The 56067-nt window shown below is 42.3% G+C and overlaps 1 protein-coding gene across 1 annotated transcript; it reads right to left on the bottom strand.

Moving 5' to 3' along the window:
- Positions 1 to 2578: 2578 nt before the first annotated feature.
- LOC104156056 (homer protein homolog 2-like) lies at positions 2579 to 35680 on the bottom strand. The gene is made up of 7 exons (XM_009696801.1): positions 35610 to 35680; positions 32529 to 32685; positions 15015 to 15146; positions 8089 to 8181; positions 6643 to 6782; positions 4949 to 5105; positions 2579 to 2731 (listed from the first exon to the last, which is right to left on the bottom strand). Exons 1-7 carry the CDS (start codon positions 35678 to 35680, stop codon positions 2579 to 2581), a joined length of 903 nt encoding a protein of 300 aa, XP_009695103.1.
- Positions 35681 to 56067: the final 20387 nt, after the last annotated feature.

A 56067-nucleotide genomic window follows, 5' to 3' on the forward strand; every position in this document is an offset into this window, starting at 1 on the left:
TGATCCTATGATCCTCTCTGAGCTGTGCTGACACAGGACAGCAAAACCAGCCCTGTCTGAAAGGCAGCTTTCTCAGCTATGAAAGGTGATTTCTTCCCTAACAGGTGAACTTACTGCATAATATGAGTGTAACAGAATCCATAAGTCAAGCTCTTCCACAGAATGAGACAATAACATTTTTCCTCAAGTCCCTCGATTCCCTTGTTCTAAGTACATCAACACTCAGCACTTCCAGGCTCACCCAAATTTCACAAGAACCCAGTGTATCATGGAGAGCCTGTTGCTTTCTTCTGAGGTTTGCCAAAAGCATCATTACATCAATACATTTTTTTTTTGGAGAAATTTTGTAATTCCAGGACAACTCTAACTGCTTTTATTGTTTCCTCCCATTTTTCAGCATTAGTTTGCATTAATATAACAAGAGAAATTACATAACACTACAGATTTTTTGTCAACTGCACTGAAAAATTTAACTAATGAAAGAGTAACTACACCCAGGCAATGTCCCAGCTGCTGGTACAGGGGAAAGAAAGGGTAACTCACCCTTTGTTTTGACATATAAGCTCCACGCATATATATATGTATATACATAACTAAGGCCTGTGTTGTGGTTTAACCCCAGCCAGCAACTAAGGACCACACAGCTCTTTGCTCACTCCCCTCGCCCCACAGTGGGATGGAGGAGAGAATCAGGAAAGTGAGAAAACTCATGGGATGAGATAAAGACAGTTTAATAGGACAGAAAAAGAAGAAAATAATGGTAATAATAATGATAATAATAATAAAAGAATTAGAATACACACAACGAGTGATGCACAATGTAAGTGCTCACCACTCACCGACCGATGCCCAGCCAATTTCTGAGCAGCGGCCCCTGGCCAGCTTTCCCCCTGGTTTATATACTGGGTGTGACGTCATATGGTATGGAATGTCCCTTTACCAGTTGGGGTCAGCTGTCCTGGCTGTGTCCCCTCCCAACTTCTTGTGCACCCCCAGCCTTCTTGCTGGCACGGCATGAGAAGCTGAAATTCCTTGACTTAGTATAAAGACTACTTGGCAACAACTGAAAACATCAGTGTGTTATCGACATTATTCTCACACTAAATCCAAAACGCAACACTATACCAGTGACTAGGAAGAAAATCAACTCCATTCCAGACAAAACCAGGACAGCCTGGGAGCTCAAATCTCAAAATACAAATATATTATACTGTATATAGTTGCGATATATATAACTACTATGCTGTATACTTACTATATATGGTATAATACAGTGTGTGTGTATATACACACACACTATATATATAGTATGTGGCATACGGCATACAATATATTTATAAAAATACAAATATTTCACTAGATAGTTCTGTCCTGATTCCTATGTCTTTATATTTCTCCCTCCTCATCTCCTACAAGAAGAAGATATCAGCAGCTCCTCTTACATGGCAATGTCCATGAGCAGTCTTCATGCTGGTTTGAATTGCAGACCATGAAAACGTTACTTATGGATGGTTTAGACCTAATCAAGAACCTGCTAATGTAAGTATGCAGTTTGAAAACAAGTTAGTATATTGTCAGTGTAAATGGAAGATAGGCATGTAATACTCACAAGCCCATCAATTTTCTGGTTCATTTGGTACCGTAAAAATGTGAATCTCGAGGAGAACGCTAGCAGAGAATAAGGGTTATTATACATGCTGTTACCGCAGAAAGGTTGGGAAGAAAGCATGACATTTTCATTTGAAATATGGGGCTGAAAAACATATTATATTTGTAACAGTGCATCAAAATCCATCTCCCTAAACTATCTCCTTGTGCCATCTTAAAACCCCTTAACAGCACTGCTTTTAAGAGCACCAGCAGAGATGCTGTAATGGCACATGGCAAACTTTACTGCACCTGCTGACAGCTTTTTCTCTTCAGCCAGTACAGAGCATTTGGTCACTGTAATGAAGGAAAAAACCAAGGATTCCATTATTTTCCCCACTGTTCGGGGGCTCCAAGCCATCAACATCATTCTCCTTAGAAAAATGAACACCTTGTATGTCAAAAATGACAAACGGGGGTACTCTAAGTGAATCTGAATTTCTCACTCTTGGTATTAGTCCTGAGATCAGAGGGAGGCCGTAAAACGGCAAAGCTGAAGACTACAAGCCAGCTGGAAAAAGAAACAGGACTTGTTACACAAAAGTCAAGTTATTTTGTAAATTATGTCTTTTTAATGATGGTCCTGATGTCTATGGGAATTCAGGGCATGGGGACTGGCAAATGAAACTCTTCTCAGCATACATCTGTCTGGCTTTGGGCAACAAGTTTCACCACTCTAGCTCCTCTATTAGGAATAAAGTGTTGTATACATAAAAGTAGCATGTTTGTTAACCACTGCCAAATTAAAGTGTGCTGTCACAGCGCATCACACATCATGAAACTGAGACTGAGGAACTCTGTCAAACTGTTGCTAAGGAGCTGTACGTGAAGAATCTAGAAACAGGCAACACCCTGAGACATCGGGCTGCTTCTGGTTGTAGATGAGCCAGTCCATAAATCTACACCCCAAGTGAGAAGCAGACAGACTCACTCAAACTGTAAAGGATGCCATTTCTGTGTTCAGGCCACTTACCAGCTCTTTGTCCTGAAGTTCTGTTTCCAGTTCCTGGAGACGTCTACTCAGTTGTGCATTTCTTTCCTTTTCTTTATTTATTTCATTGCATTGTTCCTCCAGTTCTTCAATCTTTAAGAAATGTCAGACATAAGGTGAAATTTTTCAAATTTCTGAAAATCTGGGGCAGAACACAGCTGATGTAAATGGGCATTGCTCCACTGAACAGAGGGAAGCACAGACAATTTTAATTTGTCATGGATCTGTTTCCTAAATCATAGCACTTGATTCACTGCAATGAAATTATCACTTAAAAAGAGCCAATTCACACATCCACTAGGAAGCCCTGAAACTGTGTTTATTCTCTTTTGTACAGTGTCTCATATAAGTACTCAGGAATGCACAAAACACTGAGCTGCTAAAATAAGTGGAACTGGGGATTAAATCTGCACCTCACTTCTCTGAAACCAACTCCAGACTATAAGGGATGGGTTTTCTTAAAGCAGCAAGGAGAAGAAATCTCTCCAGCAATCCCAGCTTTGCCTCCTCAGGGAGGTTATTATTCTAGCTGGAGTACGAGGGACACAACATCAAAACTTTGGGAGGAGAACCAGTTCAGAGCAACGTATGCCGCTTTGTTCTCTCGCCCAGGGATGTGCTTTGCTCTCTCCATACCTCCTCCTGCCAGCTCTGGACTTAGCTCCCAGGAGAGGCACTTCCCACAGGCTGACGGGCCAGCTCATTAAAGTATGTACTTTAATTCTCAGCTTTATGTTGCTTTGGGATTATAACTTCCCTCATTGGAAGGTAAAGCAATATGCAAAAAATTCTGACCCAATTAACAAAGGAGAAGGAGTTTCCCAGGGCGCTGCAGTGGTGCAGCGTGAGCACCAAGCAAGGAACCTACTTAGGGGAAAAGCTCAGAAAACCTTTCTGTGTAGAAAAAGACAGCACATTATACAGACAGTGCTGCTGCACAGTCTGGCTAGCCACCAATATAATGACTTTGCAGCTGTAGTAAGGCAATGTTTTGATAATCTCTTCATATTTAAGCTACAGCTACTGAGATGTGGCATGTTTCATCAGCTAATGTTAATGAGAACAACTTTTCTCTGCAACAGTATAGAAAAGTAAAAACTACGCTGCAAAGTATGAGATTTTCTTATAACATACTGTTCCAGTCTCTCACTTCTCCCCTATCCAAAAGAGACTGGATATAGGAACCCGAATCATGTAACAACTAGTATTAACTTGTTAATGTAACATCAGTTAATACAACTCTGGTTTGATCTCTGAATTATCACTATGCACACCTAAAATACATGTGAATAGATAGCGAGTATCTGCCTCAGCAAAAGGTTGCTCCACGTGGATTTTCAGTGCCAACAGACAATCCAGGCCATCTCCAACACTGAAATACTATTCGCAGCCTAGTGAAACTCAAAAAAATATGAAATTCCTTCCCTCTCTGAAAACAAACACTAAACCAAAAAAACCCCAACCCCCACCAGACTGATACAATCTGATCTCTACTCCAAACATCCCAGTGATCCATCTAAGTCAGCAGCAAAAGGATCCAGCTTTTACAAAGATATTCAAGGTGAACAGAGCGAAATTATCCCTGCAAGCAGTGCTGATGGAAAACAGGCTCCCTGGTGCCCAGGTTGGTGCCAGCCGTGTGTGGGGCTGTCACAGATAGCACAGTATTATTTGAGGGACAGTACCAACGACTACTCTAAGAGGAGACCTTAAAAATTTAAACTTCCGAATTAGGCTTTTGACGATGCCTCTCGGCAGGTTTCTGGATGAGATGTACCTGGCATCAGCGCTGGAGGACCCAGCTCACAGCCCGCAGTGCTGAGGACGTAACTCACGTCCTCATTCCCCTGCCCACCACCTGGATTTGCTTCTAATACTGAGTGGTTCTCAGCTTGGGTTTCCTGTGGGTAACCAGGCCATAACCATGCCTTCTGCTCATTCAGCATCTGGTAGTACTTCAGTGAGCTTTGAAAGGGGTATTGCAATAGTAATCCCACTTATAAAACCTTTCTGGTTTATCACTCCGGCCAGCAGCCCTTGCTGACACCAAGTCTCCCAAGTCAAGAGGCAGGGAGCTTCACTTGATGCGGCAGCACCAGTCCTCCCGCTGATCCCCAGCCCTTTGAACTTCCCTGCCTGCTGTGTGCAGGCAGCAGCAGCTCCCGTACCCCACCCCGTCCACCTCCCTTTCAAAGACAAAATCCTTCTCCTAACACACACAGAGATAAAGCAGCAGAAATCCAAGAGAAAGAGCAATGGCAGGAGCAGCTAACTGGAAGAGATGGCTCTCCTGTGGGTATGCTCTACTACCTTGCTCCTGAGCTGGTCGTTTTCCTCCTTGCAGGCTGAGAACTGCTTCTTCCAGTGCTCGATGCTGGCGGCGGACTCCTGCAGCGCCGTGCTCAGCCGGGCGTTGCTCTCCCGCAGCGTCTGCAGCTCCGTCTCCCACTTCTTCACATTGGATGAACTGAGAAGAACAGGACGCCATTAGGTGGCTTCACCTTATAATCCTGCGTATCATTATTCTTTACCTGACTGCAAACTCATCCACCCCTGGTGTGTGTTTACCAATAACTCGTTACAAGATCAAGAATACTCAGGTGTAGGTCTTTAGCCACTGCCTGCCTAAGGAGAACATAAGCCTCAATTTGCCTGTCTCTGCCAAAACGAAGGGATCTTTCAACTCCAGCGACAGTGACCTGTGTGTCTGGAACAAAAGTCCTGCTGTCAAAGCAGGCTGTAGGGTTAAGCTGACAGCTGGGATCTCCACTATTTGCAAACAGGGGCTTTACTCTGGCGCCCTGTGCCCACCTCCAGAGCTGCGCACCCGCTGCAGGGCAGGCCTGGGGACGTGGTACCCGTGCAACAAAGCGACTCCACAACATTTGCAGATGGTACAATAATTAAGAACAGAAGATGTCAGGGGGTTGACACTACCTATATTTGATTTTTTTTTAATGCTCAGTCTTAAATATAAAAGTGTTGCATAATGCTGAAGAATTAAACTACTCATTCCCCAAAGCTTCAAGCTGCAGCGTAGAGCACAAGATTAGAGAGTGAATGGAAGGAAGGGTTTGAAAAAAAACACGCTAGCAGCTACTTGCCTGTGGAGGTGTCTTCAGCGGGAGGAACGAGCAAACGTTATGGTTTGAAATAGGTTATGCTATTGAAATGTCAATAAAGAGAGACGACGTACTTCAAATACAATATATGCAACCTTAAAATTGCTCACTGGGTAACGCTGCTTATGGTGCTGCTGCCTTATTTTTTAAACAGCTTTTTAAGAGTAGCTTGATCCTGTTAGATTTTCTTTCCACTCACAGATATATTCACATGCAAGAGGCAGACAAAGAAAGATCCCAGTAGGAAACTATTCTATTTTAATGTCGTAACTTTGCATATTCCAAAGCCTGTATTTTCACTATGGCTGCAAATTACTCTTCTCAGCATTTTCAAATAATTTATCCAAGCAAATAGCAAAAAATGTGACTTCAAGGGGCATTGTCCACAGCTTTAGAAATGTCCCCCTAAGACTTCTAAGCAGCCCGGTGAAAATATATTTCTCACTTCAACTTTTTACGGTTGAGTTAATTCCCTTTTATAATTTTAAATATCCATATCTATTTTCATCAAAGTAAATGTAGCAAACTCAAAGAGGAAGAGAGATTGGCTTCACACGTTATCAGTAGCAATCGCTCCCCCATGGCTTTAATGTTAATTCTGTAGCTCTAAAACTTCCCAAACAAAGGTGGTGATAAGAGTTGGCATCAGCAAAATAAAAGAGATCTTATTTCATCATGAACTAGATCAGGAAAAAAACTAAATGGTAAATATCTCACAGCTGGATACCAGGCAGTACTTGTTAAACTCTGCTCATTCGTCCATTCTGCTGCATCATTTTAAATGAATGCAATTACATTTGTATAATTTCTGTTAATATCATTAGTCATCAGATAATTACAGCACACTATTCCAATGCAATTTAGGTATTAAAGGAACTTCACCTTTGGGCTAGAGCAATTTTTAATTTATCATTCTCAGACTTGAGATGTGCCTCAGCAGGACCACCATGTGATGCCTTCTCATCATCTGTCCCATTCACACTAGATGCTCGAGTGGAAGATGGTGTTTCACGTCCAGATTCCTGCAGCACAACACACAAAGGAACACTGCATGTGTCCTGCATCTCCTGCAACACCACAACACCATTTCTTTGTAATCTTGATCCCACACCACCCGGCTGAGACCCAGGCTGTGTATGCTCTCCTGGCAGAACAGCAGTAACAAACACATACCCTTTACATCTTGGCTGCAAAGCTGATCAGTTTAAAAAGGATGAAAAAATGATAATGATACACAAAATGGAAGTTTAAAGCGTTCAAATAATTTTTTTAAATGCAAGGCTTGTGTTTTCTAAAGGTTTAGTTTTTTTAAGATAATGAAACAACACAGTGCACCTGGAAACACATAAAATCCAAACCAAAAAAAAAAAAGGAGATACTGCTCCTCCAAAGAGATACCTTTCATAGACTGCTTGGTGCTGATCACCAACAGAGAGCAAAGTGAACCATAAAGGCCATGACCAAAGTCTTTAAAAAAGGAGTATCCAAAGTCAGCCTCTCAGATGACCCCACACAGGGTGTCAGTTGCAAGACTAAGAGTGTTCAGCAGCTTTCTTCTGATCATGCATCTGAATTCCTCTCTGATCAAAATCCGTCGAACTTTCCTCCGAACATTAGCCCAAGAACACCCGCTGAACAGGGTTCATTCTTACCTAATGCAATGCATATGAAATTACAGTCAAACATAGAGAGAGACTGGGACAACGCTCAACTTCTTCAATTTCTAAGAAACCCAGATCTCCCTGGACACAGAGGCACTTGCCTATATCAAGGTGTGCCACCCAGAAAAGTGTATTGTACACATACGCAACACCGACTTCTTCCAGCCACTCAGTGAAGCACTGCCTCTGCTCCCACACCCCGGCTGCCCATTCGTCACACCTAGGCAATGACACACAACGGCCACAAAGTCAGCCTCTCCACTGGCAAACCGAACTCCAACAAAAGTAGATTAGACAGGTGACAAAAAGAAGTATCTCGATGAATCTCATTTACTGTCTGCCGAAGCACTACGCTGACTTACCTTCCAGTGACCCAAACTATGTGTAACAGTACAAACGAAAGGATGTATAGCTTTCCCTGTTACTAGAATGTTACAACAGCTCAAAAACTGCTGAAAAAAATTAGATTTAAATGAAGGCAAAAAGCATGGATGGATGAAAAATATTCCTCTGACAATGTTAATGTGCAGCAGCTGACAATTACCTTTGGCAATCTTCATTTTATATACTTTAAGCTTGCTGCCAGAAGCTGGTACAGTCCATTAGAAAATTTAACTTTAAATTATTTATCCTATATGCATACAGGTATTAAAGCTAAATTACAAACCTGGGAATGATTGCTTGAGGTCTCAATTTTCTCTTGAGATCTGTCTCTCGCTAGTTTGGCAGCTTCTTTTACTTCTTGGAATTTATCTGCAAACTGGAAAAAGCATGAAAGATACTTACTAAAATGATTTGTCATCTATTAAACCATTCAGATTACTGTCTTTATATGGTTCATAATCTCCAAAAGTGAACAACTAATTTTGATAATTTAAAATTTTTGGCAAGAAAAAACATTTAAATTCTTTGGCAGGGAGGTTCTTTCAAAAGGAATGGGGGTGTTTCAAAAAAAGGGACATCTCTGTAGCTCTGGCTGATCACTGTAAAAACCCACGGAGAAAAAGGAGCTATTAGTGTCTCCTGGTTTGATTTGGTTTTATTTCCTCCCCCTCCTGTGTTTCACTTGGTGTTGAGAGTGTATTAAAATTGAAAGTATAAAAGACATATGTTTGGATAAAAAAAATTACCAATGTCTTCTATTCGTAAGAGCAAGTTAATTAAATTAAAGAATGCAAATGAGTGCATCTGCAGGATGCAAGCAAGGGATTATCAAGACAGAAAAAATGAGAAGAAGGTAGATCTGAATGTACGATGGGGCCATATGAAAACACAGCTTTTCTGGTCTGATTTTCTTATTACTGGCAAAAACAAAGGCAGAAGACTTCAGGGGAAGGCTTAAATGCTTCCTGTAAGAGGGTTATATCAAACTGGGAGAGGCAGGGGAAAGGAAAGATAAAGATGAAAAGTAACGATCCCAATCTCTACAAGTTGCTGTAGGACATCTGCTCCAAAGCCAGTCTGGCACTTTTGAAATACAAGTATTATCACAGCCAGTCAGGGTTGAGGGTTAAGCAGTGTCTGAATTTCTAAAGTTTTAAAAGGAGGATTGCAAAGATGGAAGAAAAGGCATAATACTTCTTTTTTTTTTTTAATAAGATGTATCCAGTATAAGAATGAGTAACTTTGTCTTTCTGCTAAAGCAGCTTGGTCTGCTGGAGAAACTTGAAATGCTAGAAAGGAAAGACATATTAGAAGTAAAAATATAAATAGATGTATTTTACTGCACAGTTTGTGAATGAAAGGATTGCCATGATAATTCAGAACACTTATGACAAAATTGTAAATAAAAGCACAAAAAACCCACCACATTTTATAGTCAAGGAATGGGAAGAATCATTATCCACTTACTAATCTTACTTTCTAACTTTTAGATTTACAGCAGGTATTTACCATGCTCGCTCTCAGTAAATACTGGGACTATAAAGACTGGTAAAACAAATCTTCTCCAACTGGTCTAAGAGAAAGCTGGATTTACATGTGGAGGCACCTGTGGTTTGTATAACACACAAATGGAAATTTCCAACAAACACACATACATCATTCTTAAATCCCATCACATTCTCAAAGTTGAGTGAAATTTTGGGTGTAGACTACAATCTGTGACAACGTTTATGAATGAAGATCAAGCTCTTGAATCCAGCTGTTTTCTATACAACAGCTGAAATTGCATATGCAAAGTCTGTGCTCTCGGATGGCAGCAGTTGCTATCTGATGGCATGTGCAGTCACTACACACACAAATGACTTGATTACCTTTGTAGCACTATAAAGATCCTTAGGAACAACTACATTACATTTTTGCCTCAAGTGATTTAACTCCCAACTTTACACAAAATGTGTCTCCTGCTGTGAAAAAACAGCTATAACAAACTGATTATTTCTAAAATACCGTATCAACAGTAAGTTCTACACTTGAGTTTCTTGCAAATAGTAAAGGGCTGGTTTGAGTCTCTCTTTTACAATAAATCTTTATGGGCAAGTATGAAAAATTTATGAGGGTTCTTCATGGACTGTATGAAATATGAAAAGACAAAAAGAATTGGAAGTGATCCATCAAATTTTATTTTTGCAGCTATCTTCATAAAACACACAGGAGACTGCTGTGAAAAATTATGAGAGCTGAGAAGAAAAGGACATTTTTCCACATTTCCATAATAAAAAAATTGTATATGGCTGAGCAAAGCTAATCTTCAATATAAAACCAATAATGATCTCATTGCACAATAGATTTCGGTCATGTCTCTGGTTTACCAACACATGTATTTAACAAATTTGCTTTTAGAAACAAGTACAAATAACTGAATTTTTCACCATTTTAGTGACAGCTCTTCGGCTTTAAGAGTCAAAGTATTACCCTTCATTCTTATCATTGTTACAAATGTAAAGATGGCTGTAACAGACACAGTGGTGAAAGACTGTCTCTGGGTTTTGTTTATCCCATAAACTTGGAAACAGTCAGCCCATAAAGAGTTCTGCCGCCGCTTCTTTTTCATCCTTAGCTAATTAATACCTGCTAGATTTTACTAACGGTCTATTTTTGAAAGCTACACAGGATCACTTGGCTTGTTATGAAATTAAAGCCTTTCACTTGATTACTCTTCTGAGTGCAGCAGCGTGGTGGTGACAGCCCAACCTTGTGGAGCATTACCAACGCTAATTGCTACAGGAGCAGACCAGGCGTTTCTGAAGCTATCCAGATCCCGAGGCCATCTCTGAGAGTGACGGCACGGCCACACGGTCTAATCACTGGCCAAAATGAGAGAGATGTTTTCTCTCCAGTAACAGATATCTTCTGTCTCGAACATAAATAATTGACAAATAATTGATGCTACAAAATTGTGCGACACCTCCAAGATCTACGTTGATACTTTGATGTATCAAAGCATTGCAACAATAGGGAATGCTTTTTAAATGTGAAATTCCTCATTAAAAAGTGAAATAATCTTCTGTTTAGTAAATGAAAACTTGGTAAATGTGGTCCCGAGGGGCAACATACGTATAAACACCCAAAACCAGCTAAAAAATCTTCATGCTCCTTCTTCCATCTTTACTCCTTTCATCTTCCCATCCCTCCACCCTTGTCCTTGAGTAGAGTTCCCCAAAATTACCAAAAAAAGACTGGAGTAGGAGAAACACCAACTAAACACCACTCCAATAGTCCATCGTGGATTATATGACGTGTCTTCCCATGCCCCAGGAAGCTGTGAGACTAAGCTGCAACATGGAGAAGATTTGCTGCTACCAACACTTGTGAAGCCTTTTAGTCTGAGGCTGCTGCAACCCATGAGCACTGTTTGATTATGAGTCTTCGCCAGTGAAATTTAATGGGGACTCAAGGATGCTACTGTCATTGCACAAATTATTTAAAGGCTGTTCAAATCTGCAGCCAGCTTGTCACCTGGAGAAATATATATATATTTTTAAATAGACCTTCTTAACATTTTATACATTAAAAAGCATTATTTTGTATGCATAAATTTTAAGCTCCTGATCTGGCATTGTATTTTATGTCTCCTACTGACAAATTGTGCCGGTGTCAGATGAAACAGCTGCTCTCACCCAAAGCAGTCTCATAAATATTTCATTGCCCTCTCGGTTTGCAGAAGGCTGGGTGATGTGACATTCCCACTGGGGAGCACCGCCGTGCCATGACCCACAATGCACGCATTGCTTTGCCCGCAGTTTTCTCTGGATGAGCCCTCAGTACTGGGTAGATCTGCAGCAAACAAGACAATTTACTCCAGAAAGTGGCCGGTAATTTGCTCCAGCACAGCCAGTGCACTGCTAGCACCGATGCCAGTTGAACTGGGGGGGCTGAGCTGCATGCTGGGGGCAGGGGTAGGCTCTGCCTCCAGCTTTCTCCCTGCAACACAGTGCCTGGCAAATACCACACACGCAATGCGCACGCTTGCACAGAAATAAAGTCCAGTGCTTCCCAGACGCTGGATGCAGTTACTTTATGATGTGCAAAGTCTGGTTTTACTGGGTTTCTTACCTGTATAAATCTTTGTCCCTATGTCCTTGACTACCTACAGCTCCTCAGATAGCATGTCTGCATCGAAGCATCCTGAATGATAGAAATTTTACTTAACTGCTCCATGTACAAAATACATCACTACCTTTACAGCATGAGCCCTGCCTCTTCATCACATCCAGGCACACCATTAATTTTCTTTTGATTCCTGTTTCGATTTGGCTGCAGCAATGTTTGAATAATGTCTTGAGACCTTTCTGAGGCACAGGGTGGGATGAGGGGAAAGGAGGGTCACGCGTCCTGCAAGAGGGGAAAAGGACCCCGAGTAGGACATTAGCTTTAAGCCCTGGGATTCTCCCAATCAATGTGAATGGTAATTAGGTTACTAGGTCACTGAATGCCGTTTTCATTAATGACTCATGTTTAATTTGAACTGCTTTTCCCTATAGGTATGGATTAATGCTTAAGTATCTCAAGAGAAGCAAGGCAATAGAAAGAGGCAATATCTTTTATTAGGCCAACAAATATACTTAAAAATGCAGATAGTTTTAGGTGTGCCAACCTCTTCTCTTGCATTATTATTCATTGTTTTCAGCAGACATTTTTCAGCTTTATTTATTTATTTATTCATTTTAAGCCAGGGCTATTGAACCCTGGTTTAGCGGAGTTTTAGTGTGTCCTTCCAATTCCTGACTAAAAGCTTCAATTATTTCCAGTAAAACTGGCAAGCTTTAATTTATATCTTTTATAAGTGTATAATGATATCAACATAAAATGAAACTTGATTTTACTATTCCCAATACACTTATACATCTGTAATCTCTCCACCATTTCTGATCTTTCTTACTAATGGTTCACTAATGAAACTGAGGAGCATGGATGATAAGGGATATCTTGCTTTGCATGGTGGTAATAAACCAGGTTTTCTTACATTTTCCCAGCTAGATAGCTGTCAGGTTTTTTTTTTTTTAAAATAGATCGTCTCAAGCCACTTTCAGAAGTGCTCCCCTTAAGCTCCCTTTCAATATTCTGACCAGAAAAAGTCTTTCTGCTGATTTGGAAATCTTACCCCTCAAGTAGAAGGCTGTAATATTGGCAGTGGGCTCTTCAGCAGATCTTGCAGTGCAAACAGATGTGCAAACCGATCTGGAAAGAAACACAGCTGGTGCTGAGGTCCCTGTGCCCACACGACACATTTTCCAGATTGGCTCCAGTCTGGCCACATGAACATTAAAGAGCTGCTTTCTGATACCAGCATCAGATTTATTCCAAGTATGTGTTTGGACTGTTTTGGAGAATATGGTAAAATCTCTCCGGTCAGGGTGCAAGGACCTGCGAATGTACCTTGTGCTGTGTCACACCTCTCACCTCCTGAGCCAGCCTCAGCACCACCTGCCCCACGCGGTGCATGGTGCATGTTTCACCCCAGCCACCACCCAGGTACCATGTGGTCACCTGTCATGTTGCAGAGGTGTGACTTCAGTCATCCAGGATTAACAATTACTACCCAATGGTGCTAATTCTTTCATTTGGCGTCCAAAGGTTGCATTGCATCATGCTTATTTGTTACCCAAAACAAACTATTCCCCTAGGTCCAACTTAATCCTTCCATATTCCCATCTACTAATTAGCTACTATGAACACCTCTTTGCCACAGGAGTGGAGAGTATGCATAGGTGAAATGAGCAGTCCTCTACACTTGAGTAGCATCATAAAACATAACCAGCACCAGCACCTCATTTTTAAAAAATAGTTTTGCATGTGATTGATTGGGTGGCCTTAGCACCCCAAGAAGACCAGATTATTGCTATGGCACCTTTATGGACACCCCAAGTCCAAAATTAATTTAATGTGAAAAGTAAAATATGCTTCACTTTTAAGAAATACTTGCAAAAAATACAATTCTCTGGAAACTGCAAAAACTTATTAAGACAGACTTAGTAAAATAAACTCCTGTAACAATTCAGTTGACAGAAAAGTCCTCCTTCTATTGCAATGGTCTGCCTTTGCTATTTTAGACACTACAAGAATCATCCTGTTCTCCTGATTCTTTTCTTATCAAAGCACACAAGAGGACAGCAACAGGAGAGACTGCGTGCCATACCCAAGGACACAATGTTAACTGACAAAACCCAGTGCCAAGTAGCCATGCTTCAGGTGTCAACTATGTGTTAGATAAGTAGGTTTTTTTCACTTGGCAAGACCACTAATGTAACGACAGAGGATGTATTTTAAATTGCTGGTTATTCATGACAAGAGGCAGCTCTAGACTTTATAAGCCTGCTGTTGTAGCCAGTCCCTGGTCCAGGGCAGTGTTGCATTAATACCAAAGCCATGGCCAGGTTTGCCCTCTGAGTGATGCAGCTCTGCCAGTAAACCTGGGGTCAGACCCCCCCCGGCTACTCATCCCCCGTCACTGCCACCTCCTCAGGTCTGTGATAAAGCAGCTTTGGGTCAGGGCTGCAAATCACACCACTGAGCTGAAATGCCAAAAATGCAGTATTATTTCAACCCAGATGAGTTTACCGAGCCTCCTGAGAGGACGGCCTCCTCAACGGCGGTATGTGCAAAACGAGGGCATCAACAAGCCCTAGGGGCTGGCAACTCCTTTACCTCGGTTAGTTACCAACAGCAGCAAGTCATCAAAATGCACGTTTCTGAGGCTGGGACAGCAACTCTCTTCCTTCAGACACATTAGGCAGCCCTAATGCCAACAGTCCTGGCATATCAGTGGTTCCCTTTCCTTTTGGTGCCACTTTCAGCTGAAATAAGCACACAGGCCAGGGAGATGCCAAAAAATACTGTGGAGTTCAGGTTGTTTCTGTAAACATCTGAACACACAAATGCTTTCAGCCATGCTGGGCAAGACACTGTTGAGATCACCTCACTAGTACCATCGTCAGCGGTCAGACTTAATTTATAGTGTTCACTACAAAGTTCGCAATATTGCCTGCTTCTGTATATACAGACACTGGGTAATTATAGGAGATGGGCAACTTGCACGGATGAAGAGGACTCATGGAAGCTTGCAGCTCAGAAGAGGTTGGGTGGGTATATGCAATTCTTTATTAGTAAGAAACAAGACGGCCTTTGCAGAAATTGAGTGAGCCCCGTTACCTTCGTCAGCTGCTGCTCGGAGGGAAAGCCCAAACCAAACACAGTATTTGCTCTGCTGTCTGCCCACTGGCCGAACTTCTGCGATGTTTTAGTGAAGGTCATGTTAGGGGTGATGGTGCTGTTTATGATCACCTGTTTAAAAACAGATCAAAAAAGAATTAAAAAATAGAAGCCACATCAGAAATGCATATCCTAGCAATGATATCATCCAAAGCAATTAGCAGTCTAAATCGGGAAATTGCTGTATTCAAAAGATTTTTTCCCAAAACAAAACAGTTTCTATCTTGTCTCACTTCATGCAGAAATTTTGATGTTTCATCTTCTTTTTCCAAACCACTACCATGGTCCTGCAGTTAAACATGGCTGCAGGAAGGTCATCGAACTCAAAGCAATAGCAGGGATACGAGCTATAAAATTACCCTGGCAGAAATGCACATGCAAAATCCTCTTTTTTCAGTGTTACAAAGGCACATGGCTACTCCCACCTCCCCGCCAGGCACCTGGGATGGCCCGAGGGCTCCAAGCAGGGTGTCCATCAGCAACACCTGCCCTCAGACTGGAAGAGCAAAGAGATATTTCTGCGTTTCTCCATTTGGCCTCAGGCCTCCACAAGCAGGATGCCACAGACATGTCAGAAATTAAAAAAAAAAAACAAACAAAAACAAAACCCAAAAAACAAGACAAGGAGAAAAACTGATAGCTTAATAGTGAGTTTAACTTGGGAGGGTGGTGAAGTGCATCACCAACAACACAGATGCAGTATCAAATGTGGGCCTCAAGACAAATATTCTGCTACTTCACACAAGTTAACTAACATCTGCTTCACCATCAGTAACCTTGAAACCAACAGTGGTTCTTGTAATTTAAGAAATAGCCAACAAGAGGAAGGCTCTTGGGATGAGATCTCTAAGGAACTTAGTGGAACAAGCATAAAATGTAATCTTGCAAAGAGGAATGAGATATATGCCAGTTTATTACAAAAAATCTTAACTTGATTTTCAAGATACATCATTATATGAGTCTAGAGACTCCTTCCCCTGGAAATTAATTCATGTACAATGTTCTTTCTGCTAACAGAATAGGAGCTTTCTTTAGTAATGTGTACCATCACTTCCAAATGTAAATTACGCAGTAATTAAGCCAAATCTGTGGGACAGTTTAATTAACATGATCAGGAAGTATCCTGGCAACATCATACACTATGTATTCCAAGCAGTTTTTTTCCAAAGTTATCATTTACATTTAGCAAAAAGTGTGAATTAAATTTACCAGACAAAGATCTTGCCTCTGTCCCTTCCCTAACTTCTGACCTCTTTGCTGATGCTTTTATTTGCTTTCTTAGAAATTGTTCAACTTCAGTGGTTCCCTCTTTTTGCACCATCACTTTCAAATAAACATACCACCTTCTGCTATTTCCCACTATTTGCTCCCATTTCCTACCACTGAAAGTTCCACTGAAAGCATCAAACCAGAGGAGGGCCAGGTGGCTGGTACCTCTGAAACTGTTTTTTACATGGGAATAAACAGGGCAAGAAAGGAGGAGAGGTGACTCTGTAACCAGTGCTGGCCAACACACACCATACAGACATCAGCTTTCAGAGCCAAAACATCTTTTTGAATGACCGGCTGACAGGCAGAGGTATAAGCAAAGCTGCCCAGACGTGCTCTCCTCCAGCTAAATTACACAACAGAAATGCAGCCAATATAAAATCTAAGTGTGATTTCAGAGATTTAAATTAAAAGAAAATCAGATTTTTTTTTTTAGGGTTTGACAATGCAAAGGGAGTATGATGATACGTGGATTGCATGATACAGAGAGTCACAAGAACAGGAGGAAAAGCTGCCACCAACCCAGAAAAATCAGGATGCTTTCCAAAAACTTTAAGGAAAGTGCTGTATGTATATTTCTTCTTTAAAAATCTTACATCAGACAGATGAACTACTTACAAATGTTTAGCTTCTCAAGTTACAGAATTTATTTTAGAAGCTATGAAATACCCAGAAATTTCAAGTGATAAAAAGCATTATTTCAGTCCTACTGTGCCTATCAAATTAGACCTCTGTGGGGAAAAAACTAATAAAATGACCTGTTTCATTGAAAGGCAAAAGCTTCACTCACTGGAAGCAGACTCAGGGAAGAACAAAATTCTTCCATATCTCTTACAATAATCATTGAGTAAATACAAATATATAAAAAAAACGAGGCCAAATGTCTCTTTTAGACCACAGTCCAATATTACCAAAGACGTGATAAAAGGAATAATGAAGCCTGAAAACTGTAAACCAAGGAACACTTTACTGTATGCGATGAAATGCACTACATTAGCTTAGCACCTTAGAGGTTAATTTTTTCTATAGCCAGCGCATAATCCAAGAAAAGGTTGTGGTGATCACACACCTTTAAAAAACTGACGGTTCATTTGTTAAATTTATAATAAGCTGCAATTAGTGAAACTGCCTGGAAGCTGCCTCTACCTTTCTTTTTTTTTTTTTTCCTTAAATCCTCCTCTGTCAGTCAGGCACTTCAGAAACGATGAGTTCTTACAGAGAAGTGAAAATCTAAGTAGAAGCTTAGGAGATTAAATCAGAGCTCATGGAAACAGCTCAGAGGAGCTGGATGCTGCGAGTACATCATACTTACCCACCCGGTCTTCCTCTCCATCCTCACCCCACCATCCCATCACGCTCTCAGGAAGACACCTCAACACGAAACTTTGGGAGCGTCAGCCTGTACATGCACCTCCCATGTAAACCTGGTCATCGTTTCAGAGCGGAGACACTACGTTGGCGAGGGAACAATCACGTTGGTTGTGTTTAGGAGAAAGAAAGGGTTTTATGATTTCAAAGAACAACGAAAAGCGAGGCTTGCAAGCGCTCCTGCCAGGTTATCCAGCCTATCCCCCCTCCCAAAGCTGGCGCACCCTCGGTTACAGGAGACCAGAAGGAAAGTACTCCCCACCGTTCCCCCATCTCCCAGGCAGAAGGTCTCCAGCCGGGGCAGAAGGCAGGGGAAGCATTTATGGTCACCACAACAGGAAAGTTCAACCACACTGGGAAAATTTTCTTTTTTCATTAAGGGACGAGCCAGAATTTTCAAGTTGCAAAGGACAAAGGAGCTGAAAGGAAGGGCGCAGAAGGGAAAGGGCACTATTTGAAAGCTGCTGCCGGCAGGATGAGCCTGCAGGCTCTTTTCCACCCCTACCTGCAATCCAGTATTATAATTCTGTAAGAAAAGGCCACTCATCAATTCAAATGGGCTCTTACGAAATAACTTTGCATTTGGTCCTCACTCATAATAATACACACACGGTGCAATCCTGGCTGCATCAGAAAATGGAATAAACTTGCAGACTTTCATCCAGGATAATGGATTCAAAAGACAAACTACTCTCTAATCAAATGCAATCGATCCCTGAAGTGGTTAAAGAGTTCCCCCTAAAGACAAAGGCAAAGAGGAGCATAATATAATAAGCACCTTACAGAATAATAAACTCATTCATCATACTGACTGAGTTGTCTACATGCAGTTAAAAAAAGAAAACATATCTGGCTTTGCTCTCATTTACATGCAAGCATATCAGATGGCAAACATTGCTAATACATTCACATAAGCCAAACAAAATCTCACACTAATTTCACTTCCTTTGGGAGAAAAACAACCCTGACAGATCTAAATTTTTATTTGAAGATGACACACAAGAATGTTCACAGTGCAAGGTAGTACCACATCAAGCAGAAATTACTCCAGACATTTAAAAACACACCAGGTATATTCATCAGATAAAAGTGAATGCAAATAAGCTGGCATAGAGCAGAACATTCATAGGCTGTAACACACCCATCCTGCTGCCTTCCCACGGAGAGAAACTGCCAAATAAATCAAGCAGGGAGAGGTCACAAGACAACCCGAGCACACGGAAGATAAAAAAATGTATTGGCAGCTCATGCTGCTTGTAATATATGAGCAGTGCCCATATATATACAGCTGCCGCTTCTTTTAGGGGATGCTTTGAGTATTTAAAGGGTTCCCCTCCCACACTTCTCATATCACAACAGTACACTAAAGGGGAAAAGCCATGGCTCCTGAAAATACACCTTCCCAAGTCGCTGTTTCGTTAACGTAAGGTGAAGGTGTGTGCCGGCTGGCAGGAACACAGAGGGAGCGGAGCTGGAGCAGCAGACAGGGGCTGCCGGCTTGGCTCACAGCGTACCCTTGGTGGCATCGGCCCCAGCTTGCCAGATTCGCAAGAGGGAAAAGCAGAGATGAGAGCAGGCTGAGCTCCAAGGGGAGGAGAGCAGCGATCACGGTGGGCATTTGGCAGAGCCACTGGCACAGCCCCGAGAAGGAGGGCCAACACGCCGCAGGAATCGGCCAGGACACTTCCTCTGATGAGACACCCACCAAAGGCGACAATGAGCCAATTCAGCCAGCCCTGTCACAAGCTTTTCTACCTGGGAAAAGACCAAAATAACAGCTATGAAATAGCTAAGGAATATATTAGTCAGTATATTTTGGAACTGTGCTAAATTAAATCAGAAAAGGGCCTCTTATTATGGGACAAGAGTGCCAGATTAGGGATTATTCTGGAATTTCCCCTTTAAATCCACATCACTTCTTACTCTGAAGTAACCTCACCTCCAGAAAAGTCCCAAGGCTTGAGGCCATAGGTTCTACTCATTAAGAAATCACTACATTAAAACCGCCCCATTTCATTTTCACAGTTCTGAATATGTGCTTTCCAGTTTGCAGCCCTTGTGAAATTTAATTTCCCCAACCCACCAGGCTGCTAATCTTCAGTAAAGATGTATCCCAGTCTAAAGGCAGAATTGAAGAGGGAAAGAAACTGCTAATCCTCCAGCCACAGCTATCACAGGCTCAGCAGGTTCTTCCAGTTTATCAAGTTGACATGAATCAGAAGGGCTTGTGACACTGGATGTGAAGATGAGGACACAGGGATAGATTTGCAAAGAAATTCTCCCTCTATCCCAAATGTTCAGCAACTCCCCTGTAGAATTAACCCACTGTTTCGATGATTTGCACTATCCTTTGCTACCTACCATCCTTCCTACCTCTGCTGAGCGCTTCTAGACTTAGATGTAACATCTTTTGCCTGATACATCATTGTGTTCAACTGATCATCTCATTCCTAGTCCTACAAAGACACACACACACATTGTTAATCAAGATGGTGCTATTAAAGTGAAAAAAGAGAGTTCCCTGCTGAGGCCACCTCACAGAGTAAAGCAGGAGCAGCACAAAGACATGCTCACAGCAGCGTGAGAACTTGAGGATGAAAGAATGAACGGCCTTTGGCCAAAACAGTGAACCTGTATTGCAGGAGGATTAATTATAGTTGTTTTACAAATCAGGGCCCACAGATGTGATCAAATCTTTCTCCCCACCCTTCCTGCTAAGTCTTTGAGAAGGTCCCTAGGAAAAAAAAAAAAAAAAGCCTGGGAAAACTGAGAGTAGCAATGGCACTTGTTCTACCTTTGCTGTGCCTGCTGCACCTGTACACGGAGCTTTACCTGGGACAGGCTGACGGTATGGATTAACTAGATTGGGAGCATTGTAAACATATCTTAAGAGCAGCATTTCTCCATTTTGCTGTTCCTCCTGCTCCACTCCATCATTTGTGCATGATGGAGGGCACAGCACAGAGTAGGTAACACCTGGCAGGACATCTACTACCACACTCTTGCTTTGGTTACCCATCATTTTATCCCTACAGCGCTCATAAGCCTGGCCAGCCACTGCTTTTGAAGAGTTTCTGTTCTACACAGTTGATCAAGACAGTAGCTATTTCACCCATCAATGGGCTCCAAAAGCTCCCATAGCTACATCATGTATTTCTGCGGGAGGCAGGAGCAGAAGGGGAATGGCAGCGATTCATCGGCGCTCTGCAAAGAGGGAGATGCCAGGATGCCTTGCAAGCTGCAGAAGACTTGCTGCAGTCCGAAGCATTTACTTCCCAACCTGAGCTCCCTCGGCAGACAGAAGACTCACCTTTTATGGATAAAGTATCTCACACGCTGCTGCTGCTGCTTGCTTTATGGGGAAAAGGGCCATTTCTACAGTTGCACATAGCTTTTATTTTATCTTGCACCACCTTGCATCCCCAGGATAATTCAGTGAACGATGAGGTTCATTTTTAACCCCAAAAGCCAACAAAGCAAACAAAACCCATACAGTTCTTGTCCTCTTTCATGAAAAGAGATGTAAAAATAGTCCCCTCTCTCCAATAAAAAGACTAATAACTGTTTTTCCTCTGGTAAAATATTTCTGTTGTAAAGCCCTCACTGAGAACCTGTCTAAATGCAACAAAAGTGGGTTCATCATTATGTGAATTCTATTAAGTAAATCTCCTGCTACACCTACTCCATTGCGCTCTTTTTCTTCCCAAGGTAATTAACATCTCTGCAGAGTTGGCTTCCCACCTCCTCCACCCAGTCTAAATCTCTAAAATCTCCTATTTTTGCTTTGACATCTGACTAGAATTTTTTTCCTTTTAGGCACAGCACACACATCCACCCACCCACACGATTCAACGCACCAGCAGCTGTTTCATGAAGAAAATCTACAGTAAGGGTTTTCAAACCCTCTACGCTGGAACAAATTGTTACCCAGGAATTCCATGCAACATTTTCCAAAATATATAAACGAAGATGCTTGCGTGTTATTTTGACATGAGAAATTAGTTTTCTAGCTTATCAGAGATAGGGAAAACAATACAGTGGAGACTCACTATTTTTTCCTAGTGACTAAAACTGGGGTGAGGGAGAAGGTTGCGTTATCTACAATTAGATACAACTAAAAAACCCTCCACAGTTATATCACATTCATGCTTTGGAGGATTTAACAAAAGCATATAGCCTTTGTGTAGAGTATAACGACATCCCCATATAAATCATTTAAACACTGATCATTTTCTGCATCCTTCAAGCTGTATGGCAGAAATGGCATGGCCACACAGCATCGTTAAAGGCTCCTCTACTCTTTAACAATTTATACACCCCAGGGAGTGGTCAGCAATAGGATAGCTTACCATTTCCTCTCTAAAATCTGGGGAAATTGTCCCTTGGCATGGGGAATGGCCAAGAAGGGCAGGTACATTATTTTCTGGAGATGACAGGATCTACTTGCCATCTGCTAAAGCACCTTGAAGTGGTCACTGTTAGATGACAATCAAGGGCAACCAGGTCTAGTAACACTTAGGAGCAATACACCAACATAACTGAAGATACAAGGTATCTATGAGATAATATAAAATACCAATCCTTCTGCATCTTCAGAAATGCCTCATCCCTTATTTTGCTGTTAGAAAATAAAGCTAGGTGGAGGTTAGCTGGGGCTCCTGAGATCATCTTGCTCACTCCTCGGGGAGAATTGGTTTTGGACTTCAGCTAGTATTTAATGGTTGACAGTCACTTATATTATTCCCCATTTTCCATCTAACAACCACTGTGCCATTGAATGCGACTTCACAATCCAGAATCAAGAAAGAAGGAATGTCTGGGGTTTTTTTCAGAACTAGGAAAATATTGCCTTGAATTATGTTTGATGCTCAAATTTTAAGAATACACAATGCAGTGTAGTTTATTTATAAACTCCATCTGGCATGACTTGATTAGCATGTCTGATACATTAACTCTCTGAATAGGGATTTCCAAGTATTAGATACCTCCGGCAGTACAGCAGTGGGGGAGAAGGGAACAAATAATTTATATAGCTGTTTCAGCGGACAAGCAATCCTTAGCGTTTCATAAAGCACAGCTTATAGGAATTCTTCTTTATTACTTTTAGTAGCTGAACTTAAAAAAAGAGGGAGTAAAAATCCCAATTAGGAAACCAACAGCTAACAAGTTCTGCATTTATTGCAATTCTTGACAGAAGTCCCTAACACCCTGGGAGGAGGCTGTGGAGAGCTTGACCGGATGGAGCATGTGCTCAGTTCACCTTTGGGCACAAGATTCCTCAGCCCCCTTTTAATTTCTTTTGGAAGAAAAAGGCAGCACAACGCAAAACCCACAAGCAAGCTGAGCACCACTGCACTCCCTGGAGTCTGGTGAGCAGAAGGAAGATTCTCTGGTGAGAGAGGAAGATTATCATCTATAAATTTGCCTATTTCAGTCTCACCCCACAGGTTTTGCTCCGATCAGCTAATGATACCAAAAAGATGAGTGAAAACATCTGTAAACTCTACCATGTTGTGCCTGTGTTGATGTCTCTAAAAACTTTGACTTTTTTCTCAATTTTCATCTAGCTACAGGCATGGATTATTTTCATCAAAAATTTGTTCAAGATTCTTCAAAAGCTTTGCTAAGTTCAAGGATCACGACCGAAATGAGGCATCCTTTGCTTGATTCCAGGTTTCTTTACAATAACATCACACGGTTTAATTAACCTCTCTGGCACATGCAGATGCCACATTCATGCTTGAGTCTGGTAAAGAAACAACTCTGTGTGAGGCAGTTACATGCTGAAACACTTCCTTTTATAGAGCTTTTCTGAGAAATTTTATGGAGAGGCTTTAAAAAGGAAAAATCTACCCAGACCAAAGTCTCCCTACTTGCTGGCAAGTGGTGCAGTAAGAAATCCTCTAGCATGGATTTTTTTTTTCTTCTCTTTAAAAAAGAGTAACAAATTGCATTGCTGAAAAGGTTTCTGCAATCTCCTGGATTCAGTTGTGTGTGGTCTTTCCAGAGCCAGTGACACACACATGCACTGTACATATCAGCCGAAAAATGAGCCAGATAGGATCAAACAGTGGCAGATGTGCTTCTGTTGTTCTGTCAAGGATACAGCTGTTGCCAGCACTTTGTTATCTTTCCTCCTAAGCTTACTAACCGGCTTCTGAAGGATTTACTTCCAGAAATAATCCAGACAATGAACAGGGGATTTTTTACATTTCAAAGTTAATAACTTGGAAAGAGATTAATATAGAAACATTTAAGTGATATGAGTTCTACAGCTCTAGACTTTTATTTTTTTTTTAAACCAAAACACATCCTCAGCAGATGATCATGATTTCTGGTCGATGCAGTCTCAAGGGACCCACCAAATTTCCTGGCATTTACTTTGCTCCATTTCTCAGCTTTTGACAAGCTCTATTTCACTTGAAGCCCCAGGTCTTGTTCGTGCAAACATTTTTAATTTTTCCTTCCATTCCCAGCTCATCTCCACCAGTATTAGCAATTCTAAAATTACCATTGCAGTTAAGCCCTAATAGCATTTTTTTTTTTATCATCTGAACACCCAACGATCTGTCCACACAAGCGCACCCGATGTTACTAGCTCTACCTATCTAATCCAGTCTCGGCAACTGTTGAAAATTCTCCTGCAGACACAAGGCCAGGCAATGTACTGTCCTCCCAATTATTAAATCCTGCACCTCCCCTCAGGCTGAATTTCTGAATACTTGGTATCACCTTAAGCAAACAAACGATGATGCAAGTGGGTAGTCTCATCCTTGGCTGACAGCTCTGCTTCTCCTTTATGCTGTATTTCTTCATCATCAAATTCCAAAGAAAATGTTCTCAAGTTATTTTAATGTCTAGAGAGAAACAAAAACTCAAGTAACTTTAGTCAAGCCAAGTACACCATATAGACAACACAAACATTTTAAGATCATTGGGGGCTGTTATTTTCCTTAATTTCATTCACTCTGATTTGAAAGATGTCTTTGAGAAGAATGTGAAGTCCTGGTCTACATACCAGAAGGATCCACTGCACACGCCAGTATGCTCACTCCACATAGATACTGACCCTCATTTTAAAACATGCATTTCATTTTCTATTTGCATCCATCCTGCTTCAACTTCCATTAACCCCAACATTCACATTTCTCTTTGATACTGCACACAACCCCTTTGGAGCGTAACCCTTGGGGCCCACCCCGCACCTCCGCGGTGCCCGAGCCATCACCCCAGGCAGACACCCTCCTGCTGCTACCCCCACACCCCGGCTGCAGGGATGCTGCTGACCCGGCGCCCGCACCCCAGCCTTCACCGGGGCAGCAACCTCTGCCTGGGAGGCACCAGCACTACCCACCGATGGCAGGTTTTCCTTAAACTGAGAGTCCCCCTTGAGTCATTCAAAGTGATGTTAAAATACCTGGAAGTTGTATCACCACAACTCTAACATCTTTAAATGAAATCAGGAAAGAGCTAACAAAAACGTTAATTATTTATTGCAAGTTGTTTCACTGTTTGAGTGAGAGACTGCTTCCAGCTTAGGTTAGGCTGGTGCGCTATGACTCAGGGCAGGACAGATGTTCTCCTGCTCTTAACCTGTTCATCATACAAAACGAAGGAGAACTTCTTTATGAAAGGAGCAGTTGCCTCTCAGAGAGCAGCCTGATCCAGCTTCATTATTTACAGCAACTAGCCCAAAAGGGCCTGCAAAAAGCAACTAGAGACTCCTCAGGCATCTTTTACAAAGTACTTTGTTCAGCACAATTGGTACTAGAACATGTCTCCAGCAGATGAGCGTTGCTCTCCAACACTGGCTGGGAAATCTGAACTGGGAAAAGTCCACACTGCAGCTGCCTTACGAAGCAAATTCATCTGATGAGAGTTATTAAATGGCATCAAATTATTTTAAAAGCTCTAGTATGGATTCACAGTATATACACACTGATATTATTATAGTTGCTCTGTCTCAACAGTACAGTACTTATCCATTATATGATTTATATATAAAGATCACAAAACCACAACCAACGTTTTTACTTAATAGTCATCTCGCTAGCATAAAAGCAATGAGATGTTTACTATAACAAAGACACAAACCATGCACACTGGAAGACAGGATTATGCATTAAAATTATATTTTATACCATGTTTTTGTATTTCAAAAGATGTTATTTCTTTTATGTGGGTGGCTAATTAGTTCCATTTGTTGGAGTTACTCTTTTATGGCTCCAGTATCATTTCCAGTGCTAATAATCATTTTGAAATTAGCTCCAAGAGTTCATGAAATACTTAACATGCTATGACAAAGAGAAGATCAAGGTCATCAAATACGATCAAATTTCTGAATTCCAGTAATCAGCCAGACCAGTACTGGAAATCTTTTCTTACGGCTTATGAAGGTTTCTTTTGTGGACAGGTACGGACCAGAATGCAGGAATACTGGATCAGTCAAGTCAGAACTCCAGAGGTCAAAACCTGGTCACCTTTCTACCAGCTTACCCTAATGCGGCATCACCCTTAAGCTGGGATATGTCTTTTGGGCTCTTCAAACAGTAACAAGTGTCACACACTGCCTTTTTGATGAAAGGTCCTTTCTGTGTTGGCTCTCAGTGTCAGAAGTGTAAGTAATATCAAGTTCATGCTCCCACCACACCCCTGTTTTATGGTTGGCACTCTCTGGGATGACCAGAAAAGATGAGATTTCCCACCCAGTCTGGAAGAAAGAGCGTGAAGGGCAAAAAAAGAGTACAGCAGAAAAAGTTTTGGGAAAAAAAAAAATAAAAATCCACCTCAGTTACCCAGCGCTGAAAAAAGCTTTGAGAAGTTGGTATAAAAAGATATTTTCTGCTAATTTAATCAGATTTTACCAGCAGAGGCTCTCTGGAAATCATAGTCCTGTCAGTGCTGCAGTCAGCAAAATAATCTTCAGGGCAAGGAGCGGGGCTCTCAGCATTTCAGCAGGCACAGGGCAGGCGGCTCGGACCCCAGCCGCACCGTGCTCCTCCGAGATGCACAAGCACACAGCACTCCTGACAAGCGATGGCCAGAAATAAAACTAGGGCAGGCATAACTGGAAATAAAAGAATCTCCATCCCTTTGACAAAACACACATATATGCTCACCCACACCTTTCAAAATCATAGCATTTAATTCAGGATTTCTCTATACACATTAAAAGAAAGGCAATACACCACTTTGTAAGGTCACTTTTTATGTACTTTTATATCCCTTTACCTTTGGCTACCCAAAGCTGTAAAACATCTTCTGATCATTTCACCAGAAAATTATTAAACCTGAATATTTAGGTAGTTAAAAAACGTAGGTATTTAAAAAAAAGCGTAGGTATTTAAAAAAATATAAAACACAGTACATCACTCCACCCAATTCATTGAGAACGGGGTCAGGCGAACACACACTGATACTCTGAAAGCCAAGAGGGAAGGCGATGTTGTCATTGTTCCTGCTACACGTTATCACAAATCAGATCCACGAGGTCTTAGAGGCACAGTCAAATGCCACCACACCAATGCAGACCCCTGGTGAGGTACGCATTGCCAGAAGCCTTTTTTAATTCAGTACCAAAAATTCTGTAATATCTAAACTACTTGGTAGGTTTTTCCTAAGAAAGAGTTGCTATTGGTTTAATGGCTGAATTTACGTCAATGAAAGAAAAAAAACCAAAAACATAAAGAACTAGCCAGATGAAGGAATTTCATCTATGCTACCATACCCTGCAATTTTTTTCTTGTGAAAGAAAAGCTTCTTAAATCTTAGAGTCACCTTTTCCCAAAATACTCTAGGATATTTTTAACAACTATGTCTTAAAATAATTCCATTTCCATGGGCAAAGAAAATGATCTGAGTCTCTGAACACAGCACTGGAAGAACTCCGAATTTCCTCTCCGTGTGCTGAGGATGCCTGCCTCCAGTTGTGAGAACAAAGAAAGCGTGGTCATAAAGAGGTGGGCAGCTATCAAATTAGGTAGCAATTAGGACTGGTACAGGAACTGACAAAGCCAGAAATACATCCGATATTAGCAGATTTACATATCACCCCTCTTATCTCCCTAAATATCTGCTACCACAGGCTGCTGGGGCTCTGTCCCTGCCAGCTTCATTTTGCTCTGGAAATCATACTGTCTGTTCTTGCTGTGACACTCACTGATAGATCCCATTATAAGGGCATATATGTCACTTAAACAGCGTCATCATACTATATAATGCACTGTATTCACTTTGGGGAACAGTATGTGAATACTGATTGGCAAAATTTGGCCCATATTCTCACTAATTCCAATTTACTTCAGAAATAGACCCACTGATTTTGCTTTCCCAGCACAGTAATTTTTCTGGTTTTCTCTTCAACACTTTCACACACTTATACCCAACTTAGCTGCTGATCTTCAATATTCAAGGTAATTGTTAGGTAATAAAGTCTTTCAAATGATCTAGCAACTGGTAGTGAGTGTCAGCCGACAATTTTTTTTTTCTCTGAAACAAAGTCTTTGTTTCTTTAACATGTATTTACCAAAATAACTCTTGCAACCTACTCATCTTTTTAACCTTGATTTTAAGTTTTTCTAGTCATCTGTTTAAGCATCTCACAGAGATAACTTAGGACTGGCATCTGAGATGACTCTTGCTGTGTCACTTTGCTGCTGCCATCTCAGAATGTCTCGCTATACACTTTATTGCTGGCTATTAATTTTTAAGCTAGCTTTGTATTTCTTATTAACAACTTATTTCTCAAAAGATAAAAATGATGCTGTTGCAGTCACAGGTTCTATAGAAATACAATATTGGAACATTTGAAAATGAAGACAGAAGCTTGTTTCTGACAGATTGTATTTCCTTCTCAAATTCTATACAGAATCAAGTTTCTCATCCTTTTCTCCTTGTCTACATTGTTTGGACACATATTTCCAATGTATAAAAAATAAACAAACCCACCAACCAGGGCACTACCATGCATTACTCCAGAGGATGACAGAGGATATCAGTCCAAGTAACTGTCATGCTTTCAAACTTTCTTTTCGCCTCCAAAAGGCAGAATACTGTAGGTTGCTTTTAATGAGAAGCCCTGTGTGTGGCTTTCCCCACACACTACACAGCAACTGGGCACTTAGAAGTTCATGTTCTCCCTGCATCATCACCGTGTTTTGTCATTTTTCAACCGGGTTGACTTTAGCCCACAACACTGGGCACTTTCATATGGTGAAGTCTCCTGGCTGCCTCGTTAGCTCTGAATCACTGTGTGCCCTTGCATTCTACTGTATCATTTCCTCCAGCATTCATTATACCGCAGTTTAAACAGCCTCTGGCTAGGAACTTCTTAAAACGTCATGATGAAATTACTTTCTCGCTTGACAATATACAAGTCAATTATAATGTAATTAAAAGATATACTAATCTATTCCCTTGTTTGGTAATGGTATCTTGGTTAAGATCATCCAGTACATACTTGTAGGGGCATCTGTGAAATCTTCTGCTGTAAATTATAAGCTACTGTCCACAGCACCTGTTTTTTCTGAGAAAGACGCAGGAATTACAATACCTGTTCTCTTCTAGCTTTGAAAACACGAGGAATTAAAGTGGGACAAGCTGTTTTGAATCTAGAGTCTCCACGTTTCAGTGCTTGACTCCCCAGGCATTTGAATGGGGTTTTTTGTCATTGGGATGGGAGGATTTGGAAGAAACCTGGCACCTGAAAGATGTTTGCTCTCGGCTGGCTGCCCTCCATCATACTGGGCTCCTGATTTTCAGCACAAGCCTCTTGCATATCCCTCTGCAAGGGAAGAGTCAAGCTCCCTTTACTTGACTCTGCTCCCTACCTTTCCCCTACTCCCTTTCTGTCCCATTTTCCTCTTTCCTGCACTGTCCATCTTCACCACCTCCGCATGTACCAGCCAGGCCCTTCTGTCCTTCCCCACAACTTGGCAAACAGGTAAGGACCCGAAGGCAGCATCGTACTGTGCCAGGCAGCAGAGCGAAGCAAATCCCCTGCCCTTCTGCCAGCCCTGCTTACAAAGTGACTTCCCAATATTTATGCCTTTAAACACATGGGCTCAGCGGTTCCCTTAATGGCCCCATTCAGCCCACTCCTGAATCCTCCCACTCCCCCTGCCCTATGACACCCCTCCTCACCCTCCTGCACCCCGGGGGTTTGGGGATGAGGGACAGGGACCTGCCAGGAAGCAGAAGGGCATAGGGTATGCCTGTTGGGACAAGAGAGGATGGGGCTGAAGTACAGGGGACTGCGGAGGGTCTGCACCTTCGGGGAGAGCAGCAGCAGCCTGAGGAAGCCACTCCTGCAAGCCCATCGGGCTGGTGGTGCATCAGGAGGAAATCAAATACTTGTCACGTTGACCTTACGCAGCCTGCCCCATGTTCTGCATGGCAGCAGCACTAACAGGTTTCAGCAGCCCTATGCTACTCCACACACTTACAATTCAACATGCTGCCCAGAGCGATACATTGAATGCTAAAAGTAAAATAAAACTTATGCAACCAGGTAAAGAACAATGTTTAAGTGAAGTGTCCTGTATTCTTGATCACTTTAAAATATTTTTACTGTTACTATGTAATGTCAACATAAGGTAAAAAAACCCAACAAATTAATCCAACAGCCGCATACAAGTTGGATTTAAGTGAGATTTCTCGGCAAGCCAATGTGCATCATATATATTTGTCAAAAATAAACTGCTAGGACAGCCCCTTTGCAGTTCAGACAAGGATGGAGAGTTGTAAGAGATACATGTCCTTTGTCACCACCTTCCTTCTAGGGCCAAGGCCCTTAATTCACTTGAGCTTCAGCTTTTTTGTCTTTAAACCAGAGATAACTTCTGCCCGCAGTGACGCCGTGATGTTAATCCATCTGGTACTTGCCAACACAGGGAAAACTTTATTAGAATAAGCGAGATGTACAGAAAGCAGCACAACACCAACTGATGCTGTCTATATTCTTCCTCACAGTCCTACCCAGTTTAATTTTTGACTAAAAAAGTAGGTCAAAACACTAAACAATATTTGTCTGAGGGAAAAAAGCAACTTTTAACTTATTTGGGTATAAACACCCTTCTTTTTCCAAATCAGCACTCTTAAAAAGGACATGCAGTGTAACCGGGGACTCTCCAAAGGCGAGCGTGAAGGTAGCATCTCTTCTCGATCTGCTCCTTAATCAACAAAGGTTCAATACAAGAGGAGTAATTCACGTGGCCAGCAATTGATTTGTGCTTGGGAAGCCTAGGGGGAGAATTTTAATCATGGAAAGCTCACCTTCTTCTGAGACATGCTAAAACAGGGGGGTGGTTCCTTCTGAATGTCTTTTGGGCAGCTTACAAAGCAAAGCTTGGATGCCCACCTTGTTCTCAGCACACACTTTGCGGTTCTGGGCAGGACCTCTGGATGTGGGCACACGCTGCCCTGCAGCTTCCCTCTGCCACATACAGTAATTAATTTCTTTTCATTAATTGGTCTTAATGCATGCATGCACATCCACAAATAAAGCCACCCACTGCGGTGAGTAGAGCAGTTTTGGCTTGGAAGTCACGCTCATCTGGGTTTGTAAAGCCAGCAGCCCACTACCACCAGCACCAGCTTCATGCGAGCAGGAACAGGAGTATCCATGGGGTGTAAGCAAATTGGGGGGAGCTCAGCTTTCCCCGGCAAGTTGCAGGGGTCGTGTGCGCTGACTGCAAACTGTGGTAGCTGGGGCGGTTAGCTGGTGTTTCTGGAAATGAACACACTGGCACAAACAGCGTAATGATGGTGATATATTAATGCTGTACCTATGTCAATGAAACATTACCATCAACTTAAGCAGGCAGTATGGCTGATTTATAAGCCAATATATAACCAAATATAGCACAGGAGATGTTTGGAAAAGCAAGTACGTGAAATAGGCATGACAAATAGAAAAGCTGTAATAAGGGATGATTTCTGTGATCTCTCTTTCCCAGGACAGTGATATTTTAACATCCTCATCCAAACAGGAACACAGATAAACAGGCTGTAAATTTGTCTTGTTACCCTGTGGTTTGTGCTTTGGCAGAAATGATCCGATGATTTTTGTACATGGGTGAAATGTTTTAACTTATACCTCTGACTAGGGTCTGCAAGGGGAAAGCGGTCACCTTACAAGTTACTTTGGAGGGACTAATCAGAGGGATAAATCTAGTATGTAATAAAAACAGAGCAACCCATTCAATCCGACTGATCGGGATTCTTACAGGAAATACTTCAGCACTCTACCTGGTAATGCAAAACAAAATAAGAAAACAAGAACGAGGGGGGGGGGGCGAAGTCTTCATGCCTAATTTGTCACCTAAGGCTGATGAACTCCAGTGCGAAAGCTGAAGAAAATTAAGTGCTAACCTGTAAACAGTTCAACCAGGCAAAAGTGAATATGCAGTTGGCATTTATACTAAAGGCCCTAGTCTGCACATATATGTCTCCTCATTCCCTTTAAAAAGAACATTTTTTTCCACTAAAAAGGCCTCAGCCTTATCTGCCTAATACAAGTGGTGGTTTTAGATACTGTGCTACAGACTCAATTTGGACACTTAAAGCTCTTGGCTCATTAAAATCATGAAGTCAAACTAGTCAGAGATAAAATCAATTAAGTTTGGCAAAATCACTATTAAGGTGCCCTGTGTTTTTCCAATTATCCCTACAAGTGTCCATAATGGATTACATTAAAAAAAGTGAGTATTTATGAACTTAAGTGCTTAATGTAGCCCATCTATGTCTACCTTCAGCCAGGGCTGACAGTGATGATCCTCTCCACACAGTAAACACGCCGGGGTACCATCAGCCTCCTACCTTGGCTCCATCCACACTGATAATCCGATAGCTGTTTCTCGTGCTGTCATAGAAGTAGGAAACAGTTACAGCCTGCTTGCTTGCAGGAACCCAGTTCTTCTTCGTGCTGGGGTCAATTTGGAAGACATGGGCTCTGGTGGTGAAGATGGGCTGTTCTCTGGAATAGGGAGGGACAGGAGAAATGGATGCATGAGTCTGCGGAAGATGAAATGTCCCAGAAGCCCAGCCTTGACCAGGCATGTTGAAAGCACAAGACAGAGAGCACCTGGCAATCCCCAAGTGAAAAGGCAGAGCAATGACGCTGCTGAGCCAGGATCCAGCCTTGGGTACCTCTCCTTGGCATCGCTAAGCGACATTCAGTGCCCTCAAGTTACTGCTGTAGCCCAGGAAGCAATCGGTTTTTTCTCCCCACATTATACTAAAATCGGTACCCACCTTTTCCTCAAAATATTTATTTCCAGGAAAGGACACACACATGCATTCTTTCTTTCCCCATCCACATATTTTGCCAAAAGCAACAAGTCCCCCCCCCAATGCTGCACATTCCTGCGAACCACCACCTACAGCCAGGGCTCCTCTGTGGACGCACCAAGGACTCCAGCAACCTACAGGCGCAGTATAATTACTGAAATATTAATCTGTATCCTTAGAATCCCACTATTCTGTGGATGTGCATGAAAATTTCATCAGATGGAAAAACAGTCAGTCATCCTGAGGAGCAAGGGGAAAAAGAAACACAACCAAAACTCTGTGTTGATATATATCACCTTTCAGTTCAGCTCTCAGTGGACGACATACTGCCCCCGACACCCCGTTCCTAAACACCAGCCCACCTCGGATGCTTTTTCTCTCAAGAAAATTGCGCACACAATGGAGGGGGTTTGTTTTACCTTCAACACACGACAACACAAATCACACATAAAAGCAGAGAAGATGCAGGACCAAAAGAGCAAAACGTGATACACACAAAGTCATCCAGGTTGAAGATCAGAATGAAGACTTAAAGGTCATAAAATTAAATTCACTTCCAATTATACCTTTAATCCAAGTTAAGAAGTGAATTGCAAATCAAGCTCTACTGTGCTTTTGTATACATTTTTATGCATTCAGTTCTTAAAAGCTACAGTATATAACAATCTACACTAAGTGTACCACTCAATATATTCTTATCATATACAAAATATTATATCATGAATAGTTACACTTGACAGAATTACAACAAGATTCAAAAACAATTGTACTACAATAGAGTTACCACCCAAAAACGTTTACCACATGGAAACTGAAAAGGCTGCCAGGCTGAATTTTGCACAAAGCTAATGAAGAGAGGTAGGTGAAAGGCCAGATAGATTTCTCGCTTTCATATCCCATTCTTTCCTAGTCATATAAATAATTCTCTTCAACTATTCTCAGTCCCATAGTTTTGGAACTATGTTTTTATTAAGATTTCTATAATCTTCAGCTCCTTGTATATGCACCTGTGAATTTTTAGAACAGAACAACTTCAGGCACTGGATGTAGGAACAGTATCAAACATCACACATGATATTGACCATTGCAGTTTAATTAAAATCGAGGGGAACAAAGTTACGAATACCAAACAGATGAAGCAATTTAAGTGTAGAATTAGCTCAGGAAAGATGGAGTGAGCTTGCAAAGCCCAGCAAGGCCTCAGGAGGGAGAAAATTAAACAAGGGTTTTCTCTTTGCAAGACATATGCAAAGTCTTACATTTTTCCAGGGCCTGTCATGCAGGTTGCTGGATGGACAGCTGTGCTGAACCCTGTGAAATACTTACATGAAATAAATTGAAATTACAATGGGACTGTCACATTACAGCTGTGAAAGAGCAGCATTTGCTTCAGCTCTTCCTTATCAGTAACTCACTGAACCTGAGTCTTACTTCACACGCTAAAATCAATGCTGTCCTCAGCTGGGAGGAAAGAAGGGACACGTCTCTAACATTTTTAAAATATTTCCATCATTGATTACACAGGATTAGCAGCGTAACGCCCACAAAGGTTGTGGAATTCATTTGCAATAAGGAAACTTCCCTTTCCCCCAAGCTGCTTACTCTTTTACTCTAAAAATACCTAGTTTCCCCAAGTGAAGAACAATTTTGAATTTATTTTGCCTTTCACTTAGCTGTATATTTTTAGTGGATTCTACTAATAATTGGTTTTGCTAATGGTAATATGACCTACATATTGCAGTCTAAACTTTCAGAAGTTTCCTCCACGCAAACTGATTCCACAAACAACTTTAACTCCGTTAACTCATCTTAACAATACCAGAAAACACTGTTAAAACTATGCCTGGCCTCTCCGCAGCAGGAGTGGTAAGCATATAAAGTAAATCTGGAGATAATAAAAGTAGAACGAAGGGAAAAACTATCTATCTCAATTTTTCAGGGGTCTTGTAGCAGCTGATGTTGTCAATAGGAGCTGCATACATGCATCCAAGTGGATATATTAATGGATAATGAAGCTCAGGGCTTGAGATAGCCATCTATCCATTCATGTGGGGCTTTTATTAAAAAGTAAAGGCAAAACCTGACTATGTTTCTAATCCTTATGATTATTAAACCAAAAGAAGTGTATTTTGTCTTCCTGGGTGCAAACAGAGGCCCTATTACTCCCCGTGCTAGTGTGCTAGTTGATAAATTATTAAAAAGAAAGGAAATGCGATGCATAAACTTAGGCTTTTTAACTCATTCAAGGTAAGTGAGCTGTTGACCTTTCATTGACACTCAAATTTGGAAGGGCCAGTTGATTGTTCTCCATGTATACCTTTGACCTTTCTGCCATCGGTGGCTCTACAGGGCAGCAAAGCTCCAGGGCTGATTTTTGACCCCCTGGAGCAGACAAAGCACCCCCAGGACACAACCTCCTGAAGGATTTCCCAGCACTGGCTCATAATTAAGAAAAGAAGAGGCATTTCTGTGGCCGTGCCTGCCGTGCCGCCCTCCCTGCTGCCCAATCCACCTGCAGATCTACGCTCAGCTGGTACCCCAAGGAGCCCAAACCCATCAGCAGGGCCCATGAGCCGGCACCACCGGCACCGGGAGCTCGCACCCCCGTACCTTCCCTCGCACCATGGCAGGTCGGCAAAGCCAACAGCATTGACAAACTCCAGTGCTGCAGCTTTTAACATGGGGGGAAATACCCTCCTTCATTGCATCCCAAACTCCTCTAACCAGTGAAGCACACACAGGCAACTATAAAACTGTGGCACTATATAAAAAACTGTGGCACTCAATTTTCAAATGAAACGCTGAATTAGACACTTTTAAAACATTTACCACAGCCTTACAGAACTCCAAATTGAGAAGGATTATTCTGCATTACTCACTTGCAACTTTTGACACTCCACAAGAACTTTACTGGTAGAGGAATGACTTCGTTTTCCAGGGTTTCTTTCCTTTTCAAGTTTTATGCCTAAAACAACAGCAACTCTAACTTGGAATTCCTGCAGCGCATCCCGTGTCATTTCAGCCCCTATAAGCTGGCTGTTACGTGAGACTGCCAGTTGGCCTGGGGAGGCAGGGAGCAGTGGTGCTGCCAGCCAGGCTGCAGACTCGTAAATCAGAAGACAAGGAGAATTTATGAATGTTTAAGATCTCATTAATTTTAACCAAAGTTGTTAATGATTGATTAAATACTCTTAAAAAAAACCTGTTTAAAAATCAATTTGACAGTAACATCCACTGTTTAGAGTAAAGCTGCTTGAAAAGTAGCAAATGACGACCTAAATTATAGCTAATAGTTCTTAGTTTAATAGCACAGGTTAAGACAGAAAATGCACCTTGATAAGCTTTTTCTACTATTAAATATCACCAGCATGTGTTATAAATATGATTGCAATTTTCAAGTCATGGTTTTATGCATTTTAGTTGATTTTTAATTTCTGTCCTTATGTCATATTAGACAAATCTCAAGTAAAACACAATTATTCTCCATTAATGTAGAAATATGTCATAAACCTTCTCTGAAGAATTTAAAAAGCAAAACCCAAAACTCTGGAGCTAACTAACTGCATCCACAGCTACGTGAGATACAGTGTCACTTTCTGGTTAATGTACAACCATGCCAAATTTTACAAGTGTGTGACTAGCTGCAAGCCATGTGTTTTATATTACTCTTCCTAATCAACGGGAATGAGCTCTCACTCAGGAAAAGTTCAAATTACTTAATTCAAAGTTCCTTGTTTATCATTTGAATCATGAGCACAACCAGTGATTTAAATCACTTCAGCTGTAAAGAGCCTTTGCTGACTGGCAGCTGGCATCATAAGGGCTGTGGGATATTGGTGGCTGACGGAGCTGCGGCACAGCGAGCCCCGGCTGGGCGGCCAGCTGGCATCTGGGAGAGCCCCTGCCCCCGAACCGCAGCCGTGCATGGGGCCATGTGGGGCTGGTTCCGGCTCCCAACAAGGCACTGGTGATGTGAACACTTCTGTATTGGAGCAATCTTTTTTGGTAGTAAATACAACACAGTGACTCATGTGGGTGCCTGCAGGATCAGCGTCCAAGTTCTTCTAAATGTGCAAAGTGTCCAGCGCACATTGGGTGGATGCGCTGACAGAGCAGTAAATGGAACAAAGCAGCTCCTTCACTTGTGGGATCTGGAGCATCAAACATATTCATGACAGCAGCTCTGCTACTCCAGAGGCAAAACCACTATTTGCACATTTTGCTAAAACTTTCATTAACAGATCACATAAAATTTCTGGGATAAAGATTCCTAGTTTACAGGACAGGATTATTTGTGCTCTCCCCACACTAATACTAGACAACTTTGCATTAACTGCCTAATTTACCAACCGAAATAAATATATTTTTTAAAAGAACATGTCCTCATACAGCTGCCATTTGGTGGAGGACGCACATGCCTGCAGACAGCGTGCCAGCATAGAGATTTTGGAACATGGTGTTTCCTGCTACAGGCCAGCGTCATGCACACGCTGAGGTTTATATTACCTGACAGCCCCAGCAGATCCGCAGTCATTTGCTATAACAAATATTAGATAACTAGCACCTTTCAAGAAAGAAGGAGTAGGCACGAATGCAAAATCCTACATTGTGATATACCCCCATCACTGGTCATAATACAAAAAAATTTATTTGCCAAACACAACATGATAAACTTGCTGTCAATAGTTATTTGGATTGAGCATCGCTACTACTGCCTGACAGCACAATAAAAAGAACTAATCCTTTATGTATATCTTCACATACAATGTAGTTTGGAGTGCCATTTGTATTTATTTACGATAATTCAAAAATAAGCAACATTGCTAAAAAGAGGAGTGCTGTTCCCACCCCGCTCCTCCCCAGGTGTGGCCAGCTGTGCATGCACGGCTCTCCCAAACGGCCACCTGGCAGCTGCCCTCAACTTCTGTGCAAAGGCAGGATGGTAACGACACCAGCTCCCAAAGCCACCCAGCATCATCTGTGCCTCTGACTTCTCAAAAATGCACACACAGCTGCAAAGGCTAAGAGCACGTTAGCGAGGCAAACCTGTGCCTTCCGTCCCAACAAAGCTGAGTAAATACATCCTGCTCCTTGAAAGCTGCAAGCTCTCCAGTCTCTCCTCCGAGACCCCAGAAGTCACCAAATGTCCCCTCCAGCAGGCAGCAGTGCTGGCACGGGGGTCCCCCTGCCTCGGGGTGCGCAGCTGCCCTGCCAGGCTGCTGCTGCCTTGCCGTTCTGGATTTCACTGTTGCAAGATGACCCCTGAGTTCACGGATGCAGGTTTTTCTCATATTTGAAATACTCATCTCGATAAAAGTCCAGGCAAGTAATGATGCCCAAAAATTACCTGTGAAAATACTGTTATACTACTCACTTGTTCATACATGCACAACTCAAACTTTAAAAAACAACCAATGCCTCTCCCCAAAACACCAAAATCCAAGTAAAGGCAGACCTCTGATGAAGGATGCAACTGCTGTGGAGAGAAGTTACCGTTCATGGTGTTGCACAGGACAACTAGCACACTGGTTACAGTTTATACACAAAGTTAATCTTTGCTCAAATCAAAAGACAGAGTCCACGATCCCCCAGCCCGTTACCTTTACATATTGAAGGCTCATGCCATCTTTGATCAAATCTTTTCAAGAAGCGGAAAACCACACAAATTAGCTTTTTAATGATGACCAAGGATGAAGTCAGAGGACCCCCTCCTCACCTCGCCACATGCACTCCAGTCAAGACAAGTGCATCCCCCCTACGCTCACCACAAACAAAGGGAATTCAGCTGTCTCAGCCCAGTTCCCTGAGACACTGCAACTTCAACGTCCATCACTGCCCAGTTCTTCGCTGGCGTCAGGGATCAGGACAGCGGGCTGGGCCCAGTTAGCACAGGTAACACACAGAGCTGGAGAGAGGTGAACACTAAACCTGCACGTTTTACAGATGTGTAGCAGCAAACCGGCATTATGAAAGCAGGCAGCTTGCTCCCTTCCCAAGTTGGCAGATGCTAATTAATCCAGGTCATTCAGATCTCATCAGCTGCGACAGGCAGGTTCTGGTGCCAGCTGCCAGCGTACACAGCCAGCAGAAGTGAAGAGCCTGCTTCAACTTGCAAGGGTGCAAAACTTGGAGCGTGAAACAAGCAGGTGGGTAACGGCTCCATTTTACACGTGAGGAAACAGCCATTGAGAATGAGATGGCATCCTGGGATAATACAGCCAGTAGCAAGCCTGGAAATAAAATAAAATTGTCTCATTTCCTCTCTGTAGCTTTGCTATAGCTATCATTGCAGGGCAGTTTTATACCAGATCCTCTACCCAGCAAAGTTTTTGACTACATGAATTTAAAGGACTAAATCAACAGCTGAATATTCACCACTCAACAAAAGAGACTATCGTAAAAATCAAGACTCTTTACAGACCAGAGAGAAGGTATTGGTGGTTTTAAGAACTGCTCCCACACGATGTGGAGGCAGGTGGGACAGGATGCCAGCCCTGCAAAGCAGCCAAGCGCTGGTGGCTGGATGCAGGTCTGCCCAGAGCTGCTCGGCTCCATAGACCTGGGCAGCTCCTCCTTGTCCTGCAATGCAAACAGGCCTCCTCACGCAGGTGTTTCCATAGCAAAAATTACTTGGAAGGACGGGAAAGAAACTCTGAGGAACACAGGGCAGGAAGGGTGAGTGCAGAGAGAAGAGGGAGGCCTTAATATCTGTTGTACATGAGGGATGGGAGAACTGGCCCAGAATGATAGGCTGGGCTAGCAGGGGACAACTGCACTCGGTTTTTGCTCTTCTTTTTCCTCTCTGTACAAAAAAAATACACAGGCATCCCTTAAACTGCATTTGTCAGTACTCTGCTAGCCAAGCCCTGTGCTCCCGGGTGGTCTTCCCTGCTGCAAGGTGGAACGGCAGGCACATAGAAGGGTGCAGGGAACAACTTCTGAAAAACCCAGGCTAGTAGGACAGAAATGACACTGTCCCTAAAAAAAGAGAAAACATGAAAGGGAAAGCGCTATTTGTAGAATATAATTTACTCAAAGTCCTTCTTTTCGGTCTTTCAGCTGCTGAAATTCCTATTTTGTAGGCAGACCGATCTCCTCGCGATGAGGTTGAAAAGAAGTGCTGAATCTGGCAGCAGCACTAATCGAGGGCAAGGTCGTGCAGCGCGTTCAAATAACCACAGTCATGACTCTCTGGTGCCCACTTTATACTAGATTTGATATCAATTCACCTGCAGAAATATATGAAATTCATGCAAAAATCCATCTTTTTAGCTCCCTTCTTTTACAGGCATTATTATTTCAACAGACAGATTGTAATTAGCAAAAGTGCTTCTTGCATTTGTAGGAAACATAATAGTTCCAGTTACTTAGACAGAAAAAATTAAGAAAAAACCTAGCTAGCTATAGAAGAATTTTCTGTTAAAAGCACAGATGTTAATTAAACTCATTTTTGATTTGTGGCCGAGTAAGTCCAAAAGAATAAATCTTGGGGACAAAAGCTCTCGGTATGAAAATCATTGTAACATCTGTGAGGTCTCACAATACCATTATGCCTTTATGAAGTCAATATACAAATTAAAAGGCTTAACTTGGGCAGTGAAAAAGCTCACACTTTATTTTTGGGCTATCTCCAGACGGCTATTAACCTTTCAAGACACTGTGAATAAACACTCATACACAAGTGACAGGAACTGAGAAGACCCTGAACTAATCCTCCAAGGGTAAAGTTATTAGAAAAAAACCAACTTGAGGTATGTGTGTGTGTGAAACTGCTTGTGTTACTCTGGTTATTTCAGAGATTTTTCCTGAGAAAACATTGAAAGAGGATCCATAAATTTGCAGCCCCAAGTAATGTTTACCTGGCCTGCCATTTGCATAGGGATACATTCAAACCCTATTAAAGTCAAAAAAAATACCTGTACTCTGTTTGCCCCCAGCACCTCTCCTACCCTTGTTGACAAATGAGGCTGCATCAGCACATAAACAGACCCCCAAAGCCTTCCTGTTTCTCTGGATGGGTTAAAAATTGCATCCTCTGGGTTCGCCCCAGCTCCGGTAGAGTTAATGCTTTTAGCACAGCTTCCTCTGGGGCACAATGTTTGCATTGTAATATTTCAGCAAGAGATTGCCATTGTAAATTGAAAGCGTAAATCTTGGAGTAGAGAGCGCAAGTCTGTAGGAGAGGGAGAGCAGGCTCCCTCCACGCCTTGCCTGGTGCCAGCAGTCCTCACCCAGACACAAGCCCAGGCAACACCGGGTTTGTTGCATTTCCCCGGGCTCTGGCTCACAGACCTGCATGCGTGCACCAAAACTGACCCCATGCAGCTGGCGTTAGGAAGGACGAAACGCCGGCACGCACTGGCCTTGCATTTTACGTGTTGGGGGTTGCTCTGGAAAGCTCTCAGTGAGACCCTCTGCCACAGCGCAGGGAGGCTCGAGCAGGAGGGACCCCACAGGAGCTCATGATGGTGGGGTGTGCAGGGCTAAGCTGGCCTGGGGGTACCCCACGTGTGGGAAACACTAAGCTCACCCTCACGGTGCACACATCGGCCTCTGCGGCTGTCAGAGCAGCCCAATCGAACCCAAACACAACCACAGCTCTGCAGCTCTGTGCCACCGAGAATTTTCTTATGCACAGGTAAAACACCATGGGGGTTGGTTGGTTTGTTTTACAAAGGAGAAATAAGGAGCCAGCATACAGATCTGAACTGCATCAAGCTGCTCAAGCACCATCTAACAAAAAACCAAAACCAACAACATCAAAAAAGGCAGCGTTCCTCAGAGCCCTCACCTGCCTGGCAAGCACAGCCCAGGAGTCCCCAGCACTGGCCTTGCTGGGGGAGACGAGGTGCCAGCAGCCCCAGTTGCTCCTGGGCCTCCTCACCCCACATCAGGCACCATACACATCTAGAGTTTGGCACTGGTGAGAAATGATAAAAGAAGAGAAAATGATGTAGACACATTTTTGGAGGAAGAGAGTAATATATTTTGCATTTGTAAACCAGCAGGAAAATCCTTCAGCATGCTAGTGGAGTCTTTATTATTAATATTATTATTAATCCTTTGCAATATGTCTTTGCTGCGGCAGAAGGCAGGGGATACTTTGAGACTGTGTGCACTATTTGTTGTTTATTTAAAAAAAATTAAGAGACTAAATGTCGGAGGATATGTGGTCAAAATAACATTGTACCTAGAAGAAGATTGAAGTTTCGTGCGTGTAAAACTCACTAACGCTACCAGGGCAGCATCTTTATGTTTAAGACTTTTTCTTCTCCCATGCTATAAGAATTTGCATGGCAGATGAGGTTATCTTTACACAAAGAAATCTGAAAAGTTGATTTTAATCAGTAGTATAATCAAAGCCTCACTATTGCAAAATAATATGATTAAACACTCCATTATTTCAAATGCCACAGAACTAAGCGGATCCTTGGAGAGGAGTACTTTTGTGCACTAATCCATGCATGTAATTATCGATATGCTTTCCCATGCCCTATTCAAATGCTCTCCCCTGAGGCTTTTCTTCCACTTACACTAGTGGGGAAAAAAAAAAAAAAAGCCAATCAGTTCAGTTTAAAGAACAAGTTGTATAACTCTTTTTGATTTACTGCCTAAAGGATCAAATAAGGAATTCTACCAACCGTAACGTCAGAAGCAAACGATAGGGCTTTGCTTGTCCCGGTGCCCACCACCACGTGCAGGCAGCACAGGCAGGGCACGGCCAGCACCCCGTGATGGTACACGCTGTCACCGGAGACGCTGCCAGAGCACCTGGGCTAATAAAACACTCAGGTCTGAGTGCTTTATTAGGCTGCAAGAAAAAGGGTGCCAACAGATGGTGTAATATAAGGATACACGCCTTTAATGAAACCTAAGCATGTAAAAATTAAAAGCAATTAAACAATAAGCAGTTTACTCTGTAAGAGATTAGCAAGATGCAAACCAATGCCCGCACTGGGTTTTTGGTACATATATCGACTTGCCTGTGCTGAGAACAGCACCGGGCTGGCAACAGCACTGCCATGTTTAAATTGATTTGGCGCTAGCAGCCTCCTTCTAGAGCAAACCATCTAAAAGACAAAATCACCAAATGTAGTCAAGAGCACCAAAGATGGTGTGTTAAAAACAGCAGAGAGGTTCCAGTGCAAGCACATCCCCCTTGCTCACAGCCAGGAACCCCACAGCTGCAGTTGGGAAAGGGCAAGGTGTTGGGCACAAACGAGCATAGCTAAAGCCAGCATCATTCCCCACCCAATGCAGTTTAAATTAGACTGTCTGGAAAAAAGATTTGCATTTTCTGGCTATTTTAATAGACTAATAGAATCAACAACCAGAGTATTTCAGTTGCTGCTAGCACACAGGCAGCACCTCTCCAAGGAACTTGGGGACACGGTTCTTGAAACTAAAGTATTTACTAGCAGCCAATAAGATCACAGAATGACACGTTTCTTCTGCTTCAAGTTAAAAATACAAAGGAAATTTCAAACATTTAGAAGCTAACGTTATTCACTTTAATCTTTAAAAATATAACACCATCTGTTGCCATGAGATTTACAGTACAGATCTCAGATATGCACATTTATTTGTTGGTATAAAAAGCTGTCAGCAACCCCAGTGCAAAAGTGAAGATCCTCTGGTAATCTCCTGAGCTTCAGAAAGAAAAACTACTAAATCTGAAACACTTAACCAACAGGTTATTCATGAGAAACACAGTATCTACAGAATAAAACAAAAAAACTACTCCCCTTGCCACAGAAATCCCCATACCAGTAAAAACACAAAATTAAACCCCTACAACTTGTTAACACTGCAAACTGTGCATATTTGCAGGTAATGTTGGGAGAAACTTATCCTAGAAATTCCTGAACTTCAACAGCCACCTATTTCTGATCCCCACAGTCCTGCTCCCTTCGCGCTTCCAATTTCTGCATGCCAACGCCTCCAACTTTGTGGGTTATGCAAGGTACAGGTTATGCGAGGTGTGGGCTATGGGAGGATTTCATTTCAAGTATCAGCATTTTTCATGCTATGTAGGTTCCATAACTACAGGCTATAATGCAAATATGCGGGGAAAAAAAAAAAAGACATTCTCATGTCAGCAGTCTCAAAAATTAGTGTGGGCTGGCTGAAAATTTGTAGAATAAACAAAACATTACACATTCTTATTATAAACTTATTATGCAAGATGAGTCCGGGTCATATGTAAAACCAAATAAAAAGTTCAAGTTATTTTCTGGATATGCATTCACCATCATGAATCTAACCCAAGTTTTAAGGAGGTAACAGTCCTAAGCGGCCAGGCTAGGACATCTTCCAGGGGCTAGATTTGCAGGAGCAGTCAAAAGTGAGACCCTTTATAGTCTCAGATCAGTAGTAATTTTAAAATAAAAAGGCCTTCATATTTTTTCAAAAAATTATTCACTCTGCTGAAAAGCCATCTTCTGACTTTTCTGAAGTCAAACAAGAAACCTTGGAAAAATAAAATCTTACCTGTATGATGCTAATGATCACATTTTTCATGTTTCTAACATTTAGCTTTTTGTGCCTTGGAAGTTAATACAACAGGAGAGGATTTAATAATAATTTTTCTCCTGTGATATAGTCTGTCCTGCTGGTATTTCTTGATCGAAAGACTGCAAGTAAATCTGGCTTTGCCTTATGAAATTAAGGTCTACTAGACATAAAAATCCAATTAGTGCTACAAAAATTAAGGCATAACATTCCCTCAGTCTCATTTACACCAATACAGACTCTTTTTTTTTGTTTGTTTCTGTCAAGGGTGAAGGACACAGCTGAATGACGGGATTTTTTCTGTCTCATTTATATATCAATTGTAATAAGGTCCGACAGGTAGGCCTATACAAGTGCTGATTCTGTCAGCAGCCAAAGTTGCCAGGACTGTGAACATTGTCACTTATAGATTGATAAATGGACTACATGGACTAATTGTATTTCAGCATCTCTGGACAGATGGCAAATCTCACAGCCATATGGTGATTATTTCCACTGCGCTGAAAGTATATTAACACTTACCAAAATGTTTAAAGTGATGAGATGATCTAAAATAATTTTTCCGTGAACTGGGATAAAAACGATGGGCTCAGATGGGACGGCACGCTGGGGCTGGACTCTCTCCCAGGATTCCTGTTCGGTGCAGGCTCGAGGGCCTGCGGGTATCGCAGAGTTATTGACAAAACCGGCTGTGTACTGGGTCCTCAGCTGGAGTACAGCGCCGCTGTGATAGCCAGGGGACAACATGCCTTATTTTAGCTATTCTGCGTTGCCCTTATTTAGTTGCCACTATTTGCTGCTTGATATGCCGGCTGCCCTGTGAGTTGGCAACACTGATAAATATACTTTCTTTTCCCAGTATTTTTTTCTAAATCCTTCTCTGCTCTCTGGTTGAAAACACATTCAAGTTATTGTCCTATTTTTAAAGGTAGCCACATTTCCAGCCCTGGCCCATGCAAACGCAGTGGAGGACTGCCCAAACCATAGACAGTAGGGTCTCTGGAGCAGGACTATACATGCACTATATGCATTCAGCTGTCCCCATGTCTACTTCCAAAAGAGGAATCAACTGGGAAAGGACAGAACTATGCCCCAGCAATCTTGTGAAACAAAACAAATCGGCTGGATGGCGACCAGAGGCTCATCTTGCTCACTGCCGACTGGCTAAGCCATTGCTAAGTTCTGCAGTGCTACTTCAGCACGAAGCTGCCAGCTCATCATATGTACCAAATGCAAACAAAGCACTCGATGGATAATACGTCAGGCTGATACGCATCCCAGACGACACAACCTGCTTATGGCTGCATCCTTTACTAATACTTTTGCTGTGGCGCTTTGAACCTTCTATGAGATTTATGCAGCAGTGAATTCACCCTTCAAAACAAGAGGAGGGTACATGCAGGAGACCCGATCCTCTTCTGCTCTAAGTTGCTGCTTATTTATACCAAGCAAATGAGAGCAACATCGGGTCGCAAACTCTAGACAGATTTTTTATGCTACAGTAATAACCCATATTACACAATTTATGTTTTGCTTCATTTTCAGAACAAAATTCTGAACATCTATTTGTTTTAAAATAGGATTAAAAATAATGTCTTGCATTCCACAGTAATTTGTTTTGAGTGCACTCTCTTGGTAGGAGATTCCTTGCTAGTGGAAGCAGATACCTCCCTTGCTGGGGGAGAAAAAAGTTTCCCCTATTTGCCATAAGTAAATTATAGCAAGTCAAGAGCTAGAAACTGCACTCTTCATGGTCCCTGTGATCTAAAATTAGTGCCTGGTGTTAGTATGCAGAATGGATCAAGTACTCACTCAGCCACAGAGGATAAGGTGCCAAGTGGCGAGAAATTCTTACTATGCTTTTTGCACGTTCACACTTTAGCACCCTAAGAATTAAATGGATTTGACTTGTAAGGCCTCTATTGCAGATCTCTCTAAACACAATTTTCTTTTAGGAAGCTTTACTACCCCTGAAAGGCAGCAAAAGAGCATTTTGGTTGCCCGTTTCTCCCTAGACAACCCAGACCAGTCCCGTGTTTTTCCATGTGCCTCCCCAGCCAACGCTTTGACCCGGGCTCGGAGCTGCTGCTGCCCCAGGCACCGGCCAGGCTGTCCTCCCCGCAGGGACCTGTCGCAGCTCCAATGTCACCGCAGGGGAAAGAGGAGTGCCAAAGGGAGATGGAAAAAGAGAAGAAAGGCAGGAAAAGTAACTTAGATCCAAGGTGCAAAGTTTGGATCACCCCGTTTAACTGGTGGAAATCAGCTATTCTTTTAAGGAATAACAGGCAGCACTGAACCATCCCAAATTGTTCCCAGTGGTCGTGTGTCTATTTTCTCTTCTGGCCAATAATTCAGAGGTCATCCTGTAAAGCAGTTGATGAGCATAAACTCTTTCCAGTACAACCTCATGTCATTTATGCTAATTTAACGGTTACTGGAAAGCGCGTTGCAAATTGGTGCAACGTTACTTTGATATTTCATGGGAGAGGCCTTATAGAGTTGCACAATATTTCTCTACCTTCTGCGGACAAGGATGCCAGTTCATAAGGCAGGGAGGAAAGACCAAGCAGGGAATGCAAAGTGGATTAGATATTTTGATTCCGTTCCAAACTCTAAGCTTAAAATATAAAAAAAACTTCAGCAACTTCTCCCCCATAGAATTTGGAATGCTAATTTTTAACTCAATGGAGAAAAGTTATGGCAAAGATCTGAACAATACGTATGCAGGATTACTGCTCCGAGACTGAAAAATGCAGCACAGACCTTCTCTGTAGAAGGAAAAGCAGGCAACCACAACCGCAACCCAGGCTTCATGATTTGCTCAGTCCAGCTGAAGAAAGAAGCCCTTCCCACAGCCCTCTTCAAAACCACAGGCTTTGCAGGGAAATCTGGGGAGGCAAAGCAGGGCAAGAGAGGCCACATATGACTACGTCCTTAAAAGTTGATGCATCTTCTATAATATGCAGTTTTAAAGGTCTCAAAAAACAGATGCTCAGAACTTTCTGTCTGAGGAACGTCTTTGAGGATCACATGGACACTTTAAAGACATTATTTGTCCTTCAGATCTCTCAAAAGACCAACTGGAATTTCACATTACGCACAAACACCCATTCCCCTGCTCCAAAGCACAGTGTAAGGTGGAAGAGGCAGAGAAGGGCAAGGAAAGTTCCCCAAGGAAGCACGGACTCACACACACTTCTGGATCTGCCTGGGAGGAGGCGAGGAGCCTCCCTGTCCACCCCAAGTAACTCCCAAACCAGCAGCTCCCTTTCTGGAACATGGGATCTGACCCTTGCTCTGCAACTATTGTGTTTCATTGTAAATGAGATTAGAGACTCAAGATTTTAATTGAATTTCCTTGAAAAGGACCATAAACCAAATTAGACTCCTTTTTATGCATTAGCATTTTTAGAAGATACCTTAAATACAAGTTTATAAAGACCACCTCTGTAAACAACAGGCAACAGAAAATTAGCTGTCTCCTGTAATGGACTACATAAGTGACAAACAGCTGTCAAACACAAAATAAAATAATCATGAAAAGAGAGAGCCCTCATTCACCTGTGTGCTGTAAAGTTTTATGCAACTAAATCTCCTTTATTGTTTCATAAAAGAATACATTTCTCCCTATCCCAGCTGAAGGATAGGGGATTATTATGACAATCACTGGATTATACATGTACATAAATAGAGTCCAAAGATGTTTATCTCCTCCTTGTATAAACGGTTGTGCCCTTGGGTGTAGGTTGTGCGCATCAGTACCTCAGGGCTGCCCTGTGTGGGCAGAAACCTCCTGATAGGTCAGGGAGGAGTCTTTCGGCTTTGGGGCTACCAGGGGTTTGGACTACATGAAGGTGTAAGAGGTGGGGGCTTTACCTGGAGGGGCAGTGCATAGGTACATCCTGGTTAGAGATGGCGCAATGTCAAGGCAGAGACAGGGGGACAGCTGTTGCCATCTTTGCACCAGTATCTGGACTACCTACCAGAACAGAGCTCCTGCCTCATCTTTAGACATCACCATCTCTGCCATAAACAATAACAAGGTGTGAGACTCTCCCCACGTTTCCCACGCATCCTCCAAGCAGCCCAGAGCCCCAGCACAGCCCTGAGTGCTGGCTGGGGACATGTCGCACATCTTGTCTCAGAGAATTTCTCCCATTTTTTTTCAAATGCTTTCATTGACAATTTTCAATATCACAAAACAGATCACATGTTCCCACTTAAACAACTGCAGGGAGACATTTTAGACATGTGCAACAGATTTATAGTGGGAAGCCAGCATATAGAAGTCTGATAAAATCGAGGAATGAAACAAAGGCGACAACAAAGTGTTGCTGTTACAGATTACAGAGCAACTCACCAAAAGTGAAGAACTTGAGTCAGTCACTGCAACGCAATTAATACGAGGACAAACAGTGTGCATCTTGAAGTACTACATTTTCAAAAGGAAAAGCCTTGCTGAATACTCCCAGCTCTGGCTACACTACCTGTCCTTCTTCCAGGGACAAAACAATAAGAAATGAATACTGAAAACAGGATGTTTATACCTCCACGTAGTAAAATTAACATTTCCCTTTAGAGCCACGCAAGATTTAAATTTTATATTTTTTTCCCCCAAAAATATAGTGTTCCATATCTGAGAAGAATCTACTGCAAAGCATTAAGCAGAGGCAAACAACAAGATTACTCTATGTACTCACACACACCATTTCAGTCCACAAGGAAGGATCCTCAGTACAACTAGAAGCAGCTTTCTGAAAAAATATTGTACAAACTGGCTATGTATTTTTAAACATATTCCATAGAGGCCTTTGCTGTCTTGCTGCATTGATGTACTAAACCTCACCTGATAAGAATGCAGTTGCAGGACTTCTATTATTATAATGCAAATGCTAACGGGGAACAACACCTAGCAACTCCAGAGGGCTCTCTCAGGCCCCTTGATGCATAGGCAGAAAAGTGCAACTTCTACAGAAAATTTCTTTTTGAATTGCAGCAGGGTTTGAGTTTCTAAATCCTGTAGGCTGCAGTGACACTTCCAGACGGAAAGAAAACAGTTTGTCACTTCAGAAATTCTTGCATCTTGATAAGCCACGTCAAATAAATAAAATCAGACTAGTGTGTGGGGGAGGCAGGAAAGGAGGATGCATTGCCACTGAAGCGAACAAGCTTTGCACAGTAACCAGCAGTCACTTCTGCTCACACCTCCATTGCCAGGCCCTCTTTCCCCTGTGTCAAATCTGCTCGCTCTTCTCCATGATAAAGCCACAGTTGTTTTGCAGCTAAAGCTCCCAGTCTTGCCAGCCTTCAACATGAAGCCCACAAATCCTAGAACACCTACACAGCAGAGCCTCCTGCTCCCCTATGAGTCATTAAGCAGGCTGTCCCGTTTGGTGATGTCATCCAGCAATATCAATTTTTTTTAAATAAATCCTAAAGCACCTCGAGCATCAATTATTTAAAATATTATCTTCATTTTAATCCTGACCCCAGTGGCAAAATTACCATTACGAAGCATTTCCAAGTGATGCAAGAGGGTCCAATAGCCTCTAATAGTTGCTACGTCAATGAGGAGTAAGCAGCCAGCTACTCGTGTCACACATGAGCTAAGCAGAGAGCATCCAAGCCAGCAGCAGCGGGCAGATTTCTCTCTTACAAACAGGCAGGGAGCAGCTAGGATGTGTCATCAAAAATATAATCAAAGATCAACTGCATCATCCAATCTCATCTTGTACATTTTGCATGAGTACAGATTACACAACCTCTACTCACACTGCCTCTAACCTGAGCTGGGTGATGTGTGTAGCCATGGCGCAGCAGGAACCTTCCCTGATACTAATGGTCTATTCCCTGCCTAATTGCTCTTGCCATTAAAAGTGCTCCTTTAATGCTCAAGCTTAAACACTTCCTATCTTCGTTTGAAGGCAGTGCCCTTGTCACATTCTGAGATTTAATAACAGGATTGTCAGCTATTTACAGTGTACAGTTGAATTATCAGAGAAACACAGTTGAAATATGTTGCCCTAAGCACATTTATATCCTAAAGAGCCAGGACCAAAACACAGTATAAACAAGTCACACACTGTATTTGCAGTGCACAAAGTGCACAAACACGATAGACAGCATTCAAGGTGAAAAGAGGCAGAGATTTGATCGTGTAGCAACCGTCAGGACCGAGGACCATCCCACTCTGCACACACCCTATCACAAAGTCAACAGGAAAACCAACAGCTGACTCAAAATGCTTACATGTCCTTAAATATATGTTCATGGGTGAGGCTATTTACTGTAGGCACTGCATTAATAGAGCCAAATGAATGAATCAAATGAATACACAGCACTGCAGAAAATCTAGATGCAAAACCAGGCTGATGACCTTGCTCTTAGGTTCTCAGCAAATTCATTGCTCCTCTCTGCCTGTTTCAGTCATGCTGGGAATATGCTTGAACAGTTTAAGACACTTTGTCAGATCTTGAACCAGTTAAAACCACTTTCAGTTTAAAGAAACTGAACATCAAATAATTCTTTTTAACATATCAAACGATGCCTTTGTTATCAGGAGACCTACTCACCATCCTCTTTTCAAATAGAAAGAAGGGCTTGAGGGACATCCCAACTTTGTGGAGGATATTTTATTTATAAGGTTTTTCTCAAGTCATAATCAAATTAACAGTGGTAATTAATTAGTAGTTGAAAGCAACTTGACTATGATCACTCTCTTAGTATTAAGTTTTCTTTCTGTTCACTCTTTCTACAGCATTGTCTATGGTAGCAAATTTTGGTGAAATTTGCACCAAGGCACTCAAACTAGCTGTGGTACTGGCAGATTTTTCCTATTGCAATTTGCTGAACTTATCTCTAGTGGACCCTATGAGTCTTTTCATAACCCTCTGTGTCTTTCATGCCAATCATTCCTTCATCATTTCTTTCTGCTACTCTTACTAGCTTGTTTTGTAATTTCTACCAATCCCATGTTTTCCTTGGAGCTTATTCACACAGAAGATTTTTGCCCAAATTCAGTTAGATGCATCTATCTGCACTATTACAAACTCCTCACATAATTCTGTGAGAGGTGACAAGGTCTCTCACTTGATGGCAGACTTAAATGAAACACTCCAACACCACAGGATTGTTCACTCACTTGAATGCAACCACTCCAAAATCCTTATGGCGATCTGGCTATTTGCCTTTTTGTTTTCCTTCCCCCCACCAAGCTCCCTGCCTCTCCAACCTTATTTATATTGTGTTAAATGTGAGAAAGGAACTACATATGACAGGTTTTATACATACTGTTGAGGTCAATGGAGTTTTCTCACCCATTTCAGCGAACCCAACACACCGGTCCAGAACTCAAAGTTCTCTGGACCTGACTTTTCCACTGGATTTTGTACAGACACCTGTATCTGTACATAGAGATGCCGAATTGTCCAAGTCAGAACAGCAGCCATTTATGTCCGCTTCGCAAAATGGGAATAGCTACACAAGGAACCAAGGCTGTGAAGAATCAAGTATCACCAGCCAGTTGCTTCAAAAATCACGAGATAAACAGCCTCAGCATCTATCAAATCTCTGTCCCTTTCCTTGAACACCAATACCATCACCGGTTGGATGATGCCTGATATAACCTGTCCTCCTGAGCTATGCTAGGAATTGAACTGAAGCTGCTGACCTTAAAACCTCAAAAAAGAGTCCCTGAGCTCACAGTATCAACTGAGATGCATTTGGGCATACACTCATCCCAGCCCTGCTTTGAGGGACAGCAGCTTTGCAGTGAAAGCCGGGTGCTGCCATCTGCCCACCATTCCCGGGGTCCCAGGATGCCCCCTTCCCTCATGGACAGATGGCTCGGCCAAACTTTGGAGGGAGCTGGCGCAAGACTCCCGTGGATTTCAGTGGGCGTTGGACGACAGCCAAGGTGAATTTCCTCTGCAACGTGCTATTCCCAGCTACGGAGCTTCTTAGGCGAAGCTTATCACCATGGTATCTAAAGTACTGCTGGTACCAGGAAAGGCCAGCTTGAACACCGTCCAAAATTAATGTCTTCCTATAACACTAGCTTCATTACATCTTCTGCTTCCTTCACCACCTTCTTTCCTTGTCCTCCCATTTGTTTGCCTTTTACTCCCCAAATAAAGCCGTACGTTGGCCAATGGACATTACTATTGCTAACAGTAGAAAAGCGCAAGGTAGACTTTCCTGATGCTCTTAAATGTCACTGCATAATGAAAACACTACATATGACTGCTCTCAGAAATACAGGCCCCCCCCAAGTGTACCTTTTCATGACAACATTACAAGAGGGGGAGAGTTTTGTTCATGAGTTCAGTCTCCTTAAGATGAGATTACTTCGCTGCTTGATCCAAGCTCAGAAACTTGCCTTTTCCCACCCTCCTGGAGGAAGGCATGGGCTCAAAGCCCACCTCGGGGAGGTACGGGTGGATCCCAGCTGGACAGGACTGATTTACCACATTAGCCCCTGTGGAAGCAGCACAGAGAAGCCATCTCGTATCAGCCAAAAAAAATGTGTGCTATGAGCTAGTTCAGCATCAACCTGTATAGCACACACTTCCACATTGCTGTACAGCTTTCTGCAATCATTTCTAATACTCAGAGGTTTTATCTTCATTTTGATATGATTTATAAAACAGATTTAAAATTCAGTTTTATTGCTAGAGGGTATTTAAATTAGTTGAGTTTTAATCCAACAGATAATATAAATAACGGCTTCAGCAGCAGTGAAGTGATTTAGAGGTCTAATCCAAACTGGATACTTGTCACATACTCCATAACAAGGAGTATTTCGTAATGGACAGATAAGGAAATATAAAGATGCTAAAGAAATGAAAATAGTAAAAGAATGTAAGCACAGATGAAGTAGTTAGCCAATACCTCCTTAAATCATCTAATAACTAAACCTGAAACATCTTTATAGCTGGAAAGTTAGCCTAGACTGATTAAATTGAGGTCAAATTGAATCAGACCATGGCTATTAGATGAGTAGGTACAGCTCGCTAAAACCAGAGCCGTAGACAAGCCAGAAACTTTCTTGGTTGTGTTAGCTCTTGGCTTGCAACACCAAGAGACAAATCAGGTAGTATTTTCAGATGAAGATTTCTACAGCTGGAAATGCATTACACTGTGGTTTTCAAATAGGTGAAGTTTAAGCTCTGAGACTATTGAGGTAACAGCAGCGATCAGATATGCTGGGTAGAAGAAAGTGGTGATCTAGGAAAAGATTTGTTCCCTTTAAAGCAAACATTTATTGAGCAAAATCCTTAACAGTGACTTGACCCAAAGACAAGGGTTTTCAGCCAGCAGGAACCTTCACATTGACTTTAATGGGCACTGAAGCAGATTTTTTTTTCTTTTTTCTGGACACTTCTTTTTACAACATTGTTTTCATGTCTCCTGAATTACAGGCATTAATTTTTTTAAACATGTAAATTACTTTCGTAAAACTTGACACTATGTTGCTGCCTAGCAAGCTGAACTAAAACAACAGTTTAAATAGCTCTGCTCACAGCTAATAAGCAATTTAAATAGCTTTGCTGAGCTCCAGTAGCTATATCAGGTTTCATAGCACCATCAGTCACTGCCAAATCCTCAGGCAGCATTTAAATGAATCATTACCAATGGTCACCCCCAGGAAAAAAAAAATAATATATATATATATTTTAAGAGCTAAGAGTCAAGTTATTGTCACAATTTCTGTGAGAACGTGCCCCATACGTGACACCAAAACGTGCCCAGGAAGCAAATCCCACTGTAACGCCTGGGACAAAATACATTCTTTCAAGAGAGACAGAACTTTGTGCTCAGATCACAACGTGCTTCACAAAGACAGATGGGTACAGAGGTGCCCATTTCACAGAAGGAAAAGCTGAAGCACGCAGAGGTGAAGGATTTGCCAGCAGAGACAGAACAGGGAGGAACTTGGAGAGGTTGCTCCTGTGTCATGCGTGCCAGGCCACGGCTGCAATAACACTATCACGAATGTACTTCCAAGTTCTCTGTATCAGAAAGGTGAATGGCAAGATAATGACGTGAGACACAGGTAAAATGTATATCCCAAAAACTCCTTGCCTGCACTCTGCACAGAGTGTACGGGTGTGTACAACCCACGCCGAAACCCTGGGAATGAATGATGCTGGGAGCTTGATCTCACGTGCATCGGTGTACTGAAATAACTTACTTGAAGTGAAACACATTAAATCAGGATATTGAACTAGACTGGTGAATGTGCCTCATATCTGTACAAGTCTGCATGACTCAACACAGCGTACATAGCAGTGCAGACACGAGCACAACCAGAGCACTCAAAAGCCTTCAAGTCCTTCACAGGTTGAACAGCTCTGGATGCACAGCCGGAGTACACCGAGCCCAGGGCTACGACTGACTTACAGAAGCCAGTGGGGACCACTGCGACCTTCCACCCAATTCTCTCCACGCCACAGCTAAACTTTACAGCTAAATTGATCTATCAGTACAGAAAGGGTTAAAAATGACAACAACAAAAATATTTGCCTTTAGAGACGCCCAGGTAAAATGAGGGAGGTAAGTTTCCCTTGGATGGATGTTTCTGACCATGCTGGACTCAGCCAGGCAGTGCTGCTCCAGCCAGGTTTTGAAGCTTCTTTCTGCAACCCCAAGGACAGTTTTTGTTTTATTTTCCAGTGGAACTTTACATAGTTAAGAAGCAGATGAGCCCCTTGTAATCCTGAAGTGAAACACAGGGAGACAGTCACTTAGATCTTCTTTCTCCCTCTGCCTCTGTATTTCTATTCAGTACTCCTGGGTATCAAATGCAGACACATGCATGGCATTTTAATTCATTATTTATCCATATTGTCTCGAATTATAATAAACAAATCTATAGTGGGAGTTTGCATAGTTGGAAGCAGCATGAGGAAGCTCAGAAACTGGAGAACAATTCCTTGCCACAGGGGGGTGAGGAGAGGCAAGGAAGAGAAAAGGTGTAAGAGAACATAATAGGATAAAAATAAAGCAAATTAAATGTGTGGGTTTGGAATCCCCCAAGACATTCTGGTCGAGAGGATCTCAAACCTATATATAGTTCAAACCAAAAGCACAACGTTAACCTCTGTTTCCTGATACTTAAGTTCACAAACTGCTCTAATGCCAGCATTTGGCTTTTGTCCCCTCGTTAAAGTTAGAAGACAGGAAAGACGCAGGACTGATTTTTGGAAAGATGAAGATGAATTCTCCAAGAGGCTATCACATGTAATCAGAGACTTCTGGCATGTTAAAAAAAAACCCAAACAAACAAACAAGGAGGGGGGACGAATATCTACACAATTAGCGAACAACCGGCACAGTTCAGGCAAGTTTATTGCGTGCCTCCAGCAGCCGAGAGCTCTGGCTGAGCCGGAGCATGAAACATCTTGACAATGAACTCGCTGCTCAGGCCGGCGCGCACATCCCACAGCTTCCCGGCGAGGGACCGGACCCCCCGGCTCCGCATCAGCCTCCCCCGGGCCGCGACAACCCCAGCTCCTCCTCGCTTATTCCAGCGGGGATTTTGCCACCGGTAACGTGC

The sequence above is a fragment of the Cariama cristata genome, unplaced genomic scaffold, assembly GCF_000690535.1.
Source record: "Cariama cristata isolate BGI_N322 unplaced genomic scaffold, ASM69053v1 scaffold4893, whole genome shotgun sequence".
Lineage (NCBI taxonomy): Eukaryota > Metazoa > Chordata > Aves > Cariamiformes > Cariamidae > Cariama > Cariama cristata.

Excerpts from the sequence above, each read along its gene's own strand:
- LOC104156056 (XM_009696801.1), bottom strand. The coding sequence starts at position 35,680 with ATGTTAAAAGCTGCAGCACTGGAGTTTGTCAATGCTGTTGGCTTTGCC. Across the intron at positions 6,783-8,088 it reads CCTCAAGCAATCATTCCCAG|GAATCTGGACGTGAAACACC; the intron begins GTTTGTAATTTA and ends GTTGTGCTGCAG. Across the intron at positions 2,732-4,948 it reads ACGACCAGCTCAGGAGCAAG|ATTGAAGAACTGGAGGAACA; the intron begins GTAGTAGAGCAT and ends CATTTCTTAAAG.